The sequence below is a fragment of the Glycine soja genome, chromosome 4 (assembly GCF_004193775.1).
Source record: "Glycine soja cultivar W05 chromosome 4, ASM419377v2, whole genome shotgun sequence".
NCBI lineage: Eukaryota > Viridiplantae > Streptophyta > Magnoliopsida > Fabales > Fabaceae > Glycine > Glycine soja.
Genome location: NC_041005.1, coordinates 34,893,046 through 34,965,134, shown reverse-complemented (window position 1 = coordinate 34,965,134; position 72,089 = coordinate 34,893,046). Strand labels below are relative to the sequence as shown.

General features: G+C 39.7%; 3 protein-coding genes across 3 annotated transcripts; 2 read left to right on the top strand and 1 right to left on the bottom strand.

Moving 5' to 3' along the window:
• Window positions 1-23,803: 23,803 nt before the first annotated feature.
• On the top strand, window positions 23,804-24,331 carry LOC114410762 (cytidine deaminase 1-like; the record flags this gene model as incomplete). Its single annotated transcript, XM_028374692.1, has 1 exon — window positions 23,804-24,331. A coding segment is annotated over one exon (528 nt), but the record flags the coding sequence as incomplete, so codon positions are not given.
• Window positions 24,332-25,784: 1,453 nt separating this feature from the next.
• On the top strand, window positions 25,785-29,323 carry LOC114410761. Its single transcript, XM_028374691.1, has 3 exons — window positions 25,785-25,901; window positions 26,235-26,369; window positions 28,952-29,323. The coding sequence occupies exons 1-3, from the start codon at window positions 25,785-25,787 to the stop codon at window positions 29,045-29,047; spliced, it is 348 nt and encodes a 115-aa protein (XP_028230492.1). The 3' UTR covers window positions 29,048-29,323.
• Window positions 29,324-31,458: 2,135 nt separating this feature from the next.
• On the bottom strand, window positions 31,459-36,438 carry LOC114409615 (methyl-CpG-binding domain-containing protein 11-like). Its single transcript, XM_028373120.1, has 3 exons — window positions 36,242-36,438; window positions 36,033-36,126; window positions 31,459-32,556 (listed from the first exon to the last, which is right to left on the bottom strand). Exons 2-3 carry the CDS (start codon window positions 36,117-36,119, stop codon window positions 31,747-31,749), a joined length of 897 nt encoding a protein of 298 aa, XP_028228921.1. The 5' UTR covers window positions 36,120-36,126; window positions 36,242-36,438; the 3' UTR covers window positions 31,459-31,746.
• Window positions 36,439-72,089: the final 35,651 nt, after the last annotated feature.

The window sequence follows — 72,089 nt, the reverse complement described above, 5'->3', positions numbered from 1 at the left end:
GAGGGGGAAGGGAGAAGAAGAAACAGAACAACAAAAGGAAGATCAGATCCCCACCCTAAACAATAACATATCCAAACAACAACTACAATGAAAATAATAAATTTTTTAACAAACAATTAAAAACATAGATCTAGTACTAAAGAGGTATGGGTTGCAGTAGCCCACGTCTATGATTAGATAGTGCACAGTGGCCCCGAGGTGTACGGGCAAGCTCCATCGACAAGATGTTAAGTAGATCTAATGTAGAAGAGAAAAAAGGAAGGGAGAGGCTATAGAGGGAGGTTGGGGGCAGAGGGGGTGGAGTGAGAGAAAATGGGGAGGGAGAAAGGGAACACAAAAGGAAAAGGGAAAGGTTGCAGAGGGAGGTTGGGGGGCAGAGGAGGGTGTTGGAATAACTGAAAATCTAGAAGGGGGGTTGAATAGACCCCTTCAAAAACTTTACCTCTTAATTTGTTAATTCAATTAAACAGCCCCTTTTGATTGTTAGACAAGTGGCCTCAGATATCTTAAGAAGGGGAGGGGGGGCGGGGGTTGAATTAAGATATCACAAACTTTTCCTAATTAAAAATTCTATTTTGATTTTAACCCAAATCCCAAGATTCCTTTCAAAATGAACAATCAAATAATTATGCAAATTAAACTTACTGAAAAGAATCAATAAGCAATAAACAATAAAAGAGTTTAAAGGAAGAAAGATTGCAAACTCAGATTTATATTGGTTCGGCCACACCCTTGTGCCTACGTTCAGTCCCCAAGCAACTAGCTTGAGAGTTCCACTATCTTGCAAAATCCCTTTACAAGTTCTGAACCACACAAGGACAACCCTTCCTTTGTGTTCAAATTGCTTTACAACAAGAGACCCTCGATCTCTTAATCCCTTTTCAGAAATAAGATGAAGAGAAGAAGAAATCTCTCTTGAAAGAGATAGATTGAACAATTGAGCACTCAAAATAATTCCTTATTGAATTGCAAGTGTATTGGCCAAGGAATTTTTAAGAGGATAAGATAATTTTTCTTTTTGAGAGGATAAGACCTTTTTGTTCTGAAAAACTCTAAGCAAATTCGTGTTCCAAGTCACATATAAATAGACCTTTGATGGCCATGTAAAAACCATTTGAACAGATGTGACTCTTGAAAATAATTTTCTGAAAATCCCCTCTGGTAATCGATTACGAGACTTGTGTAATCGATTACAGGCTTTAAAATTTGAATCAAAACGTTCAATAACTGCTGGTAATCAATTAGCATCCATGTGTAATCGATTACACAGTGTAAAATTTGAATTTAAATTTCTAATGGCTGTTATAAATCATTTTGGCCACTAGTAATTGATTACCTCCTCTGGTAATCGATTACCAGAGAGTAAATCTCTTGAAAAAGACATTTTAGCTTAAATCTCTTGGCCAAACCTCTTGTTGTTTCAATTTGGAATTCCCTTCCTAAATCACTAGAGATCTTCTTGATGATGTATCTTGAATTTCTTGGACTCTTGTCTTGAATTAAACTTGAGAAGCGCATAATCCTCTTGAATTAAACTTGAGAAGCACATGATCACATGGCATCATCAAAACATCAATGTCTTTGCTTCTACATTGATTAATCAAAATTTTCTCAAAAGTTTGTGACAAAAAGATTATCACAACCAAGAAAACAATGAAATCAATATCACATGAAAAACAAAGTTTTATTGCCCTTTCATATCAATTCCATTACCAAGATTGACTATCAAAATAAAGGTTTAGAGAAAGAGAGAATCGCACTCAAAATTTATACCGGTTTAGTCCTCAAGAGAACCTACATCCAGCTGTTCTAGAACCCCTTAAACAGTAATTGGAATTACGAATGCATGGCAATATATTAATACGTAGATCATATGACATATTAAATGCAACATAGTTGACTCATGTAAATTTAAATCAGACTTATATCAAATTTGTATTTACTTGCGGCAAATATTATTTGGAAAATGGCAAACTCGCATTCTGCAATACATGTTTATATTATATTTTTGGAATTAGTAAAAATCAAATCAATTGAAAATCACACTTATTGGTCTTGGGCAAGGATAGTTTAATTTAATGAGGATAAATTCTTAAAACTAAGAATCAAAGAGCTGCAAACCGAAGCATACAATGACAGATTTGTTAACATATCCACGAAAATTAAAAGTAAACACTAAAAGCATTATTTGAGTGCAAGTAAGAAGACTCACTATCTTCGAGAAGGGTACACAGCACCAGTTGCCCTATCATAAAATAACAGTTAGCACAACACATACTTTCTTCAGTAGATACTCATTCTCATCATAGACAAACCATGAGCAAAATTAAAACCCACGATAAACAACAAAGAAAAATATAAATGAGCTTAACAAGTAACTTGGACTAGATTTTTCTTTCAGTATTTCATGCATACCACGGGCATTTCTACATGTTTGAAACATGATTAAAATCTTGTATATCGGATAACACTGCATCGTAAAATATAGACTTTGACCTAATAATCTCGGCAAGTGAAGTTCCCGAGCTAGAATCACTTGCATTAAATAGTCATTTAGTAGGTAAGCACATTGCCACCTAAAATCTACTGGAAATATGTAATAAAGCATACACGGAAGGATACCCATAATTGAAAGAATTGCAGCCTTTGCGGCTGACTGCTCAACATCCTTTTTTGTTCCAGCTGGACCACCAGTGTAACTTGTACCATTGAAAACCAAAGAAGTTATAAAAGCAGGAAGCACCCCTCCTAGCAGTTGCTTATCAGTGTTGTATGTAGGTTGTTCTACATGCAGTTTATGAGCATACTCATTCATGATAGACTTGAAAATTGGAGAAATCTGGAAGACAATGACAACAAAGAATCAACATTTTACATAAAGATAATATTGAATGATAATACCAAACCAAACCAAAATGAAGCAATGACAAATCTTAATTAATAATTAAGTATCAAAGCTATTTCACCAGCTATTTATTTTTTATAAGTAGGCAATTAATTATTTCAACAATAATTAGGCACTTAAAATTAAATTGATTTTCCACGACAAAAATTTAAGAATTATTACTTTAAGCTATACCGGACTAGTTTCAAACCATAAACAAAGATGAGGAAGGATCTAAACTCTAATTCCATTGGCAACAAAAATTATTTGTTGTAATGACACTTCGTTTGGATCAAAGTTGCATGGCTATCAGATACTGTTACCTTACCCGCTGAAAACCAAGAGCCTCGGTGACATGTTACAGGATAATCTTCAACTAAGATTCTCCATCAATACAAAGAGAGATATATCCAATAAAAGTATAACATGCAGAAGCACAAATTAATTTATTATAGAAAATCTATTCGAATAGAAAATATTATTCTTAACATACATGTACACTAACTGAAAATGACAAGTTATGAAAAATATCTCATGTCACTAGACGAAAAAAAATATTTGATAGACAACAATATTTCATTAGAAAGAACAAGAGAAACTACATTACATCTAAGGGAAGATAGCAGACATTTTCACAAAAATGAAACAAATTCTTCTAATTACTACAAAGCATTAGGATGTTTGCCAACCAGAAGCAAAGTAAGCATAAAACAAACCTAACATATAAGCAGAGTTTAGTGTCTATCCTGTAGAAAATTATTATTAACAAAAATTACCTCAAAACTACTGAAGAATTGAGAAAACAAATTTTGTTCACACCTGATCAACAAGAGAGAGTCCTTCATCTCTGGTCCTATGGAGGATACCCTCCAAAGCAAGTCTAGCTACATCCTGTTCAGCAGCTTTTTTTTTTTTGGGAAAATGTGGATGGGGAAGTGTAATGCATCTCTGCAACCCACACCGTCGATCTAAACTTTGGAATATGATCCTGTCCCTCATTAATGGTATGATAGACAGGAAATTGAATGCCTGACTTTGAAGTAAAGTCTTGGAGACGAGTTTTGTGCATTAAGTGTGTTGGAAAATCCCATGGGAGCAATTCAGGTCATTAGAGATCTCTTTATGCATTATACATAGACACAGGCTAAAAGACTCCGAATAAAAAATGTGTGATGATAACAAGGAAGTGAACAAGTAAACATAAACACATGTGTGTGCAAGGTATGCATATCAATTAACTTATCAGACATGAAAATACAACATATGTTCGTCGCAACATCAAGGTTTTGGAGCTTGACCGCAACTGCGGCCACATGTACCCACAATTTCCAACAATCACAATTTAAAACCTTTTTTTTAAATTATTATTTTTTTGAATGGCAAAAGAAATTTTATCGAGACCAACTAATACAAAAACACAAGGAGAACCACTGTATTAGAAAGATGATAAAAGGAAGCCTCCGTAAAAACTAGGCAGCCATATCCTCAACAAAGCCTCTACAAACCTTACTTTGCATTATTTTTTTTTGAACTTTTGATTTAATATTATGCCAATTTTTATGTAATCAAAGGCACATAACTTTGCAATTTGTCAACTGAAACAGAGGTTCACTAATGCATGTAGTACTAATGACCATACAAAGTGAAATATAATTTTAGTTAGAGAACAGCCGCACAGGGATTTATGTTTATGTGAAGCAGTGTTATCAAGTGCGGATTGCGGAAAATGGTGGAAAGCCAATAACCCTCTATATCATATAGCAGATAACATCGCAGGCATATAGAAGAAGTTGCGTAACAGTTGAAATATATGGTATATATCAATTATATATGCATATAAAATTAAGTTGTATGCAAATAAAAAAATACATAAAAATTGGCATAATATTAAATCAAAAGTTCAATTGGCTGGAGACTCGCCAGAGATAACAAGAGGATGCAGGATGATGCCGCAACCACAACAATGATAGCAGCCGCAATAGCCGATGGAGTCACAATCGTGGGTCCAAGAAATTCATCTGTGCAATAGCGTTATAGTGGTGCTATTGCGGCTATTTAACAAGGTTTCCATGGTAACTGCCATAGAGGACTAAATGGTTTGCAAGAGAATGAAGAAGTGAAAAGGAAAAACAAAGTGCAATTGACATCACTTGGTACTACCAAGAAGCAACCATAAAGCAACAAAAACATAAGCGAATTAAAATAACTTTGGTTACTAACTGTGCAATCTCAGTGAACTTTCCCAGGTTTTGATGCTCCAATATTGCCAAGATCAGCTCCTTATTCTCCTCCAAGTACTGCACCAAGCATAAAAACTTGTCTATAAGAGATAAACTGGCATAGATACTTTAGTAATCATTGCTTCAATTTAAGGTCCAAAACAAACATTTTTACCCACATGCATCATGCACTCATCTAACTTTTGACACCAAAATGCATTCATCTAATACACGTCCCCACACCCCGCATTCCTTTGTAAAATTTCATGCAACAATGTTATCAAAGAGGAATATAAATGGCATGAAATGATTTCGGTATCACTATATTACATAGTGTCATACCCTAATTTCGTCCGGGGACCTTTGCTCGATGACGTGCGACCATTCTTTGGTCCTCGTGAGGTGCTTGGCACCCATCATTAGGCAATTTGTGAAATTCCAGGACATGCCGAAAAACCAAAAAAATATTGATGCACAATCCGTAAGTTTCCGTGACACACCGGAAATCAAATGGAAGCATCGTTGCATAATTAAGTGAGGTTCCGTAACATTCCGTAAGTCAAAAAGGGGATGATTATGTAATCCGCAAGGTTCCGTAACATTACGGAAAGAAAACAAGTATTGTTACGAAATTCGTAAGTTTCCGTAACTTTACGAAAAAAGAATCACCAAAAAACAGCAGAGGGGGGTGTACTTAGTAAAAATGGGGGTGCAAATAGCACCCAGGCCCACTTGGGCCCTCCGGAATATTCCTCCAGAAGGCGGTTGCTTCTGGAGGAAGCAACCCTGCTCGCCTGGGCGAGCTGGGCGGCAACCACCTCCCCTATTTTGCTATAAATAGGGGAGGAAGGCAAGAAGGAAGGGGTTCAGCCCCTTAGGCACTTCTCTCTCTTTCGAATTTGCTTGGAAAAATTGTTTCCGTGAAGAAAATCTAAGCCGAGGCGCTTCCGAAACGTTTCCGTAACGTTTTCCGTGAAGAATTTCGCAAAGGTTTCAACCGTTCTTCGACGTTCTTCATTCGTTCTTCATCGTTCTTCGATCTTCAACGGGTAAGTACCTCGAACCAAGCTTTTCGATTCATTCTATGTACCCGTAGTGGTCCACATTGTGTTTCGTGCATTTTTATTCTCGTTTTGTTTACTTTTTATACCCCCCCCTGTTGACGTGCTTAAGCCATTTTACTTAAGTCATTTCTCGCTTAACTTAAAAATAAAATAAATTTCCACCGAACGTTTGAATTGTATTATCCATTAACTTCGGTTAAAATAAATTCCGACCGTTCGGTCGTGCCGTAACCACGTTGGAAATCAAAAAAGAGGTAAAAAATAATATAATAATCAAAAAAACATCTTTTAGTAAAATAAAGCGGAAAATCAATCGGACGTTTTCTCTTTGGGATTTCTCATTCTTAATCGAATTGATTAATAACTAAAGTGAAACTAAGGCTAAAATCAACTCGCCTAGTCAAGCTCGTCCACAAAAATAGGCTTTTGAAGTTTGTCGTTTCAATTTCTCACTAAGTAAAATGGATCATTTTTTTTAGGTCCAACGCCTTAAAATGATCACCACTTAAGTAAAAAAAGGAATCGCTTGATAAGCAAGAACTACGTAGGTCTGATTTCCTCATCACAATTGAGGATACGTAGGAGCAAAAGCCCCGCTTTTGTCGACCACCCCAAGAGATCGTTAATGGTCCAAATGCCTTAACGTTTCTCTCCTTTCAAAAACAAGAGATCGTTAATGGTCCAACGCCTTAACGTTTCTCCCCTTTCAAAATCAAAAGACCATTTAATGGTTCAACACCTTAAATGACCTTTTGTTCAATAAAAACATATTTTGCAAAAAAGACAAAAACAACTTAACCAAACACTTTGTTCCAAAAGAACTACGTAGGTCTGATTTTCTCATCCCAAATTGAGGAATACGTAGGAGCAAAGGGAAACACCCTTGTCGACCACAAAAAGAGAAAATATAAAAAGGGTATAAAGGATATAGAGACATAAAAAGGGAACATAAAAAATCAAAGTCATGTTTGCACATTCGATTAAAGGCTGCCGTCCCTTGGGGCGGACGTATGGGGTGCTAATACCTTCCCCGTGCGTAAATACAACTCCCGAACCTTTCACTTAAAAGTTCGTAGATCGCGTCTTTTCCGGTTTTTCCGACGTTTTCCTCAAATAAACGTTGGTGGCGACTCCGCGCGTATTCCTTTCGTGGAACACGCATCCCGCGAGTCACGCGTCGCCCTCCCGCCGAAGGGTAGGTTGCGACAGTTGGCGACTCCACTGGGGACTGTTTTTAGAGAGTTAGGCCATTTAATTTTGTGCAATGTTTTACCGTGACTTACCCCTTTGTTGGTTTCCTTTCATTATGTTCTTGTGTATATAAACTCTTTGTTGCTTTTAGTGCGTTTTAAATGTATGCATGAAGTAAATATTTATTCATTTGATGCACACAAACACCAACACTATTTGCACACACTGTGAGTGAAAAAGGGCCCTATACCCGGGTTCATGGGAGCATAAGGAGTGGAGGTGAATCTGTAATCATGCTAGGTCTCCGACTTGCTTGATTACAGTGAACCCTCATCTAGAGCTTTTCTCTTTGAAAACCTATTGTTGCTAGTAGTCCCTACTGCTACAATATGTTCGTCAAAGGGGATGATACCTCTAGAAACCATCAAGAGAGATATAACTACCTTGGGGATTATTGCTAAAAGCCTAGTTAGTTCTCTCCCTTATAGGTCCCTTAAATAGGGGCACGAAGCAAACACGCTGCGTGCCATTTTTCACACTGCCATGCATGAGTATCATATACCCTTTTGCTTATGTTCGGTAAATATTGTCATACTGTGCACATTCCCGCATTGTGTCTTTTGCATAGGCATTGCATATGGGTTCTGTCTTGATCCCTACTGTAAACAAACCAACGGAGGGTCCGTGTCGCCTTCTTAAAAACGTGCGTTGGGGCATTTCGCTACCCCTAGACGTCGTATCTAAGAAGGGGACAAATTCCCCGGACCCCCGCATTCCTAGATTGCATCTGTGTCATATGCATTCCATCATGCATTCATCCATCCCACCCATGAGATATCGGAGTTTTGATTTGCACCAGCTTTTGTCTCACTTTAGTAAGCATGGGAACAAATCAAACCGGCAAGAGGTTCTACCAAGTCAAGGTCAAAAGCCTAGATACCACCAGCATCAAGGAATTAGGGCGGTTGATGGAACCCCTCCAAATGCAAGCCTTCCGCAAGACTTACGGAAAGATCTTAGAGTTGACCATAGCAGAGGTGTCCATAGAAGCCATTGCATCACTTACCCAATACTACGACCAGCCTTTGAGGTGCTTCACATTCGCAGACTTCCAATTAGTACCAACCATTGAAGAATTTGAGGAAATTCTAGGATGTCCTCTCGGGGGAAGAAAACCATATCTTTCCTCCGGGTGTCTCCCCTCTTTGAGCAGAATTGCAACTGTGGTCAAGGATTCAGCAAGAGGTTTGGACCGCATAAAACAGACTCGGAACGGCATAGCGGGCCTACCACAGAAGTACCTAGAAGACAAGGCGAGGAGTATGGCCAATCAAGGAGACTGGGTCCCGTTTATGGATGTGTTAGCTTTGCTAATTTTTGGGGTCGTCCTCTTTCCAAACGTGGATGGTTTGGTAGACCTAGCAGCAATCGACGCTTTCCTTGCCTACCACCATAGCAAGGAAAGTCCGGTGGTAGCTGTCTTGGCAGATCTATTTGACACATTTGACCGAAGGTGCGAAAAGAGTAGCGCACGGATCATCTGTTGCTTACCCGCCCTCTGTGTTTGGTTGGTTTCACACTTGTTCCAACAAGACACAAGACATCCATGTCCGCTCCTGAGCCATCGCTCGTGTACTGAAAAGAGGAGAATAGATTGGGACCAGCTCTTGGCCGGGATAGGAGGTAGAACAATCAGTTGGTTCCCCTGATGGAAGGAAGGAAAAGAAGGAGTCCTTTTCTCATGTGGAAGATACCCAAACATTCCGCTGGTAGGAACGAGGGGTTGTATTAACTACAATCCCGCGCTCGCTATAAGACAACTAGGGTACCCCATGAGGGGAGCACCGACGGCAGAAAGCATGTCTCCTTTCCTTGTGAGGGATTTCGGCGCACAAAATTCCAAGACTATACAAAGAATCCATAAGGCGTGGGAAACCCCGTTGAAGAAAGATCAAGAGCTTAGAGGCATTCGTAATGGCATCATTGGTGGGTACCACGAATGGCTGAAAGTTCATATACGAGGTTTAGATTGGCTCGCCAAGTTAAAAGTCGTCAGCAAAGAGAGTTTTGAAGCACCGGAAGAGGACGAAGAAGTCCAAGCTCTCAAAAGCGAGTTAGGAAAGGCAAAACTTGCCAAGGAGAAGTTCAAGTTGGCCGCTACACACGTTCGGAAGGAGTGTGTCGGGTTACGGGAAGAGAATGCAATTACCGCAAGAGCCCTTGAACAAGAGACCAAGAGGGCTCGCAAGGAATAGTATGGCCGGAACAAATTTCACGGAGCTCTATGGGGTGGCAATAGTGAACTCAAGTTGCGAAGGGAAGAAAGGGACCAGTCGCGAGCACATGGCATGGTTTTGAAAGAGGAGTTAGTTGCCTGTTCAAGGTCCAAAAGAAGCTTGTCTCAGCGTTTATGCGAGACGGAGACCAACATGCTAGCTATCATCGCCAAGTATCAAGAAGAGTTAGGTCTAGCCGCGGCCCACGAGCATAGGATTGCGGACGAATATGCCCAAGTATATGCGGAAAAAGAGGCTAGAGGAAGGGTGATCGACTCTTTACACCAAGAGGCAACCATGTGGATGGATCGGTTTGCTCTTACCTTGAACGGGAGTCAAGAACTTCCCCGATTGTTAGCCAAGGCCAAGGCGATGGCAGACACCTACTCTGCCCCCGAAGAGATTCATGGGCTTCTCGGCTATTGTCAGCATATGATAGACTTAATGGCCCACATAATTAGAAATCGTTAGGAAACTTGTATGGTCTCTCAGACCTTGACTAGATACGACTTCCTTTTTGAAATAAAATGAGTTGGTCCCATGTTTCTACTCCAAAAAGCTTGTGCAAATCAAGTCACTCCCGCATTTTATCTCTAGCATGCATTGTATGTTGGTCTCGTCCTTTGTCACGGGAAGCCGGAAGGTCCATATCACCTTCTTAATTGTACACATGGGGCACTGCGCCCCCAAATGCGCAAGTAAGAATAGATAATTTTCCGGGCTCTCGTGTCCGTAAAATGCATTCATATCATGCATCGCATAAGCATCTCTTCATAACATCATAATGGACATATCCTGCATTTGTCCGTTATCATATTCCGGCCTCACATTTTGCATGAGTCATGGCATCATCATGCATATGCGTTCAACAAACTTTTTGATCTGCAAAATTGCATACCATTTGTTTTCATGTTTGCTCATCCTTGTGTTTTCCTCTACAAAAACAAAAACAAAAAAGGGGGAAGCGTGAAACTTCACACTACATTCTTAGTTTCATGTGTTAGGCACCACGAGCCAACCATGTTGGGATCATAAACCCATTTCACTTAAAAACAAAATAATTGAACATGGTACCTAATGCATGGTTAACTAGGAAATGGTGTTTCTTCGGGCATCTCAATTTCATAATTACATTTTCCATGCATAAGCTTAAAGTATGCCCGAGTCATTCATCCCTATGAGATGTTGTTGAAGTATTGGCGATCAGAATTGCCATTCCTTGGATTATAGGGTTGAACCAAGCTCATGCTTTTACAAAAAGGTTCATCAAGTCAAGTTGAAATATGGAAGTAACCGTCTTGCAAAATTGGGGCAAAAGATGAATCGAGTCACATCACTGCTTCGTCTACTGCCAAACATATTTAGGATTATTGATGTCCTTGTTACTTCCAGTTTCACCTTGACAAAGATGTCATGGACCATGTTGAAAATCTAAATTGATTCAACCCCATATCTTGCGTAAAAATTCGCAATACTTCAACTGTACATCATTCGCATGCATCCATGCTTTTCATTGGTTGCATTGCTCGTTGCATTCTTTCCTTGAAAAATAAAATAAAATGAACTTAATCATTGTTATAAAAAAGAAAAGGACACGCTTTACGACGCCCTTACCAAACTCGTGCTAGAGCTAGAGTAATGGGTGAAGTAGAGGAGATACAAGAGAAGATGAAGGCCGACATGGAGGCCATTAAAGAGAAAATGGCCACAATGATGGAGGCCATGATGAGCGTGAAGAAGATAATGGAAGCCAATGCGGTTGCAATTGCCGCTACCAGCGTTGTTGCTAAGGTGAACCCGACGTCCCCATCCGGCCTCAAGCAAATGAATCATCCAACCTCAAATATGGTAGGCAAAGATTTGGGAAGTACGGATGACCCCATGATGTGCAAATTCAAAACAAGCACGCCTTCCCGCCATATGGTTTGCCTCCCAAACTATACACCACCCAATGTGGTGTACATTCCCAATGAGGATGTCAATAACTCCACTCCCATACTCATTAAGAGCCAACAACCTCAATCTGATCATGCACATGTCTCTCGACCCATGGAGGAGACACATGAAATTCCCCACCACGATCTAGCCAACTTCGAGCCTTGCCTCGGATATGCTGCTGAAGGGCAAGCAGTTGGTGGTATACCCCTGCAAAACACTTTGCATTCCACAGCGGTTAAAAACCCTCATGACTATGGCAGGAATGGGAAAGTTGAAAGGAAAGGCTCAGGGCCATTGAAGGAGGTGAAGATTATGCCTTTGCTAACCTAGAAAAGTTGTTCCTAATACCCAAACATGGTCATTCCCAAGTTCAAGGTGCTGGACTTTGACAAGTACAAGGGGACTACTTGTCTCAAGAACCATCTAAAGATGTATTGTCAGAAGATGGGGGAATACGCAAAAGATGAGGAATTGCTGATACATTCCTTCCAAGAAAGTCTTACTGGGGTAGCTGTTACCTGGTACACTAACTTGGAACCTTCCCGAGTCCATTCTTGGAAGGACCTAATGGTTGCCTGTGTTAGGCAGTATCAGTACAATTTTGATATGGTTCTGAATAGGATGCAACTACAGAACATGTGCAAAAAGGGGGACGGATCTTTCAAAGAACACGCCCAAAAAGTGGAGGGATCTGGCGGCCCAGGTGGTACCCCCAATAATGGAAAGGGAGACGATAATCGTGATGGTAGACACATTATCGGTACTCCACTATGAAAAGATGGTGGGCTGCGCACCCTCAAAGCTTTGCAGATTTGGTCTTCGCCAGTGAAAGGATCGATGTGGGTCTGAAAAAAAGGCAAATTTGATCATCCTACTAGGACGACTGAGAAAACTGGGGCAAATAAAGAGGGTGAGGATAAGGGAGAAACCCATGCTGTGACTGCCATTCCTGTACGACCAAGTTTCCCACCAACCCAACAATATCTTTACTCAGCCAATAACAAACCTTCTCCTTACCCACCACCCAGGTATCCACAAAGGCCATCCCTAAATCTACCACAAAGTCTGTCTACCGCACTTCCAATGACGAAGACCACCTTTAGCACAAACCAAAAAAACACCAACAAAAAGGAATTTTGCAGCAAAAAGCCTGTAGGGTTCACCCCAAATTCCGTTGTCATATGCTAAACTTGATCCCATATCCACTCAATAATTCAATGGTAGCCATAACCCTAGCCAAGGTTCATCAACCTCCACTTTTCTGAGGATACGACTCGAACGCAACGTGTGCTTATCGTGGAGGAGCCCTGGGGCATTCCATTGAGCATTGTATGACCCCGAAGCATAAAGTGTGAAGTCTAATTAATACGGGCTGGCTGAAATTTGAGGAGAATTGCGTGTAAATCCTGACATTGACAAGAAATGCCACACATGGGGCAATTTTGAAAGCTGTTGTTAGGTGTCCCTAATGACTCATCAGGGTTTCCAAGTTTATGCCATTATTGTAAACCACAACTACAATGTTAAATGAAATGGATAAAGTTGATATCTTTGTCCCTCATCCTCTCACAAACGCATGTTTGCTTATTCAACTGTCACCGGAATGTGGGTGTAAGCCATTGGTCTGTTTGCTCAAGCAACCTGCGCTCCTGAGTGTTGACTTCCAAGACCGTTCAATCAGAGATTACTCATCTTGCACGTTGGTAGGGGTGCCGTAAAACAACGAGCAAAGTTCAAAACAAATAAGTTTCAAAATAAAAAATAAGTTTCAAAATAAAAAATAAAAAGGCATTTAATTGACTGTGTTTTCAAGTAAAAATATAGACGTTCATGTGACCTCATTTTGTCTTTTTAGAGAGAAGTGAGTTATCAAGAATAGGATGTTGGACAAATGGCCTCAGTTACCTTAAGAAAAAGGGGGGTTGAATTAAGATGCAAAGACTATTCCCCAATTGAACTATCAATCTCTCTTTTCGGATTAACAATGCACACAGGGATAACCCTTCCCTTGTGTTCAGGAATCCTCTACAACAAGAGACCCACGGTCTCTTAATCCCTTTTCAGAAATAAGAAGAAGAGAAGAAGAGGTCTCTCGTAAAAGAGGTAGATTGTAAAATGAAGATCAATCAAAAATTCCTTATTGAATAAGCAAGTGGTTGACCAAGGAATCTTTTTGAGAGGATAAGACATTTCAGTTCAGAAAAACTCTTGATCTTTCGAGAGGATAAAACTGTTTGGGCAATGAAAACTCTCTTTAAAACATTTGAATGGCCGTTCATAAAACACTTGAATAGATATGTCTCTTGGAAATTATTTTCTGAAAATCCCCTCTGGTAATCAATTACAAGACTTATGTAATCGATTACAGGTTTTAAAAATTTGTATTAAAACATTTTCAACTACTGGTAATCGATTACCAGAGAGCAAATCTCAATTTGAAATGATAGAATTCTTTGGTCAAACCTTTTGTTTGTTTCAATTTGGAAACTTCTTCCTAAAGATTCTAAGAGATCAAACTTGATCATATATCTTGACTTTCTTGGATTCTTGTCTTGAATAAAACTTAGAAGTACTTGATCCTTTAGCATCATCAAGACATCAAAACATCTTGCTTAAATCCATCAGCTGAAAAATCCTTCAACTATTTCTCGTCCTTGGAAAATTCTTTTTGCAAGAATCAACTGCTTCTATTCATTCTTCCTCACTACGAGGTCGTGAAAACAAGACAACACTTGGTACCTCTAAGCCCTACACTGGGGCAACGAAAGGCACCATGCAAAACCTCAAGCGAACCTAGGGGTAGATTAGAAGTTCTCACCCAATAGGTTCCCTCCTACAAGGCCATGACGAAAAAGACAACGATTGGTACCTCAAAGCCTTACACTGGGGCAATGAGGGGCACCGTGCATGAGCCTCAAGTGAACATAGGGGCCGATCAAAAGTTCTCACCCATCGATGTTTTTAACAAAAAAAAAAAGGGGACAAACCATAGGATTTCAATGGATTGATCAAACATCAAACGACTCCATTGCCGTCACTCCAAAATGGTCAAGTGACTAAATCAAACAGAACACACACTCTGAGGGGGTTCCCGGAGAGATTTGCAAAAAAGATAGGATGAGGTTGCATGAATTATCACCTCTTTCAAAAGGACAGTCAATCTGTGTTTTCCAAAAAAAATTAAACAAAAATCAAAATCACAAAACAAGGAAAGAATGACATGAGCATTGTACAAACTTTCCATTTCATTGCATTATTTCATATGAAGTCCGCATTTACCAAATTTCACAACAAAGGTTGCATGCATCTGCATCCCTAAAAATCATGTTGACTACATAGATTCCCTACATCTAAATGTCCAAATCTTTTGAATTTAGGATGATCGGCTCTCTCGATGAGTCGATCCCTTGCTTTCTCATAAGGATGGACCCTTGGGTACTAGTACCCTCGTCTCCAGAGGACTATACGTCCTCGCCTTGAGAGGACTACACGTCCTCACCATCAGAGGGCTGCACGCCTTCACCTCCAGAGGACTATACGTCCTCGCCTTGAGAGGGCTACACGTCCTCACCTTGGGTACTAGTTACCCTCACCGTTAGAGGACTACACGTCCTCGCCTTGAGAGGACTACATGTCCTCGCCTTGAGAGGGCTACACGCCCTCACCTTGGGTACTAGTTACCCTCACCGTCAGAGGACTACACGTCCTCGCCTTGAGAGGACTACACGTCCTCACCACCAGAGGGCTGCACGCCCTCACCTCCAGAGGACTATACGTCCTCGCCTTGAGAGGGCTACACGCCCTCACCTTGGGTACTAGTCGCCCTCACCTTCAGAGGACTACACGTCCTCACCTTTAGAGGACTACACGTCCTCGCCTTGAGAGGACTACACGTCCTCACCATCAGAGGGTTGCACGCCCTCACCTCTAAAGGACTACATGTCCTCGCCTTGAGAGGGCTACACGCCCTCACCTTGGGTACTAGTTACCCTCACCGTTGAGAGGACTACACGTCCTCGCCTTGAGAGGACTACACGTCCTCACCATCAGAGGGTTGCACGCCCTCACCTCTAGAGGACTACATGTCCTTGCCTTGAGAAGGCTACACGCCCTCACCTTGGGTACTAGTTACCCTCACCGTTGAGAGGACTACACGTCCTCACCATCAGAGGGCTGCACGCCCTCACCTCCAGAGGACTGCATGTCCTAACCTTCATAGGGCTACACGCCTTCGCCATCAAAGGACTGCATGTCCTCACCTTCGTAGGGCTACACGCCCTAACCTTCGGAGGGCTACACGCCCTCGCCATCAGAGGACTGCATGTCCTCACCTTCAGAGGGCTACAAGCCCTCACCTTGAGAGGACTACACGTCCTCGCCAACAGAGGGCTGCACGCCCTCACCTTGAGAGGATTACACGTCCTCGCCATCAGAGGGCTGCACGCCCTCACCTCCAAAGGACTACACATCCTCGCCTTGAAAGGGCTGCACGCCCTCACCTTTAGAGGGCTACGTGTCCTCATTTTCAGTGTGCTCCACATCCACACCTTAAGAGAATTTAAGGTCCTCTGCCCTTATATGCTTAACCGAGACTTGCACTCCCGGTTAAGGGGCCAGTAGTTTCCTTTTAACGATTCTTGGGCCCCCCCTGATATTGGAGGAGGGCCAACTGTGCGAGCACAACCAGAGAGGGAGGCTATCACACAGCTACTATGCATACCGGGGCAAGATTTCACCCGTGCCGCTGCAAAAAGACGAGTGCGGATCATGCGCACTAACATGACCACTCTTACACAGATATAGATGACATTGCTACTTAGCAACATTCTGCCCAGCGACCGCAATGCCAATCTCCCCCTGCAAAAGTATCAGTTGTTCTGTGTCGTCCCAACATGGGTAAGTATGCATATAGTTCAACTGATTTCTGATACCATCTATTGTTTGCAGGGATCGCACCCAAGAGACACCCAGTGGACCCGGAAAAGTCCAACAGGGCCCTGGGGTTTCCAGCTCTGGTTACGGGCCTCTATCAGTCCTACAGGGTGCTCGTACCCCCCCGACAAGGTCACATCATCATAGGTAAGTATGCACATCGCTCAACTGATTTCTGATTTCATCTATTATTTGCAGGGATCGCGCCTGCAAGACACCCAGTGGACCCGAAGAAGTCCAACAGGGTCTTGGAGTTGTCAAGCTCTAATTACGGGTCTCTGTCAGTTCTACGGAGTACCTATCACCTCCAGCAAGGGCATCAGGCCCCCTACTAATCGAGCTTTCATCAAGAAGTACTGCGTCTCCAGGCAGGCGCAGGGCAAAACACCACAGCAGCCTGGGGATGGTCGGTAGCGGGCAATAGACGCACCGCCACCACCTTTAGAGTTCACCTCTGCTCATCCACAAAAAAGTTAGAGCGTTGCCTACGACACATGGCCGACCCATAGGCGACCAAGTCCAAAGCCAAAGGTAAGCAAAGTACTAGGTCAGTGACCGACAAGTCATAAGGCGTCCAGCTAAAGACGTTAAAGAAGCGCTACTAGGAGGCAACCTAGTACCTTTTGAATCTATGTTTGTTATTTGATCACTTTTTATAGTAGGACGCACCTAGTTGCTCATGATCCTGGGGATTTAAATAAAACAAGCGCAAGCTCGGAAGGTAGTCATACCTCACAAAATATATATATGTATGTTTAGGTAGTGAAAATACCCTAGATATGCATGTATGTAAACAAAAAAAATACTTCACAAAGTATATATGTATGTTTAGGTAGAGAGATACCTTAGATGTGCGTGTATGTAAACAGAAAATACTTCACAAAATATATATATGTATGTTTAGGTAGAAAGATACCTTGGATATGCATGTATATAGCAAAAATACCTTACAAAACATATATAGGTATGTTTAGGTAGCAAGATACCTTGGATATGCGTGTATATAGCAAAAATACCTCACAAAAATATACACATGTTTAGGTAGCAAAATACCTCATGAAAAAAAAAAAAAAACAAAAAACAAACAAGAAAAAGAAATAAACAAATGATAAAAAAGGAAAAGAAAAATAAGTTGTCAAGCTGAAAAACCAACATGCTTTTGAAAAGAGATGACTTCCAACTTTTCTTTGGAAAAATTCACTGATCATAACTAGTTTTTGAAAAAATGTGTATACACCTGAAGGGTGAATGCTGTGAAGATTTTTCCAGACACCCGAAATGGACTCGGATGAATGCACAAATTGATAAAAGAACATATTTTGGAAACATTGGGTTGATTTAAAATAGAGGAAATGAATCCTGAGCCCTAGCATCACATGACCATAAAAATTTGACACTTGAGTGTCCGCATAGGTGCATGCACGACCAGTTTTGCATAAAGTTTCCAAATCATCATTTTTGCATTTTGTGTCATGGAAATAATGTGGGGCATCCCTTTTATCCTTGAGCCAAACCAAACCCCGACATGTATCATGTCTAGCCATTCTACAAACCTTGAGCCAAAATCCTGACTCACCATAATCCTTACCCTCGGAAGCAAAAAGAAAAGAAGGAAAATTTCCAATCAAAGAGAAAGCAAAAAAAGAAAACAAAGGAAATTCCCAATCAAAGAGTGGGAGAAAGCAAAAAGGAAAGAAAGAAAATTCCCAATCAAAGAATGGGAGAAAGAAAAAAGAGAAAAGAAGGAAAGAAAGCTCCTGGTCAAGGATCGAAAGAAAACAGAAGAAATGTGCAGAGAGGTCTTTGGACCGGACAATATCTGAACAATACAGAATTGTCACCAAATGAACAAAAAAGAAGGAAAGGAAACCACGACCTAAAATGGTCTTCTCCCTTTGATTACCAACCAAAATCCCGTGCGCTAGCGCCTTTTTTTTCTCGCCCCGCACTAAACAAAAAAAAAACAGAAAAAGAAAAAGCCAGAAAAATCAAAAGCCAAAAACACACAAAAGCCGAAAAAAAAACCACCAAAAGAACCCATTCCCAAGGGAAGCCCTATCGATCCATGATCACGCATGTAATTTTTGATTTGATAGGAAATAATTTGCAAAGTCAAGTCATGACATATCTATGGTTCGGAATTAGGATGAAACACTTACCTGTGCAAGATTGATACACTTTGAGTGATTTTCTTCTATTTTTGTCGAACCCGGTGTTTCCTCTAAATGGTCATTTAGAAACGAAATGCTAACATCCAAAATCTCATTTATGGTTACGGGGGATCCCATCGGCAGACTCTCCTTCCCCGGTAGACGCATTGTTTTTCACTCAAAAAAAAAGCATATGCTGCTCTAAATCAGTTGGAATGTTTGTCTCTTTGCTAAAGCATGTTTGCATTTTTAGTGGAGAAAACAACGAGACTTTTTCAAGTCTCACAAGTTATCCAGAACTACGTAGGTCTGAGTTCCTCATTGGAGGATACGTAGGAGCAAGAGCCTCGCTTTTGTCGACCATACCGCCTTTTGTTGCCATGACTCAAGAGCTGGTAGCCCGCGGAGACACCTTACGGTTATCCGCACCTCGTCATTCAGTGACCCCAAGTGTGATTGACGAGCAGAGACCAATATGGTCATCTGCGCCCTTTCCGGAGATGTCATCATTTTCCGATGGAGACTTTTCAAGTCTCACAAGTTATCCAGAACTACGTAGGTCTGAGTTCCTCATTGCAGGATACGTAGGAGCAAGAGCCTTGCTTTTGTCGGCCGCCCCATAATCTTTGTCATACTGACCCTGAGGTCATGTGACGTGCACCCTTGTATCATCCAGAGGCGGCGGGCCCGATGATACGCGGAGATACCTTACGGTTATCCGCACCCTTTTGTCATCCAGAGGCGGCGGGCCCGATGACAAGCAGAGACCAAGTTTGGTCATTCTGCACCCTTGTATCATCCAGAGGCGGCGGGCCCGATGATACGCGGAGATACCTTACGGTTATCCGCACCCTTTTGTCATCGAGAGGCGGCGGGCCCGATGACAAGCAGAGACCAAGTTTGGTCATTCTGCACCCTTGTATCATCCAGAGGCGGCGGGCCCGATGATACGCGGAGATACCTTACAGTTATTCGCACCCTTTTGTCATCCAGAGGCGGCGGGCCCGATGATACGCGGATATACCTTACGGTTATTCGCACCCTTTTGTCATCCAGAGGCGGCGGGCCCGATGACAAGCAGAGACCAAGTTTGGTCATTCTGCACCCTTGTATCATCCAGAGGCGGCGGGCCCGATGATACGCGGAGATACCTTACGGTTATTCGCACCCTTTTGTCATCCAGAGGCGGCGGGCCCGATGACAAGCAGAGACCAAGTTTGGTCATTCTGCACCCTTGTATCATCCAGAGGCGGCGGGCCCGATGATACGCGGAGATACCTTACGGTTATTCGCACCCTTTTGTCATCCAGAGGCGGCGGGCCCGATGACAAGCAGAGACCAAGTTTGGTCATTCTGCACCCTTGTATCATCCAGAGGCGGCGGACCCGATGATACGCGGAGATACCTTACGGTTATTCGCACCCATTTGTCATCCAGAGGCGGCGGGCCCGATGACAAGCAGAGACCAAGTTTGGTCATTCTGCACCCTTGTATCATCCAGAGGCGGCGGGCCCGATGATACGCGGAAATACCCGAGTGGTTATCCGTATAAACATTCTTTTGCTATCTGTAAGACAGAACGCTTGATAGCATGCAGAGGCTGACATAGTCTTCTGCACCTTTTGTTCCTCCGGGAACAACAAGTCATTTACATGCGGAAATTTCATGGTCGCCCGCGACTCTCGTCAACCGAGAGGAGCGAAATTAGTGTCATACACTGATTTTCGGGGACCTTTGCTTGATGACATGCGACCATTCTTTGGTCCTTGTGAGGTGCTTGGCATCCATCATTAGGCAATTTGTGAAATTCTAGGAGCGACAAGTCATGGTCACCCGCGACTCTCGTCAACCGAGAGGAACGAAATTAGTGTCATACACTGATTTTCGGGGACCTTTGCTTGATGACAAGCGACCATTCTTTGGTCCTTGTGAGGTGCTTGGCACCCATCATTAGGCAATTTGTGAAATTTTGGGAACAACAAGTCATTTGCATGTGGAGATTTTATGGTCACCTGCGACTCTCGTCAAATCGAGAGGAACGAAATTAGTGTCTTATCTTTACTTTCCTTTTATCTCCAATAAAAGACAAGTAAAGAGGGGCAACTGTCATACCCTAATTTCGTCCGGGGACCTTTGCTCGATGACGTGCGACCATTCTTTGGTCCTCGTGAGGTGCTTGGCACCCATCATTAGGCAATTTGTGAAATTCCAGGACATGCCGAAAAACCAAAAAAATATTGATGCACAATCCGTAAGTTTCCGTGACACACCGGAAATCAAATGGAAGCATCGTTGCATAATTAAGTGAGGTTCCGTAACATTCCGTAAGTCAAAAAGGGGATGATTATGTAATCCGCAAGGTTCCGTAACATTACGGAAAGAAAACAAGTATCGTTACGAAATTCGTAAGTTTCCGTAACTTTACGAAAAAAGAATCACCAAAAAACAGCAGAGGGGGGTGTACTTAGTAAAAATGGGGGTGCAAATAGCACCCAGGCCCACTTGGGCCCTCCGGAATATTCCTCCAGAAGGCGGTTGCTTCTGGAGGAAGCAACCCTGCTCGCCTGGGCGAGCTGGGCGGCAACCACCTCCCCTATTTTGCTATAAATAGGGGAGGAAGGCAAGAAGGAAGGGGTTCAGCCCCTTAGGCACTTCTCTCTCTTTCGAATTTGCTTGGAAAAATTGTTTCCGTGAAGAAAATCTAAGCCGAGGCGCTTCCGAAACGTTTCCGTAACGTTTTTCGTGAAGAATTTCGCAAAGGTTTCAACCGTTCTTCGACGTTCTTCATTCGTTCTTCATCGTTCTTCGATCTTCAACGGGTAAGTACCTCGAACCAAGCTTTTCGATTCATTCTATGTACCCGTAGTGGTCCACATTGTGTTTCGTGCATTTTTATTCTCGTTTTGTTTACTTTTTATACCCCCCTGTTGACGTGCTTAAGCCATTTTACTTAAGTCATTTCTCGCTTAACTTAAAAATAAAATAAATTTCCACCGAACGTTTGAATTGTATTATCCATTAACTTCGGTTAAAATAAATTCCGACCGTTCGGTCGTGCCGTAACCACGTTGGAAATCAAAAAAGAGGTAAAAGATAATATAATAATCAAAAAAACATCTTTTAGTAAAATAAAGCGGAAAATCAATCGGACGTTTTCTCTTTGGGATTTCTCATTCTTAATCGAATTGATTAATAACTAAAGTGAAACTAAGGCTAAAATCAACTCGCCTAGTCAAGCTCGTCCACAAAAATAGGCTTTTGAAGTTTGTCGTTTCAATTTCTCACTAAGTAAAATGGATCATTTTTTTTAGGTCCAACGCCTTAAAATGATCACCACTTAAGTAAAAAAAGGAATCGCTTGATAAGCAAGAACTACGTAGGTCTGATTTCCTCATCACAATTGAGGATACGTAGGAGCAAAAGCCCCGCTTTTGTCGACCACCCCAAGAGATCGTTAATGGTCCAAATGCCTTAACGTTTCTCTCCTTTCAAAAACAAGAGATCGTTAATGGTCCAACGCCTTAACGTTTCTCCCCTTTCAAAATCAAAAGACCATTTAATGGTTCAACACCTTAAATGACCTTTTGTTCAATAAAAACATATTTTGCAAAAAAGACAAAAACAACTTAACCAAACACTTTGTTCCAAAAGAACTACGTAGGTCTGATTTTCTCATCCCAAATTGAGGAATACGTAGGAGCAAAGGGAAACACCCTTGTCGACCACAAAAAGAGAAAATATAAAAAGGGTATAAAGGATATAGAGACATAAAAAGGGAACATAAAAAATCAAAGTCATGTTTGCACATTCGATTAAAGGCTGCCGTCCCTTGGGGCGGACGTATGGGGTGCTAATACCTTCCCTGTGCGTAAATACAACTCCCGAACCTTTCACTTAAAAGTTCGTAGATCGCGTCTTTTCCGGTTTTTCCGACGTTTTCCTCAAATAAACGTTGGTGGCGACTCCGCGCGTATTCCTTTCGTGGAACACGCATCCCGCGAGTCACGCGTCGCCCTCCCGCCGAAGGGTAGGTTGCGACACATAGACACAGAACCATCATTTTTTTTATGCAAGAAGCACATGCAATTAACGTTTTCCCTTTCATTCAATTCAAGAAAAGCAAAAAAATTAACAAAAGCTGAAAACCAGATGAATAACTTAAGGCACAAGGAAAAACAAAGAGTGGAGCCGCATGCACATTCTGTGCCATGAACTAAACATGAATTGGACAAGGAAAGGGGACAACATTGAAAGGTGACATTTTTATGAAACCCCAACACAAACGTAGACCCAAAATAATCAAGAAGGTTAAAACCAAGTAAAATGATAACATTAATGAAACAGAGAAATGAGTGAAGAAAAAAAGTTGGTACCTTTTGAATCTGTTCAGTGATGAGGGTAGGGACATTAGGAAATGAAGGATCAGCGTTGAACATTTTCTCTGTTCTTCTTCACAATAAGGCACACACACAAAAAAAAATCTAACACAAAACCCCAACCCTTCTTCCACAACGAATCACACACGCTTTCGAGTTCAAATGACGATAAGTGTTTGCTGCCCTTTTTGTTTTGGTTTAAATTAGCAACTCCAACTCATCACCTTTCATGCGTTTTGGTTTTTAGTAAATAAATTTCATCAATGATTTTTTTATTTAATTACTTTTTTTCCTTTAATTTATTTTTGGGGGTTAATTTGATCTTTTATTAATTTAAAGGTTTAATTTAATTAGATAATGTATTTTTTTTATACATCAATGTAATTTTATTTTTTTAAAAATGAGTTCAATTTGTTTGAATTTTTCTTGCTCAAGAATTTTTTTAAGATATGATTAATCAATTTTGTTGATAAGTATTTGTTATCGAAAAATCTGACATATAAAAGTGAAAATAGACTAAGTCGAACTAAATTTGAGCTTAACTTTTATTAAAAGTATATGGTTTAATTCTGGTCAAACATAAAATATTTTTTTAAGAGACATTTATCGAGTCTACAAGTTTATTTAGGGTGTGTTTGGATGAGGAAATTTTAAATTCTAAAGAATTTTAAATTCTGAGAATTTCAAATATTTCAATTTAAATTCCTTCATTTCTAAAATTTTGTGTTTGGATAAAAAATTAGATTTCTTCATTTTAAAAATACCCACATTCGAAACCCAGATTCGTAATCTCCGCATCGGAGGCCGAATCCCAATCAATCTCCAAACTCCTCCCTTCCCTCGTTTCCTCTGCTCAGTCCCTCGCCTGTCCTTCCATCTCCAACTTTCCCGTCGCCGCCGTCGAACTCGGCACCTCCGGTCACATCTTCGTGGGCGTGAACATGGAGTTCCCAAGCCTCCCCTTCCACCACACCATCCACGCTGAACAGTTCCTCCTCACCAACATGGCCAACAACGTCGAGACCCACCTCGACTCCTTCGCCGTCTCCGCCGCCCCCTGCGGCCATTGCCGCCAGTTCCTTCAAGAACTCCGCGACGCCCCCGACATCCAAATCCTCATCACCTCCCATAAAAACCCTCACTTCAGCCCTCTCTCCCACTTCCTCTTCCACCACTTCGGCCCCCACGACCTTTTCCCCAAAACCGTCCCTCTCCTCTTGGAGCCTCGTCACAACGCTCTCTCTCTTCCCCAAAACGATCATTTCAACGTTCTTGCAAAAGAATTTGAAATTCTTTCATAAAATGAAAGAATTTGAAATGCTAATATTTAAGTTAACTAAAATTCCTGATCAAAATACTTAAATTTCATTTTCTTTTCAAATTTTTATCCAAACATCTTATTTAATTGAAAAGTAATTAAAATCCTTTAAAAAATTAAATTATCCTATTAAATTTCTCCATCCAAACATACTCTTAAGGGATTAGTATGTGATCATTTTTAATACTAAAATAAAGGTAAAAATATGTTTCTTATACAATCAAATCTAACTTATTTATATGATATAAAATATTTTAAGATTTTATATAACATTCATGATAACTTATCTAAAGATACAGTATTTTACCATGAACCATTTAAAGAAGACACACATTTATTTTTCAATAAACTTAATTATAAGTTTTAGAATATGCTTAATGTTTAAAAAGAGATATAAATGTATGATTTTAATGTATTATAATAAATTTAATATAATAATACCAATAACACATATTTTATTAATATTTTTTAAATAGGTTGGTTTGTTGGGCCCAAGAGATTTATTTAATGGCAAATCACATGACATGTTTAACTAAATAAACTTTGATTAAAGTTTTAATTTGGTCAATTTTTTCAAAAAGTTTGGTTTAGCATGAGTCTTATCAAGCTATGTAACATATTTTTATTCCTACTAGTCAACCACCAAAACTAATTCTAAATAAAATTAAATTAAACTCATTTTAAAAAATAAAAGATGTAATTGAATTTTTTAAAAGGAAAATATCAAATCAAACTATTTCAAAAACATACAACCTAATTTAACTTTTAAATAATAACAACATCAAATTGAATTATTTTTTTTAAAATTTCAACCTTATTTTTTTTGTCAAGTTTAATGTTTTTATGAATTTAATTTTTTTATATCTTTTTGTCAGTTATATATATATATATATAATTCTAATTTTTAGATATTAATATCTATAAATTAGAATTAAAAAATAGAAACGTGAAAATAAATCTTAAATAAATGAAATAATGGAAACCAAATTTATTTAGTCCTCCTATGGTTAAAGTTTCCTCCTCGAAAACAGAAAAAATCATAAATCATGATAAAAAAGAAAAAACACACAAATACATTTATTTTTTGGTTTTGTCATTTGTGTGTATTTAGTTGGAAAACAGGGGTGAATAAAATTAATTTTATAAAGAGCATAATTAATTTTAAAAGAAGGAAAACCTTTTATTTTTATATTGCATAAATTTAAGTTTAGATATAGAATTCATAAAGTTGTTGTAATTTACATTTAAGATGCTAACGAGATTAACTTCTAGTAAAAATCTATTCCAAAACAAAAGCTGGTAAATTTGTTCTCACTTATTCAATATTCTCATAGATTTCTTCATATAATTACATACAAAGTATATGTTCCTTAATTCATCTTGTTGGTTGGCAACAAGTGACATTACCCAAGAGATACGGTGGTCTTGGTTTGCAAATGACTAGGGATAATATTAACATTGCTATAATAAACTACCAGCTTCACAAGGGATATGGTGATCTTTTCGCCCATTATTTGCAAATGACTAGGGATAATATTAACATTGCTATATTTGTAGGACTTGCGTGACGCAATAATCCAAGGATTACATCCTAAATATCAAACCGATAAAGGAGTAAAAGAGCTCGTTTAATTTTTTAAAAAAAGGTATTTTTTTTAAAAACTATTTTATGAATTTTCTAATTTTTTTCCTTAAAAAACTGTTATTTTTTCTTTTTCTAAAAAACATTTTTTTAAAAAAACTAAAATTACATTTTTAAAAAAGAAAAGCAAATTGCTAATGTAGTGAGGTAAAACGACGTCGCTGGTGTCCATGGCTGAGACGGCGTGTTTTGAGCAACATCGTTGAAAGGAGTAGTATTTGTGAAGTGTAATAGAGACTGAGAGAGAAAGGGGGGAAATGGGTATGTGATGAGAGTGAGATTGGCGTCGTTCTTCACTGGGGCTGCCGCGGCGTCGTTTCTGGGGCTCTACACCCTCCACAAGGATTACAAGGTCGCGCACCAATCCTTTACTCAACAGGTACACAACAATTTTCCTTCCTTTTTTTTTATTATTCTTATTTTGCTTTTTCCGAAAGATTTATGTTTTGTTTAGTGTTTTTGTTACCCTAATCATGTCATTTGCGACAGACATTAATTGAAAGAATTTGTAGGTGGTAATAAATTAGATTACCATTTTGGATTTTTTGTTAGAAAGACGGGTAAAACTGATATGATATGATGATTGTTCAGATGAATATATTAGAAATGCCAATAATACATGTAAGAATGCTTCAATTGATTGTGGCTTCTGTTTGCCTCGTAAATATGGTCCCTTGTTGTTGCTATGTTGATGTCTTCTGCAATGGTTATAGTAGTGCTGTGTTGTGGCTTCTTTTTAAAAGCTATTCTACTGATCCAGAGCTAGAAAATGGTGGGAAGATGACCTTTTCTGCTTGTTATCGTTTAGATGTGCATATTTCGTCTTTTGATTGATGGAGTGAGGACTGTGCAGAGGGAGGCAGACTGCATATCCCGATCTTGCTTTTGATTGAATGGAAAGGTGAGGAGGCAAAACTTGGAAGGGAGGGATTATGGTTTGCCTCCTTGTTTTTCCTCCTCTCCCATCCTAACTTCTGAACTTTAAGCGATAAAAATCCCTCCCCCTTCCAACCAAACAGTGGTATGAATGAGTTGGAGGAGACATTCTCTACATGGTTGAATTTGTGTTTTAGTCTTTTAGACTCCAATCTAGGATAATCTTCTGTTTAATTGGTGTGTGGAGTTTGAATATTTGAGAGAGGCAGTCATGGTATGCTGTTGATATTCTCTCTCATGCAGAATGGGTGATAGAATACAAGTCCAAAATATTTGGAAGTCATTGCCTGGTGCAGTAATAACCCAAGTCTTACTTGTTAACAGCAACTATGTTGAGCCAATAATAGGATTAATACTTGTAATACCTGCATATATTTTATTTATTTTGTGCTTTCTTTTAGTTAGTTTGTTCAATAGGAAGATTGGTCTTGCTGTTGGCAGGTTTTTTATATGATTTTTTTATTATCAGCCAAACAAAAAACATGATTGATGGGTTACAAGGGGTACCCTACCCAAAAACATCTTACTAAGAAGATATTCAGCTTCAAGCATAAATCCCTAAGGATACTTCTCTTCAAACTACATATAAGAAATTAAACCCAGCACAATTTGCAATAACAAGTTTCCCCGGCAAAACATATCTACTGTAACCTGGCTAATCAGCCTTTAACATCAATGTATACCTGGTTTGAATGTATTCCGCCAATCAATCCCTTCGCACAGCTATTCCTTTATTGCAACAGTGTTGTTTTAATATCTATGTAGTGTCTCAAAATCACCGACCTGCTTAACTCGTAGAAAACCAGAGAAGCAAAACCTCCCCAACGTCGAACCGTTTACAGCTACCTGATGTTCCTCCAAATTATGTCAATTCTGTTTCAGACCTTCTAGCATATATCAGACGTCAAAGCCTCAACACTTATCCCTTTTCAATTTCACTTAACACATCGCTGTCAAACAAAGCATTGGCAATGTATAGCAGTCATACAAAGAGTAAGGAAATTGTTTCCCTTACATGCCAACCAGAGCCACGACCTTAGCTTAACCAATTCCCACACTTTATCCTTATCCATGACTGCATTGTTAAAGATAATTTTATTTCTTTTTGTAACCAAATGGTCCAGATAACAGCGAACCACATCACTTTCCACTTTGTATTAGCTTCCTCTTGAGTCCTAACCTTGACCTATTCCTCCCTAGCCTTTTTAAAATATTATTATGGTCTCATAAAATTCTTTCTCTTTATCTTGATTCCTAAATCTGCAAATAAATATTTCTCCTTGTTTTGTTCTCTGCAAGACCTCCTCAACTTCTCTAGCTCATTTCCGTTAATTTGGATCCACTGTTCTCCTATCTTACCTTCTTGGATATATGCAAACTGGTTTTATTAATAGTGACTTAGTCTTGTTTGTTGGACAAATAGAATGGGCAAAATTTTCTTTTGTGGTGCTTGTAAGGGACTTTCAAATTGAGCGGAGGATGAATCTGATTGTTATATTCTATTCCTTGGCTTATGACTTATGAGTGTTAAATGCAATGCTTTAGTTGTTGTACTCAATATAGTTTTGAAGGCATGTGTAAATTTTTCTTGAATGAGGAATTCAACGAGATCTGTAGACTAGCATCATAATTTGTTGGTGTCTCCAAATGAATGCCTCTTATCTCAGTTTAAAATTTATGTTCATTGTTAAATTAAGAAAATGCAGTTGGTTTTCTTTTCTAATTGTTCATACGGGGGCGAAATATGTATTGCTGCCATGTTTTTGGGAATTTTCTATTTCAATCTTTAATCCAAATTATGTCTGCCCACAGAATATTGTTCAATGCTATTTGGAGATAGTACATTTGTCATACTTTTGTAGTAATTCCTTGCATATTAGCAATCATCTCCTCCCTCCATCCTTTTCTTGCACTAGAAAGGATTGAGTTGCCAGAGTTGGTTTTGTTTGAAAATTTGAAAATTGGTATTGTAACTTTTACAACCCGTGTGCTCACTTGATGAATTAACTTTCCTTGCTTTTCCAGATGAATGACCTCCACAAATCGCTGGAAGGTCGAATTTCTTCCTTGGAAAAACTGAAACAAACGGAAACGTCTGAACAGGTTGAAGCAACTGAATAAGAGTTCAGACCGAAGCATCCATTGTGGAAAAAAAATTGATTCAATGTACTTACTATGAAAAGTAACTTTTTGGTTTGTTTTCCTGATGAATAAGTTCAATTTGACTCATTTTATGGCACCTCATCTGACTGAACTTTTTCGTCTAAAAGAGTACAGATCAGTTGTGTCACCAAATGTAGTTTGGATTATTATTTTGGCCAAGAGATTTTAGCTTTCACCGCAGTTATACACGGTAATTAATGAATATTTGAGTGACATTTTTTTCCCTTTTTAAAATGTGTTTTCTTTTTTAATAAAACATTTAAATTCTATTTACGACACATAACTTGAAAATAAAATTATTTTCTACATAACATAAGAATATTAAGTGTAAGGGTTTAATTTTGAGTAAACCATAATTTTTAATGCCTAAATTTGTAACGCACTATTTTGATGGGTCTTAAATTTTAAAAAGAATATATTGAAAGTACATTTCGTTATTTATGTTGGTCTAAAAAGATATGTCTATTAGTAAAAACATCATTTGAAGTGTTGATTTGGTGTCACATAAAACTAGTTCTTGTATTTTTTTTATAAGAAACAACTTATAGTGTTGTTATCACTTGTTTCTTATAAAACAAAAAATATAAAGAATCGGGTAGTATTTTTCTTAGTTATACCCTTGTGGCATCGTGATAAACTCAATAGTGATTTCGAAATAGTTTATCTATAAAAACTAAGAATGAGTTATTCAATATTTTTTAATAAAGTGTTTTAACTTTTTATTATTATCATATATTATACCTTCAAAAAGAAATTCATATTTTATACTCAAGAATTAGATGATAAAAAAATTTAGGATCTTGCTAATTTCATAAAAAAATTGTATTGAATATTACATTAAAAGTGCATTAGAAATTATGGCAAAAAGATATTAAAAACACTTTTGAAAAAAAAATCATTTTTAATTCGTTAACCAACGTGTATTTGCCAAAAGTTTATGTTAAGAAATTTATAGGTTTTACTTTTCAATAAACTTTATTCTTTCTCAAGAATTTAACAACGGAAATAAATTCATATCTTACACTTTCTGAATAAAATAAATCATTTTCTTATCATTTAAAATTTAGGAAATTTTGCCTAATAAATTCACGCTTTTATGTCTGCAATATATAAACCTTCGTAGTAACAATTTTAAAGCATTTGTTTACATTTTGAATGTTTGCCAAAACTTGTTTTGTTATTTTATTTTGTAGGTTGAAATATAACTTTGATTTTCCTATTTTGTTCAATTTATAATTATGATCTACTACAATCTTAAAATAAAGACATTTAGTCTTCAATTTTTGAATATCAGTAATTTTATTTCAATCCTCACTACCAGAGTTTAACTTAAATTTATAATAAATAAATATTTGTTATTTATTTTATTTACTTTTTGTGTATACTATAGAATTCTAACTAAATTTTATGATAAATAAATATTTTGGGACGTATTAATTATATTATAATTAAATTTTATAATAAATAAATATTTTTAAACATATAAATTTTATTTTAAATTTGTGATAAATAATTTATATTGTGATTCAAAGTTATTTTTAACTATTGATAATTTTTTTAATGAAACATTTAACTTCAATTTAAAAATAAAGATGAAAAGAATAAATTGATAGACATAAAATGTTAAGAAAAATTCTTGAAAATATTTTTTTTCCAGAACTCCTAAAACTTATCTCGTTTAATAATAACTCTTAAAAACACTCATGCAAAAAAGTTATTCAAATCTACAACTATTATATTAAAAATATCTAATTTTTTGTACACTTTTTATTAGACATTTTTTTCTGTGATTTTCATTAAGTAATTACTGATTACCACATAATACTACTCTCATATTTTATTTAACTTCGTTTCTTTCTTTTACTTCCACTTTTTTTAAAAAAAAAATATAGAGACACATAATATCTCCCTTTTCTCCTAGTTTATATATAGAGAAGAAAAATAAAATAACTAACCTGATAATTACGGCTTAAAGCTACATGTACACTACACACCAACCTCCAAATATGACTTTAGAATAATTCGAATGCATGGAAGAATCCAATGAAATAAGTCCAAGGAAAATGAGCCCATTTCAACTCTTATGTTGAATTAACTGAATGAGACAACTAACATCACTGGCGACCAGACCATGTCTTATCACAATTAAGAATGCTGTTAGGTGCACTCAGCATTATTGCTAGTGCACCCAGCACTAACCACGAAAAGACAGAAATACCCCTTGTTGATCCGTAAGGGAAGAAATTATTAACAGCAGTTTTGCCATTTTTAAAGAATATTGGATGCACCAGCAGTAATGCTGGGTGCACCTACTCGTTCTTCGGCCAGGACCAAATTACTTAACACCACCTATGATAATAGCTTAGGACTAAACAGGAATATATAGGATCACTGGATATGATTACAGGTCCATATCACATATCTTACAACATAATATTACGATATCAACAAGCTACACGTCTGTCCAATACACCCACGGATGGTACACGATAGGGCTATGCTCTATAATTGTATATTGTTGTTTTAATAAACAATCAGATAAATAACATTAACAAAAACTAGTCATTTTCAAACAGATTTAAAGGGGCCAGAATGAGAAGAGAGATGCTGAGAGCTTATTAATCTATTCCCTGCTCCAGGCATTTGACCTCACCAGTTCAGCTCCCAAGATTGCCATTCACAGTCAACTCTGCCTCAGCCTTCTTGCTTATCTGATCACTGTTCACTTTTGTTCCTTCTATTATCCCAACTTCAAATTGACGAGTACTTCTGACTTCTTTATTCACTCCTTCCACTTCAACCGTTTTGTCTGCGGTAGTGCATGTTTCTGATTTCTCTGGCACCCCAGTTCTGCGATATTCTTTTGTCTCTTCCTGTGGTTGCTCAATCTTTTCTTCATCCTTTCTCAGAAAAACTTCAGAGGCCTCAGTTCCTTTGTCATCAACTTTATCTTTCAATGCAGGTAGTTCTCCATCAGCAGCATTGGATTTTTCCTCTTCAATAGGTACCTCAACATATTCTCCAGCTTTAGCTTCTCCAGAATGAGTGGATTTGTTGACATCTGTATCTTCCACACTCTTGCCATCTTGATTTTCCATTACAACATCCTTTTCCTTCTCTATATCATTATCATCCTTAGTGGTGTCATCAACTTCTTGCATTTCTGCTTCCTTTGTCTCCTCTTCTTTTTCTTCCTGGGAAGTTTCCTTTTGTGAAGCTGACGATCTTTTAGTACGTTTCTTTGGGGGCTCGCTTTCTGTTGGAGGAGTTGCCTTTGCCTTCTCACTGATTCTTGTAGATCTTCTTGGGGTCTCACCAGTGCCCCAGTCAAATTCTGATACAGCTGGACCACCAGGGTGTGCTTTCAAATATTTTTCCAGCTGTTTCCTGTTATTGATCTCCTCTCCTGTTGGTGCAGTGAACACAATCTCATTTTTCTTTGGGGTACCAGCTTTCTTTGGGATGAACTGCAATGAAATACAGTATATGATTTGTGAATCATCTTACAGGAAAAAGCAAGCAACAAAACAGCAATCATAACCTAATAACATATACAAGATTTTGGTTATTGACTTCTTAAAGTAGACCGTAAAGTTTAGAATAAAGCTCTATTCACTACTTTCACACTATTACACTTTATAGCCCTTAGTATGATACTCTTGCAAATAGAAAGTTACAGTAACATCTAAAGATAGAAAGAGCAAAAACCTCCTGAGAAAATTATTGTTTTCTGCTCATATATATGTTCATAAGATACTAAAACCACATTTTAGTGACTTCCATGGTTTTACAGAACTTGATCCCTGACTCTTCGTTTAAATGTTCAGTTTCACCGAATTATATAGAACAAAAAAGAAAAGAAAAGATGATAAAACTACATTTCAAACATATGCCACTTAGGTTGTATATTATATGTCGACATACACCCACATCTCTTTATCTTTCAATTTCCAAATCATTAAAGTAATATCTTGCCTTTACAGGGGCAGAGTCATTCTTCCATGTGAACTCTGAATTGGTGCTTAGTCAAGCATCATTGGCTCTAATAAACTAGCAGTCTTTATAATTATACTACAGGAAATGACATGCATGGAACCAAATTAACCCTGTCAACTCAGAAGGCTTATCTTTCCCTCTTTAAGCTTTCATTCAGGCAATACTTGGGAAAGGCGAAAGTCCATGAAATGGTGTAGGAACTAATTTTACTACAGATATATAGGGATAAACCACAATTATAAATGTCAGAAACCACTAAAAACACTGCAAAATTTTAAGGGTCTGCAAAAACCTGCCAGCCCAAAGGCCCCAAAACTCAGATTGGATGTCCTCTCCTATCTTTCCATCCTTTTATCATTTGCTTCAACCCCTTTTCCCTTCCTACCCTCCTTGCCATGTATGCAAGGTTATACAACCCAAATCCCTCCTATCCCTAACTCAGTATAATAGTGCATAACTGCATGAAAAAAAAAATCAAGATATGAAGATATTTAAGGCTACCATGACCATGAAACCAAAAAAAAAAAAGATATGCACATATGGACTGCATATGAAGTTACAAACTATTACCTGAATTGCAGTATTTGATAATTAATAAACATTATGAATGACAAATTCGGTTGCATCAAGGCACTAAAATGCCAATGATTTCTCACAATTTTTCTAACCTCTGTCACTTTTTTATTTTTCAACCTCTTTAGAGAAAACGGACTAGGGAAAGGTTCTGACAAATAAAACAAGCCATACTCTGAGAAGAATGTCAATTTGTAAAAGCTATATTGGAAAAAATTGAAAGATACTAGCAGCTTGGAGCAAGGTTGCTAAATTGTGATCCTACATACAATAAGGAGAGGGATGGAAACTTGTAACTCAGCAATTGTAACTATGATCATAAGATTCCACGTTCCCCTACCTAAAATACTAGTAGATAATACACATTTTTCTATTACGACTATTCTTTAATTCATTATATTGTATGCTTTTTTACTTTATTATATTCTATGTTATGTTTTACATATGTAAATCGATGGAGGAGTGCTGGGAGGTCAGTGGCAGCAAGAGGGAGGTGACAGCGGCTGTCCGGCAATGGTGCAAACGGATGAGCAGCTGCAAGACACCATGATTTTCGCCACAAATGGCAGCGGGAGGGCCAGGCGCTCCAAAAACAAGTGCCTCAAGAGCTGTGGGGGGCTGTTCCACTCCGCCACCCTGTGATCTCAGTGCAACTGACAACTATTTAAACCCGACCCATTTTTCTGTTTCTACTTGCAGGTGACTGCTGATCCCACGATTGAGCAAGGAATATTGCGATGCCACTGAGATCCCACTCCGTCACAATCTGCAGCATAGAAGGGGGCTCCTAACGTATAAGATCGTGAGATTATACGATCTAAATCGTGATATTAACAACAGCAGCTTGGAGTCCAACCTCACCAACTTAAAAGAGCAGATCTAAAGTAGCACACACCTTTCAAAATATTTTCAGCACAACAGAATAATGCAATGTATTTAAAACAACTATTGTGATTTCATGAGAGATCAATTCTACAAAAAAATCAGATAATCAGTTCAGTATAATAGAGGTAGTAGAACATCATATAAAAATAACGTTAAGAACAGGGGCAGGCAGGGGTGCTGATCCCCCTACTTCAGGCTTTACATACATACATATATGGTCTGCTGTGTTTATAACTGGTTGATCTAGTTTATGCACAGCCAACTTGAACTGTGACACTTTTTTATTGAATTAGCAAGATTGGCTTGCATCCCATATTGGTCTTTTACTCTTTTATGCAGTTTGTATATGTTGTTCATGAGAGTTAATGAAGATTAGTGAAACTTAATGAGAACAAATAAAAACAGCTATCGTAGTAAATCTATAAATGTGACTTCAACTAAACATATTATAAAATATATATTAGTTATTATTACACACACACTACAGTAAATATTTTTATAAAAGTGAACATTTATTAAATAATTATTTGTTAAAAATCAAATATTTATATTGCAAAACAAGAAAAAAAATTCCACCCCCCTCCATCCCTCATTAAGCATAAAATGATTCTAGACACTTTCCAAATTTCTGTAGTGTTTCTTCTTTTCTCCTCTTTTGAAAAAGCATCTAGGAAAACATAAAATGATGACTTTATTCAAGCAATTCAACCTAAACATTTTTCAGTTTTCTAAAAAGCTGTTCTACACATTCATTTATCATTATGAACAAGGAATTTATTTGGCAATTGATACACACTATGAATGTTTGTGGAGGGTAAAACAAACAACAAAGCCCATCCTGCTAGAAAATACAAATAATTATCCTGTTATATAACACCTACAGCAGCTAATATGCAGGCAGCCATATTCAAGCAATTTTAATGCAATAAACACATACGCTAGAACAAGAACAATCCAGCAAAGCAATAACCCCTTTTTACTGGATTTAAAAAAAAATACAAAACTAAAGTAAGCCAAAATATGTGAATGTAAAATTTCAATATAAAGCGCATCAGTCCTACATGGCCTGAAAAATTGAGCAGTCCTAATTAAAAGTCAAACAGTGCGGAAAGAAAAGCAGCACTATCTACCAACTTCGCAAATAAATCAAAACCCTAACAGACACTTGATACTCGTTAGTAGATAATTTTTCTGGATGCATTTCGTGCGAATTTCAAAGCACATGCATTCAACATGACACAATTCGACACAGACTAGCGAAATCCACAAAAGCCCTAATTCATCTTATGCTGGGAATCGCGTGGTTGAGACCAAATATCGCGAGAAAAAAAAGGTCCACATCCACGCCAAAGCAAGAAGGGTGACACGACAAAACCAACGAATTACGGTAATTTAAGCAGGGAATTTCAACAAAACGAACTGGTCAAAGCGAAACAGTGCAAAAAAAAAAAAACGCAGAAAAGGAGAAACAGAAGAAACAGTGGCAAACCTGCTTCTTCCAACCTGGTGGAGCAGGCAGCTCCAAAGAGAAAGTTTCCTCGCTCGCGCCACTCTCCTTCTCCACCGAGCTCGCCATTTTTCACCTGCAAAATTCAGCAAGAGAAATTTCCCCTTATTTGTAACATAAAAAAAAATAGAAGAAAATGATAAAACATGAACGCGGAGAGGGAAATTTTAAAAGGAACAGAAAAAACTAACTGCTTTTGTTGTTATGTGTTTTTATTGATTCTGGTGTTTCTATGAAATTGGGAATTGTAATGCTTGGTTTCGGTGTTTGAGGTTCTGAGGAGGAGAAAGAATAATAGAGTAATTAAGAGGAAGCGGGCTTCAGAGTTGGGACACGTTGCGGAACCACCAGAAAAAAATGTGAAGAAGCAGTTCAGGTCGATTCGATTTGTGTGTTAGGCACTTAGCGTCAAGGTGCTCTATCCTGCTGCCACCTGTCCCCTCTTCTTATTTTTTTCTTTATTTTTGTTTTTGTTTTACACTTTTACTGCATTATTTTTTTTTATTTCTTGATTTTCTAGTACTACTTGCTTCTTAACTTGTATCCTGCCACCTCTCCCTTTTTCTGATTATTTCTCTATTTCTAGTATTATTTTTTTAACCTGTATAGATAATTCTTTATATAATTAAAACTTATAATAAATTGAATCATTTATAATATTAAATTTTATCTTAATTAAGATTTATGACAAGTAAATATATAAATTATATTTCATTTATAATAAATAATTTAAACTATAAGATTATTTTTAACATTTAGGGTTTAAAAAATACTAAAATTTAATTTAGAAATGAACCTAAAAGATATAAAAAATGAGGATAGTTAATAATTTAAGATAGATGAAAGAAAATAAAATTTGGTTAAATGTGGTATGGGGTATCATAGTTGTAATATTCTTAAATTCTCTCTCTTTTTATATTTTTTTTTGCTTTGACTTATGTCATAAGCTTAAATATAATATTTTTTTAGTTTCTTAAATTTGAAATATTTTATATTCTGGTCTTTTAATTAATTTTTTTTAGTCATTCAAATTTGTAAAATATTCTTTTTTTAGTCCTTCAACATAATTTTGGATTTTGAAATAGTATGCTTTGGTGGTATCATGTGAAGATTATAGTCGTTGGGTTAGTGTTATGTCCTAAGATCAAACTTCACAAAGTCATTTCAATCTTCATTCTGATGTAGCGCATTATATCTTCTCAAGGACAATACTTAGCTTTCAACTTGTTGCATCTTGAAATGTTGTTATCATTCATCGTCTGATGAGCCCACATGGTGTTTGTGGCTGCATATGGATGATGTGGCGATAGCCTTTTCTTCTAGAAACCCAAGACTGCTAATTAGATTCTTCAGTCGGTGATAAAGACTATCGAATTATTCCAAAACAAATACAACTAGGAAATTATGCAACATAGGATTAACCTAGGTCGACTCAAAGATACAATTCATTTGGGTTCCTACTTCAATTCACTTATAATCAGTAAGAGGATTTTCAACGAATAGTCTATAGGCAATGTATAGGAATGTGAAAACACAAAAATAGAATTGTAGAAATAGAACAAAGTTTTTGGAAACAGAATAACAAAATATGAATCAAGTTTAATAACATCAATCCAATTCACCAAACCAATGCAAAATGAATTATCATAGTTCTATAGAGAATGATCATGTTATGAAAGTTCAATCAATGTCATTAGAGTTAGTTCAATCGAATTAATTCCTAAATTCATTACCAATAAATTTTGAGATACTATGAGCATGTCGCCCATATAGAGTAGTAAATAGATGTGGAAACCATCTTCCACCTAGTTATAATAAGCACATGAATCATAGGGACTTTTGAAGTACCCATGAGAGACAATGAACTCATCGTATCTTTTGTATCATTGCCTTGGTGATTGTTTCAACCCATAAAGAGACCTCTTCAATCTATAGGCAAAATTTTCCTTTCCTTCCACCTCAAAACCTTTAGGTTGTTGCATCAAAATGTCTTTCTCCAGTCTTCCATAGAGAAAGGTAGTTTTGACATCAAGTTGCTCTAACTCCATGTCAAGAGTTGCCACTAGGGTCAACAGAACACATATGGAGGTGTGTCGAACTACTTCAGAGAATCTTTGTGTAGTTCATTCCTTCCTTCTAATTGTAGCCTTTAGATATCAGACTTGCTTTATAATAGATGACTTCTTTAGTGGACAATCAAAATTTCTTCTTGAAGATTCATTTGCACCCCATAATTCGTCTACCTTCAAGTAGCTCAACTAAATCCCAAGTCTAGTTCTTCCAAAGAGATTCCATCTCTTCATTCATAATCATCGTCCATTCTTTAGCTTTAGAACAGGAAATTGATTCCTAATAAGTGTTTGGTTCAAATGAATTGATTTCTTCTGTTACCTATAGTGCATAAGACACTATATTAAAGCCATATCTTTCAGGAGCTTTGATTTGCCTTTGTGACTTTTTAAGTGTTGTGGTTTTGGGTTGCCTCAGATAGTTTTGACTTGGTCAGTCAGTTCCATCAATTGGTGGTGAATTTTGATGTTGAAGGTGCATTAGGTGCTTCAAATTGCTTTTGATCACTAATGTTTTTGATTTTAGAGCTAACTCCACCTGCTTAATGGCATCCTTATTATTGGATTGAGCGCTTACCACTAGGCCAAAAGTTGTAGTTGATAGTCAGGGCACAACTCTTTCTACTTAAGAGTGTAATTGCCCAAGAGCCATGATTCGATTACGACTTGACCTACCTAGACCTCTACCACGGGACAATTGATGCCACAACCCGGCAAACAATCTCCCCCTCAGCAATTTCCCTGTTGGGAATTGAACTTGTGACCTTGTCCCTGATACCAATTGTTGGATTGAGCACTTACCACTAGGCCAAAAGCTATAGCTGATAGTCATCGAAGAACTTTTTCTACTTAAGAGTGTAATAGCCCAAGCGCCATGAATCGACTATGACTTGACCCACCTGAGCCTGCGTCATGGGACAATTGATGCCATAACCCGACAAACACTCATCCTTGCCAAAATCATCAATAGATTTAGAATGCAACATAGAGAATTTGTCAAAGATGACATCTCTACTTAGAACGACCCTTCTTGGCTTTGGGCTTCAACTTACCTTCAATTACATGATAGTATGTTGGAGATCCAAACACCTTCAGCATTGAGTATTCAACTGGTTTGGTAGACCATACCTCAATACCTCAATAGAGGTCTTGAAGTCTATGGCAGAGGACAGACTGATTCACGAGATAGCATGTTGTGTTGACTGCCTCAACCCAAAAACTTCTCTTCAATCTTGAATTGGATAACATGCATATGGCCCTTTCCAACAAGGTCTTGTTCATTCTTTTAGCTACATCATTTTGCTTTGGAGTATAACATACAGTATGTGTTCTTGCTATGCCATCATCTCTATAGAATTCCAAGTCATTGTCAATACTAAGACACTTTACTGTCTTTCCTAACTAATTCTTCAAAAGAATCATTCAATGCTTGAAATTTTTGAAAGCTTCAAATTTCTGCTTCATTAAGAATACCCATGTCATCCTAGAGTAATCACCGATGATGGAGAGGAATTACTTTGCCCCTCTAGTGATGGAACTCTCAAAGGCCCCCGAAAGTTAGAATGGACATAGTCTAACATGGCCTTTGTTGTGTGCACAACCTTTGGGAACTTTGTCCGATGTTGCTTCCCATAGATGCAGTGCTCATAAAATTGAAGAGGTTCCACCTTGCAATTTCCATGTAAGCCTCGTGATGCATAAAAATAGCGTGGGCAAGTGTACCCTATGTAGAAGTAACAATGAACTAAAAGTTGGGTTATCGGACTCTAGAGACTAGTTGTATATCCAATTAGTCAAAATTATTAAACTAAACAGTTGAGATAATTTAAAAGAAGATTGAAATATTTTTGTGGTTTTTGGTCTTTTTAAAAGAAAACAAATAAACTATTGTAGAAGAGATATTTAAGTGATATTAAAAACGACTAGGGATTATGATTCACTAGTACCAATTTCCTCCTAATCCCAGTTCTAATAAAATTCCTCCCACAATTAATTACGAATTTCCAAGGTCAACCAAAGCCTATGATCAAGGTCGAAGGATGCTCTTTGCCTTAAATCAATACTCCAATGATCACAGATATATTAATTTAAGCCAAAGGATATAATCAAATCCAAGGATGATCTATGATTAATTAATCTATCAGAGATTACCCAAAATGTTTGATCATGCAATTTGGTGTAAAACATTCTCTACTTAGGTCTATCAAACATACACAAATGATCACCATAGTACATTCAATAAAGCATAGGATTGATCAATTCCCAAATAAACAATTAAAATAAGGAAGAGAATTAGTTAATATAAAACACTGAGGAATTCCATTAAGAACAGAAAAAGTAGTACAATTGGACAGTTACATCATAACCCCCGGACTAGGGTGACTAGTCACTCATGATCAAAGTAAAACTACAAAACCTATAAGAAATTAGCATAAACATACCACAAGGGAAGAACGATGATCACGATCCGTCTTCACGGTGTTGCCTACCCTTTACAACCCTCAAAACCCTCAAAAGTGCTCTCCAATTTGTAAAAATGACAAAAGAATTGTTTACAGACTCTAACCTACCTATTTATACCTTTCTAAGACTAAAAACTCATTTGAGGCGCACTACGGTCATGCTAAAATCCACCACGACCGTAGTAAAAAACTATGATGCTAGAGCTTGATAAGTGCCAAATTTTAGTTATTTTTGGGATTAAATTGTTAGCACTTATCCTTTGATTGTAATAGTTTTCTTATAAACTACCCTTAAATCTAGTTGTTTATATATATTATACATTTACTAATATTTTTGTTTAAATATGAAATATTCATCCATGATTTTGTAGGTTTTGATGGTTGTTTGTTAGATCCAAAAACAAAGCTAAAAGGAAGGGCAAAATGGTCTTTTCATGAAGGTTTCTGACCCTAAATTCGCCTAGACTAGCATCTAGCTCGCCTGGGCTAAAGATGTAACTTCAGCCCTAAGCAAACAACTTGCCGGGGTGAGCTACAGCTCACATGGGCAAGTGGATGCCTTCACCATTAAGCTACAAATTCGCATGGGCGAGCTGCATCATCATCACTAGTCCATCTTCATCTTCTTTTCATTTTGTCTTTGAGAAACCAAGCTAGGTAAAACAGGTCTTTGTGTGAACTTAAAATTGATGAGGACTAACTCAGGAGTACGGACCTTGAAGCAGAGCATGCATTTGATGGACCAATCACAAAATCATGTGCTAAGAAAATGGTGAATGAAGCCTAATTTGAAATGGAAAACATGAAGCCCAAACCCAAATTGGTCAGCTACTTGAGGAATAAAGAAAATGAGCTAACTTGAAGAAAAGACCAAAGAATAAATTTGATTTGTCATTTGAGCCCAATATTTTTGTTTGGATTTTTTTATCAAAATAATTGACTAAAGTTTATTTTCTTTATTTTTAATTCTTATTGTAATTTTTAGTCAGGGACAATATTAATGGTTGTTGGCTTGCTTACAAATATTTAATAGCCCCTAGCTTGGAATAATTTGTCATTAAGAGTTCAATTACTAGTGGAAACTCTTGGTATGCCTTAGGAAGAGTATATGTACCTCAAAAATTGATAAATGAAACAAGAACTTTGAGATTAAAAATATTGGTAATTTCCAATTTAGGAGGATTGTCTCTCTAGGTTCTTCATTGAGCCAACTCTTATCTTATCAAGAGGCCTTAACTCTTGTGGTGATCAATTTATTGTGGCTTATCAATTCCTTTGAAATTGTGGCACCCTTTCATCTTGTCCCATTGATTCTCATAAAAAACCATGGTTGAACTTGGAGGTTTAGCCATGGAAAATTGTTTATTGTGCTTCCATTGAGGCTAATAATAAGCCAAGCCAGGCTTGAAAACTAGCTCCAAAGTAGTGTGGACATTTGAATGTTAATACTTATACGAGCACTGTTGTAGGTTTCTTGTACACTAGAAATTTGGAACTAAGTGTTCTACTTTTATTTCATACTAAGATTGACCAAATGCTCTCTAGTTTTTGTTTACTTTTTAATTCTTAACCCTGTATTAATCCTTGTTTTCAACACTAGGCACTTGGCGTAACATGTAAAATTTCCTCCCTTTTGTTTGGAATCATATTTTACTTTTATTATTTCATTGGAAAATGTGCTTACATAAATAGGTGCTCTGCAAATCATATCCCTCTGAGTTTGTATCATACTTCCACTATTGTTGATCACTGTGATTTAATGACAAGCTAGATTATTCGATTTTAAAGATAATTTTTTGTGACCTATTTATTCGAGAAGGTATTTTACCCAAAATATCAAATTGGAATAATGTATTCAATATATTTTGCTGGAAACTCTTAGTGTATTTAGTGGTTGTGAATTGATCTTGAAAATTTATGAAGGTACCAATTTGATTACATTTTCGACTGGACCATGTTAAAGTATCCATAAATTAGTGGTAGCTCCAGAGGGTAGGTTAGTACTTTTGTGCTTCCTTATTTTGATTTTGTTATCTATGGTTGGTCACTTACTGTAGTTGTAATAACCGCATGTCAATCTCGAAGTGTTGTTGTGATTTTTCAACAATAATGCATGCTTTCTTTGGAAGTGTTGGCTTTGATTGGACTTAGGAACTCCAAGGCATAGTTGCTGCATTTTCAAGCAAGTCTTTAACATTATTTCTTCTAGTTTTTTAGTTGAGATAAACGAGTTTTGTAAAATTTGTTATCTATTGGACTTCCCTTTCCCTATTTTAATAGGGGGTGATCATTTGGCGACTTGTTTTTACGAATGTATATTTTAGCATTTGCTATGATGGCCATATGGGTTTACATTGTGTAATTATTTTACACAATGTCATCTTATAGTATGGAATTTTTGCGATAAAATTTAATTCTCTAATAGCTTTAGGAATTAAATCTAGACATTTTTTTTTATAAAACTTAATACTTGAGGTATTTATTATTTTAGTAATTAAATAAATTCCAATTATCATATATGTGTGTGTGTGTGTGTGTGTGTGTGTTTTCTACAAAAAAAGTTTAAGACAAAACATAATATCGTAGGCAAATAATTTTGGGTAAATAATTAGAGACAACTAGTCACTAAGAAATAAATTAACACTCTGATGTTTAATTAAATCACAATCCATAATCAATTCGATCACAAACAAAGTTAATTATAACCCATTGCTAAAGAAAGTAATCAGGAAGAAATATAAATGCAATGTAGTAAACTCTTCAACATAATCGTTACTAAGAAATACTTATTTCCTCTATTTCCATTTCTTTTGTTTAATTACTCAATTCATTATTAGTTACATGTAATTACTCAATGCACTTATTTTCCTATTAAAACAATTAAATCCTAACCAATTCACTTAGGTGTCTACTTATTGGATTGAAATTTCAAGGTGTTACAAAAACACCTTGAAAAACTGCCAGATCCCAACCCTCTGCCCCAAGCTAAATGTAAACATTATGAAAGTTTGATTAAATATAATAATGTAACATGTGCTATGCTTGCTCACTTAGAAAAATACGAGAGCAAATCAAACAATGTGAGTAAGAAGCAAAAATTAGATTCATCAACAACGACCATTTCTTGTCCTTGCTTTACCATGATTGACTAAGAAGCATGCCAAATTGCACTAGTTAAACTGTTTGTGGCATTGAGGCTCTCTTTCCGAATGGTTTAGCATGAAGCATTCTAGGAATTTATGAGAATTGTAGTAGCCTTTTTTATTGTAATCTTACACACTACCTTGGCATGAGATGTTCTTAAACTTTGGAGTATTGAAAAGGTAAAGTTAAAGATTTTTTTCCAATATTGTCATAGGATTTGCCTCACTACAAACACATGGACTTCATCACAAAATCTAACATATATGAGTTTGATGACACATTTGATTGACAACAATTGGAAGTTGGAAAAGAAAGTGATAAATTTTTGTCAAGTCACAAGTCACACGAGGAATAATTTGGCTAAGAGGATTGATAATTGCTTAAGTAGTTGGGGGCTAACTCTTGTTCTTTCATTGACAATTGATAATGCCACGTCAAATGATAAAGCAATTGAATACCTATGGAAGAGGCTAATGTCTTGGAACCATCTAGCTTTGAATGGAGATCATCTTCACATGCATTGTTGCACACACATTATTAATTTTATTGCAAGAGAAGGTTTCAAAAAAGATATTAATGCAATTTTTAAAATATTTGTTTCTGTAAAATATGTTAGATCTTCTCTTTCTAGATTTACTACATTCAAGGAATGTGTAACGCATGAAAACATTGAATAAAAGTGCCTAGTTCACTTAGATGTAGAAACTAGATGGAATTCTACATACTTGATGTTGGAAGCTGCATTAAAGCATCAAAAGGAATTTGCAGAGTTTGAACTAAGAGATAAAAAGTTCACGGGCATGGCTCCTACATATAGTGATTGGGAATTTGTGCATTCAATCTTGCAATTCTTGATGATTTTCTATGATGCCACTTTACGCATTTCTAGTTCAATTTATGTGACTAGCACTATGTATATGTTTGAGAACTTTGGTATTGGATTAAGAATCAAGCAAATGTCTACTTCCAAGGATGTGAATGTGAGTGTGAGATTGATGAGTGACAAAATGAAGAAGAAATATGATAAGTATTGGGGCAATATTGATAATCTAAACATGCTATTAATTTTTGCTCTTGTGTTGCATTCGACAAACAAATTAAAATCCACGAATTAACTTAGTGCTTTAAGTTTTGACGGTGAAAGGGGCAAAATGACATGTAAATTGAACAAAAAAAGAGGAATCTAGCTTGAGATCACTTTTTGAAGAGTATAGTGGTGGTGGTGGAAATGAGTTTAGCATATAGGAGGCTCGACTTAGTCAAGGGGCCACTGATGATCCTTATGGCTATAATTGATTATTTTTTGGATCTACTGAACCTAGTAAATCTAAATTAGATAAATACCTAGATGAAGCTAGACAAAGTCGAGTGAATTTGGATGTTTAGACTTGGTGGAAGCTAAATTCAGGTCGATTCCCATCTCTTGCAAGCATGGCAAGATATGTGCTTGCTATACCTACCTCTAATGTGGCCTTTGAGTCTTCCTTTAGTATTGATGGAAGAGTTATGGATCGGTATCATTGCTTTCTTACTCCCTAAATGGTGGAAACTTGTTTGTTCAAAAAGATTGGATCAAAAGAACACCACCACCACCACTGCCTTTAAATGAAAATGAGGAATTTTTAGAGTTCGAGAGAATTGAAGAAGGTAAAAAGATTGTTTAATGTACTTATTATCTATATGAATGATAACTAAACTCATTTTTTTCAATGGTAGCATTGGATGTTAATTATTTAGCCTCATTGGCCTTTACACTTGATGATGAATGAAGAACATTACTTTTTAATTTTTTTAGTTATTAGGATTGTTATGTACCCAATTAGTTGATCTTAATTAGGACCTTGTAATTCTTGTTTAAGATCTTTGTTTGGAACTTGTAATCCTTGTGTTGATTCATGTTTCATTGTTGATGCATTATTAGAAGTTTCCCACATGTATGCCTTAATAGAATTTGATTTGGAACTTGTAATGCTTGTGTTGATGCATTATTAGAATTTTGGAACTTGCTAATTTAAATTTTCCTATTTGCTGTGCTAATTTAAATTTTTCTATTTGCTGAATCTGTTTGCCATATTTTAGTTTGAAGATGTTACAAACCACAAAGCTTTTGATCTACTTGAAAAAATAGGTCAACACATCTTGTCTTTAATGATGATATTCAGGTAAGTAATGCTTATTTGGCTGTTTTCAATAATGATTTTGGATACTTTGGTAAACGATAATGATCTTTTATATCTTATCCACTTTGTTTCCGGGAAACAACATCAATGGTCCTTGCAAGACTAGTAGCAGCTTTGAAATAGGATAGGGGAGACTTGATTGATCACAAATTCTTATTCCTTGGTGCTAGAGAAGTAAGTTAATACTACCATTCATTGATCATGTGTCCTTCTTCATTATTTCTTGGAGATGGGAAAGCTTAATCATTTCTTGTTAGAGTAAAAAGGTGTTAAAAAAAGAAAGTATATGCTGCTGGCACTAGAATAACAAAACTCGCAACACTTGAAACATGAAAATGGGTTAGATTTATTATGTGAGCATTGCATGTATGATTTAGATTTATCTAGAAACTAACTATTGTCTATATAGACAAATGTCCCACTAGATGAAGTGCATAAGAACATTTGGTTGGAAGAACTCCTGGTGTGTAGTTCTTTTTTATGTGTAGTTCTAGGCCTATTGTGTGAATTTATAATACAAATTGCTGGAAGAACTCCTGATTTTTATCTAGTAATGTTAGACAGGTGATCAGGGAGCATATTGGAGGACAAGGGCTAAAAAACTGACCAATAATTGATCAAGTTAGAATCTGGTGTTCATCTTAGCTTGAATGATTTCATCAAGGCTGTGATCAACTTGTGCACCATCAAAGCCTTGGTAGTTTGATCATGGCTCAGTGTTAGAAAAATTTGAAGTTTCATCAAATCTATTATCCTTTGATCACAACCAAGCATCGGATTGCACCCAAGAAGGCCATCATGGTTGTGATGAGTTTGTCATAGCTATGATCAAGAGGCGGCGCTAACACTTAAGTTTGACTCTACAAATAGCTCCTTTAAATTTTAGATTAGTTGCTTTTATTCTTTTGTGAGTTCTAAGAGAGCGAGAGCACTGTGTAAGAGTCCTCAGCCCTAGTGAAGCATGAAGATCATGATTGGGAAGATTCCTCATATGGATTTCAACCCTTTTGGTTTGCTTGTGTTTCTTCTTAGAATTTCTAGTGTATTTATGACTATGAGTGGCTAGTCTCCCTAGTCTGGGGATTATGATATAACCTACCTTGAACCCTTTTCTTGATTTTAATAAGATTCTCGATGTTGTTGAATTAATTGATTATCTTCATCGCTTTTAACTTCTATTTGGAAATGGTCATTTTAATGCATAATATATTGCATAGTGGTGATCATCTACATGTAATTGGTAGAATTAGGCAGAGATTATTTCACACCTAACTGCATGGCCAAACTGGTTGGATAATCTTTGATAGGTTAATTAGGAAACTATTAATCACCCTGGTCATGAACCTTAATCCTTTGAATTAAATTAATACGTCAACTGTCAATTGAGTATTGTTTAAGGTAAAGAGCATTGCTAGATGGTGGTCTAGTAATGCTCTTTCACATTATCAATTGTAAGAATCTTCTTAGAATTAGGATTGGATGAATTGGTTGTGTTAAATCATAATCCGTAGATATTCATTTCATTTTATCTTTCACATTATCTTCCTTGTTTAGATTAAAATTTTGCATTAGATAATTACTCATCAATCATATTTTAATTTCAAATTCTTTCTTCAATTACTTAATTACATAATATATTCTTTTGGGAACACAACTAATCATTTGGGTTTGATATTTGGGCTTTAATCCTTAATACTACTGTATAGGGTACACTTGACCTTGTGCATGCCTATTTTGCGCATCAAGTTAGTGGCGTTGTTATCGGGGATTAGTTGCGAAGTTCTCGAGTAACTAATTTTGTTAACCAAGTAATTTTGTTTATAGTGATTATTTAATTATTTATTTATTTTCTATTTATTTAATATTTTCACCGCACATTACTTTTAATCCCTTATGCTTGTCTTGATAGTGCATGCAAACCAAGTCCCAAAAGCTTGAGCTGTTAGAAGAAACTGAGATAAAAAGACTTGCTTGTAGATTGAGAAAAGAAAAATGAGAAAAAGCAATGGTTGATGCAGAATATGCTACACAAACTCTTATGGTTGAGGCAGAAGATGATCTAGCAAAGGTCCAATCAATTTCAATATCTCTTGTAATGGATGAAAGACCTAATGACCAAAGCAAGACCAAAAAGAACTAGGAAGCCTTTCCAAAGCTTAGTCATGCAAATGCCCAAACCAAGAATTGTCTCATTTCTACAACTTGAAGAGCAAACTTAAAGACAATTATTTGAAGAGCAAAATGAGCCCATGAGTTTATATTCAAGATGCAACTGTGGCCTAGAGTTTATTTGGATGATTACATAGCTTTTGGGCTAAAGAACTAATTAAAGCCCATTTTCTAATTTTCCTTTAATTTTTGTATTTATTTTCTTGTAATAAGTTCATATGGCTCTTGAAATATTTTAGGTCAGTTTTTATGTTTTTAGGCTTCCCAAGTTATTATAGTGGTTAGTGGGGTTTTATTTCTAGAGGAATTTAATGTAAGTGGGAATTTAATTCTAAGTGAAAATTTATTCTTAGTGGGATGTTTAGAAGGAGGCCTAGCCTATAAATAGTTGAAGCCTTGTAGTTTTGAGGCAGATTGAGTCTAAATGAAAATGTGAGTTTTTCCCCTTTTGTGAGAGCTTCCCTTGATTCTTGGGCAAAAAACTAAATCTGATCTTATCAAGGCAACTTGTGGCAATCAATTTCTGACTTATCACTTACCTTCTCACCTGTTTCTTGAGTGTGGCATCAATATCCTTCCCTTAAAACAAAACTAAACTAATTTCTAAATCTAAATTCTTCAAGGTGATCCACCCCGTTTCCATGATCATATCATTTTCTCTCCCTCTTCAAAAAGATTCGTCCTCAAATTGAGTTCATCATTTACATCAAACAAATTGAAATCAAAAACAATAAAAGTGACATTGACTTGATATGTACCATGAAACTGAAGTTTATAAGCAATATCATTGATCTTTTCAACCACTTGGAAAGGACAATCCCCCTTCGTTGCAACATTAAGTGTCTTTGAAAACTCAAGTTGATATTCATTTGACGCTTTGCATTCCTCCTTTTGAAACAATTATTCAAATCCTTTCACAAGATGATCATGACAATCAAACAATCGGTTAGAATAAATATAAGAGCAATCATATCTCTCTTTATCTTTTGCTCTTTCTTTTTCACTCTTCTTTTTTCAATTATTTCTCTTTCTCTCATCTCTTTTTCTTTCATTTCTTTCTCTTGAATATCTTTTTCTCACATTTCATTTTCTTTTTCCCTTAAATTTTTTTTCTCATCTCATTTTCACTCAACTCATTTTCTTTTTCCCTCAACTCTTTTTTTTTCACATCTCATTTTCTCTCAACTCATCTTCTTTCATCTCTTTTTCTTTTAACTCATTTGTCAATGTCTTCCACCTTGGGCATTGACAAGCCATGTGCCCTATTCCAGAACACATAAGACATTCAAGTTCCCTATACTTCTAGTTGGATGAACAGATGTAGTGACTTTAGCACTAGTAAAGAAACCCCCCCTCTTTTGTTTGGTCCTCTAACCTAACCTTTCAGCTCTCTCATTAGCTCTTCTCTTTCTTTTTTCTTCTATATGTCTCCTTTGATATTCTCTCAAAACATACCTCTTTCTCATTAAGGTCTTCATCCCCAACCGTGTTGCCATCGAGGTTAAAATGTTAGCACTTATATTTTGATTATAAAAGTTTTCTTATAAACTTCCCTTAAATTTAGTTGTTATACATATACATATACATACACACACACACACACACACACACACACACACACACACACACACACACACACACACACACACACACACATATATATATATATATATATGGTAGATTTACTAATGTTTTTGTTTACATATGGAAGATTCATCCATGATTATGTTGGTTTTGATGGTTGTTTGTTGGATCCAAAAACCAAGTTAAAAGGAAGGACAAAATGGTCATTTTCCAATATTTTAGACAACCATTTGCCCTGGCTAGCAACTAGCTCGCCTAGGCTAATGAAGTTTCTTCAAGCCTAAGCAACCAACTTGCCTGGGCTAGCTACAACTTGCCTGCGCGAGTGAGTACCTTTAGCATTAAGCAAGAAACTCACACGAGCGAGTTTTGTATGCACCAATTGGCTCAAATTCTATATAAACCATGCAAACCAGAGGCAGAACACAACTCAAAGTAAGGAAGAAAAAGTGAGAAAGTGGAGTTAGACACTGTAGAGTTGTGACCGTGGATCGCATCCTTTGTCATTTCTCCTGTTGATCTTGTGCTCTACGCAATGATCTGCTAGTTTCTTCAAAGGGTTGGATGTAATCTTATGCTCTATGCAATGAATCTTTTCTACTCATTACTGGTGATTTCATTTTGTTCATAATGCTTTATTCTATTTGATCACTAGCTTCATGAAAATGAATTTTAAGTTTAATTGTAAAGTACTCTTAGTATTTGAACTGAATGAATTTACTCTTTGTCGCAACCTACCCTTCGGCGGGAGGGCGACGCGAGACTCGCGGGATGCGTGTTCCACGAAAGGAATACGCGCGGAGTCGCCACCAACGTTTATTTGAGGAAAACGTCAGAAAAACCGGAAAAGACGCGATCTACGAACTTTTAAGTGAAAGGTTCGGGAGTTGTATTTACGCACGGGGAAGGTATTAGCACCCCACACGTCCGTCCCAAGGGACGGCAGCCTTTAATCGAATGTGCAAACATGACTTTGATTTTTACGTTCCCTTTTATGTCCTTATATCCTTTATACCCTTTTTATATTTTTTCTCTTTTTGTGGTCGACAAGGGTGTTCCCTTTGCTCCTACATATTCCTCAATTTGCGATGAGGAAATCAGACCTACGTAGTTCTTTCTTATCAAGTGATTCTTTTTTACTTAAGAGGTGATCGTTTTAAGGCGTTGGACCTTGAAAATGATCCATTTTACTTAGTAAGAAATTGAAATGACAAACTTTCAAAAACCTATTTTTGTGGACGAGCTTGACTAGGCGAGTTGATTTTAGCCTTAGTTTCACTTTAGTTATTAGTCAATTCGATTAAGAATGAGAAATCCCAAAGAGAAAATGTCCGATTGATTTTCCGCTTTATTTTACTAAAAGATGTTTTTTTTTATTATTATATTCTTTTTACCTCTTTTTTGATTTCCAACGTGGTTACGGCACGACCGAACGGTCGGAATTTATTTTAACCGAAGTTAACGGATAATACAATTCAAACGTTCGGTGGAAATTGATTTTATTTTTAAGTTAAGCGAGAAATGACTTAAGTAAAATGGCTTAAGCACGTCAACAGGGGGTATAAAAAGTAAACAAAACGAGAATAAAAATGCACGAAACACAATGTGGACCACTACGGGTACATAGAATGAATCGAAAAGCTTGGTTCGAGGTACTTACCCGTTGAAGATCGAAGAACGATGAAGAACGAATGAAGAACGTCGAAGAACGGTTGAAACCTTTGCGAAATTCTTCACGGAAAACGTTACGGAAACGTTTCGGAAGCGCCTCGGCTAAGATTTTCTTCACAGAAACAATTTTTCCAAGCAAATTCGAAAGAGAGAGAAGTGCCTAAGGGGCTGAACCCTTTTCTTCTTCACTTCCTCCCCTATTTATAGCAAAATAGGGGAGGTGGTTGCCGCCCAGCTCGCCCAGGCGAGCTCAGCTCGCCCAGGCGAGCCAGGTTGCTTCCTCCAGAAGCAACAGCCTTTTGGAGGAATATTCTGGAGGGCCCAAGTGGGCCTGGGTGCTATTTGCATCCCCATTTTTACTAAGTACACCTCCCTCTGCTTTTTTTGGTGATTCTTTTTTCGTAAAGTTACGGAAACTTACGAATTTCGTAACGATACTTGTTTTCTTTCCGTAATGTTACGGAACCTTGCGGATTACATAATCATCCCCTTTTTGACTTACGGAATGTTACGGAATCTCACTTAATTATGCAACGATGCTTCCATTTGATTTTCGGTGTGTCACGGAAACTTACGGATTGTGCATCAATATTTTTTTTGGTTTTCCGGCATGTCTTGGAATTTCACAAATTGCCTAATGATGGGTGCCAAGCACCTCACAAGGACCAAAGAAAGGTCGCATGTCATCAAGCAAAGGTCCCCGGACGAAATTAGGGTATGACAGTTGCCCCTCTTTACTTGTCTTTTATTGGAGATAAAAGGAAAGTAAAGATAAGACACTAATTTCGTTCCTCTCGATTTGACGAGAGTCGCGGGTGACCATAAAATCTCCACATGCAAATGACTTGTTGTTCCCGGAATTTCACAAATTGCCTAATGATGGGTGCCAAGCACCTCACAAGGACCAAAGAAAGGTCGCATGTCATCAAGCAAAGGTCCCCGGACGAAATTAGGGTATGACACTAATTTCGTTCCTCTCGGTTGACGAGAGTCGCGGGTGACCATAAAATTTCCGCATGTAAATGACTTGTTGTTCCCGGAGGAACAAAAGATGCAGAAGACTATGTCAGTCTCTCCATGTCATCGGGCCCGCCGCCTCTGGATGACAAAAGGGTGCGGATAACCGTAAGGTATCTCCGCGTGTCATCGGGCCCACCACCTCTGGATGACACAAGGGTGCAGAATGACCAAATTTTGTCTCTGCGTGTCATCGGGCCCGCCGCCTCTGGATGACACAAGGGTGCAGAATGACCAAATTTTGTCTCTGAGTGTCATCGGGCCCGCCGCCTCTGGATGACAAAATGGTGCGGATAACCGTAAGGTATCTCCGCGTGTCATCGGGCCCGCCGCCTCTGGATGACACAAGGGTGCAGAATGACCAAATTTTGTCTCTGCGTGTCATCGGGCTCGCCGCCTCTGGATGACAAAAAGGGTGCGGATAACCGTAAGGTATCTCCGCGTGTCATCGGGCCCGCCGCCTCTGGATGACACAAGGGTGCAGAATGACCAAATTTTGTCTCTGCGTGTCATCGGGCCCGCCGCCTCTGGATGACAAAAGGGTGCGGATAACCGTAAGGTATCTCCGCGTGTCATCGGGCCCGCCGCCTCTGGATGACACAAGGGTGCAGATAACCGTAAGGTATCTCCGCGTGTCATCGGGCCCGCCGCCTCTGGATGACACAAGGGTGCGGATAACCGTAAGGTATCTCCGCGTGTCATCGGGCCCGCCGCCTCTGGATGACACAAGGGTGCAGAATGACCAAATTTTATCTCTGCGTGTCATCGGGCCCGCCGCCTCTGGATGACAAAAGGGTGCGGATAACCGTAAGGTATCTCCACGTGTCATCGGGCCCGCCGCCTCTGGATGACACAAGGGTGTAGAATGACCAAATTTTGTCTCTGCGTGTCATCGGGCCCGCCGCCTCTGGATGACAAAAGGGTGCGGATAACCGTAAGGTATCTCCGCGTGTCATCGGGCCCGCCGCCTCTGGATGACACAAGGGTGCAGATAACCGTAAGGTATCTCCGCGTGTCATCGGGCCCGCCGCCTCTGGATGACACAAGGGTGCGGATAACCGTAAGGTATCTCCACGTGTCATCGGGCCCGCCGCCTCTGGATGACACAAGGGTGCAGAATGACCAAATTTTGTCTCTGCGTGTCATCGGGCCCGCCGCCTCTGGATGACAAAAGGGTGCAGATAACCGTAAGGTATCTCCGCGTGTCATCGGGCCCGCCGCCTCTGGATGACACAAGGGTGCGGATAACCGTAAGGTATCTCCGCGTGTCATCGGGCCCGCCGCCTCTGGATGACACAAGGGTGCAGAATGACCAAATTTTGTCTCTGCGTGTCATCGGGCCCGCCGCCTCTAGATGACACAAGGGTGCGGATAACCGTAAGGTATCTCCGCGTGTCATCGGGCCCGCCGCCTCTGGATGACACAAGGGTGTAGATAACCGTAAGGTATCTCCGCGTGTCATCGGGCCCGCCGCCTCTAGATGACACAAGGGTGCGGATAACCGTAAGGTATCTCCGCGTGTCATCGGGCCCGCCGCCTCTAGATGACACAAGGGTGCAGAAAGACCAAATTTTGTCTCTGCGTGTCATCAGGCCCGCCGCCTCTGGATGACAAAAAGGGTGCGGATAACCGTAAGGTATCTCCGCGTGTCATCGGGCCCGCCGCCTCTGGATGACACAAGGGTGCATGTCACATGACCTCAGGGTCAGTATGACAAAGATTACGGGGCGACCGACAAAAGCAAGGCTCTTGCTCCTACATATCCTCCAATGAGGAACTCAGACCTACGTAGTTCTAGATAACTTGTGAGACTTGAAAAAGTCTCCACCAGAAGATGCCTAGATCTCCGGAAAGGGCCAGATGACCATATTGGCCTCCGCTTATCAATCACACTCGAGGTGCGGATAACCGTAAGGTGTCTCCGCGGGCTACCAGCTCTTGGGTCATGGTAACAGAAAGCAGTGTGGTTGACAAAAGCGAGGCTTTTGCTCCTATGTATCCTCCAATGAGGAACTCAGACCTACGTAGTTCTGGATAACTTGTGAGACTTGAAAAAGTCTCGGTGTTTTCTCCACTAAAAATGCAAACATGCTTTAGCAAAGAGACAAATATTCCAACTGATTAGAGCAGCATATGCTTTTTTGAGTGACAAACAATGCGTCTACCAGGGAAGGAGAGTCTGCTGATGAAATCCCCCATAGCCATAAATGAGATTTTGGATATTAGCATTTCGTTTCTAAATGACCATTTAGAGGAAACACTGGGTTCGACAAAAAATAGAAGAAATCCACTCAAAGTGTATCAATCTCGCATAGGTAAGTGTTTTATCCTAATTCCGAACCATAGATATGTCATGACTTGACTTTGCAAATTATTTCCTATCAAATCAAAAATTACATGCGTGATCATGGATCAATAGGACTTCCCTTGGGAATGGGTTTTCTTGATGGGTTTTTCGGCTTTTGTGTGTTTTTGGCTTTTGATTTTTTTGTTGGCTTTTTCCTTTTCTGTTTTGGTTTTGCGCGAGGCGAACAAGTCCCCGACGCACAGGATTTTGGTTGGTAATCAGAGGGAGAAGACCACTTTAGGTCATGATTTCCTTTCCTTCTTTTTTGTTCATTTGGTGACAATTCTGTATATGCTCAGATATTGTCTGGTCCAAGGACCTCTCCGCACATTTCTTCTGGTTTCTTTGACCAGGAGCTTTCTTCTTTTTTACTTTCTCCCATTCTTTGGTTGGGAATTTTCTTTCTTTTCTTTTTTCTTTCTCCCACTCTTTGATTGGGAATTTCCTTTCCTCTTCTTCTTGCTTTCTCCCACTCTTTGATTGGGAATTTTCCTTCTTTTCTTTTTGCTTTCTCCCACTCTTTGATTGGAAATTTTCCTTCTTTCCCTTTTTTGCTTCCGAGGGTAAGGATTATGGTGAGTCAGGATTTCGGCTCAAGACTTGTAGAATGGCTAGACATGATACATGCTAGGGTTTGGTTTGGCTCAAGGATAAAAGGGATGCCCCACATTATTTCCATGACACAAATGCAAAAATGATTATTTGGAAATTTTACGCAAAACTGGTCATGCATGCACCTATGTGGACGCTCAAGTGTCAAATTTTTATGGTCATGTGATGCTAGGGCTCAGGATTCATTTCCTCTATTTTTAGTCAACCCAATGTTTCCAAAATATGTTCTTTTATCAATTTGTGCATTCATCCGAGTCCATTTCGGGCGTCCGGGGAAATTTTCACAGCATTCACCCTTCAGGTGTATACACATTTTTTCAAAAACTAGTTATGATCAATGAATTTTTTTCAAAGAAAAGTTGGAAGTCATCTCTTTTCAAAAGCATGTCGGTTTTTCAGCTAAACAACTTATTTTTTTTCTTTTTCCTCTCTTTTTCTTTTCTTTTTCCTTATTTGCTCTCTTCTTTCTTACTTGCTTTCTTTTTCCCTTTTTTAATTTTTATTTTTATTTTTATCATGATTTTTGTTTGTTTTATTATATATATTATTATTATTATTTTTTGACGATGTTCCTAAACGAAGAACTCTACACGGTTCCAAAATTTCAAGCATCATTGATAGTAATGATATATAAACACTAACGCAACAATCCAAACAAAAATGTATGCGCTGTACAAATGACAATCGTAACAACAAAAACAAACATTAGTCTCTCAAGTCAAAACAATAACATAACATAAAAATGATAAAAGAAATATGAAAGAAAACATGAATCTGGGGATCTCCCAGTCACGTATCTCCACTCCCTCCCAAGAAGTCAAGCAAATCGGCCATCTCCTCGTCCTCGTGGGCCTCTTCTCCACCGCCGGGAGCTTCTGGGGGTGCCTCTCCTGCTTGGGCCTCGGGCCAATCTCCGGGCCATGCGACCTCTGCCCTGAACTGGTCTGGAGTAGGGCATGAAAAAGAAGCGAAGCCCTGGCTCTGCATGCTGAGGCTCATCTGGTACAGACAATCATGGGTCTGTACATGTGCTCGGTGGTTGGCTGCCTGTTGGCGAACCAAATGCCGTAAATACTGCTCCATGTCAAATGCCCCAGCCTGGCCAGCCTGATGAGGTGGTGGTGGCGCGCCTGCGGCCTGTGGAGCATCACCCTGAGCCTGTCTCTGGGTACAGTACTTCTCAATAAAAGCCCGAGTGATGGGCGGCCGAATTACCTTGGTAGGTGCAACGGGGACTCCGAATGACTGGCAGAGTCCTGTGATCAGCGAGGGAAATCCCAGGGCCCTGTTGGACTTATCTGGATCCAAAGGGTGCCTGGTAGGCGCCATACCTGCAAAAATATAGATGGCATCAGCGATCAACTGAGCCACATGGACGCTCATCCGTGTCAGGATGGCGTACACCAGCTGACACTTCGGCATGGGGAGGTCGGAATTATGATCGGTGGGCAGGATGTTGCTGAGGAGCAACGTCATCCATATCTGGGTCAGGGTGGTCATGTTGGTGCACATGATTCGCACTCGCCTCCCTGCAGCAGTCCGGGCAAAATCCTGCCCCGGTATACATAGCAGCTGGGCGATGGCCTCCTCATCGAACCCATCAGACCGGTTCCTCCTCTGGCCATACTCGCATTCCTGGCCCTCTTCCAACACCAACGGATATCCCAGGAGCTGGCTGATAGCGTCGGCATCAAACGGGATCCACTGACCCCTTACCCAGGATCTCATGTCACGCACGCCCTCCTATGTTGGCCAAGCATTGGCATAAAACTCAAGGACTATTTCTGGATCGAACTTGGCCAGGGGAGTAACCAGTGATGTCCACCGCCGACGCCCTATTTCCTCCTGGAAATCAGTATACTCGTCGTCCCTGAGCTGGACGCGTCGCTCCCGGAGAAACGACCATCCCTTGATGGCCTCGAAGCGCTGCTGGTGTACAGCGCTCCTAAAGCGGTGACTGTCATACTCCGGAGCGGAACTAGTTCCTTCGGCCGCCTTGTCCTTCCTGGACCTCTTTGAGGCAAGCTTCCTCAGGGCCATTCCTGCGAAGGCAAACATTTGGAAAGTTAGTTTTTACCAAGAAATGCTACCCTTAAAACAAAAATGGCATACAACCCCCTCCAATAAATACAAACATCAATGTAAATTTAGAGCAAGCTTATGCGCATACTTCTTTACAAACGTTCACTTGCACAAGACATTCTTATAACTAAGAAAAATGCACCCATATACAATCAAGGCACCTTCGTTACCTAGATTATTTACATGTACTTCCAAGGTGTATTTGTTACCTACATCACACACATTTCCTTTGCTAAATTCACATACATGCATACTCTAAGCACTTTGGCTATCAAAAATTGCATACGTGCACATCTTGGTATTTCTAATACCTATACATACACAAACTTCATGATGAATCTTGACTATCTACACAATAAGGTGCTACATTTCATGCTTTTTTTCAAGTGTTTTTACTACCTAAAGCCGCATGCAAATTCAAGTATATTTTCTTTTGCTCACTAAAATTGTATTCAAATTAAAAGGTATTTTTGTAATGTATTTTCTTTACATAACATGCAACATATTTATAGATTTTTGTGAGACATTTTGACTACCAAAAATTATATGTACATACATCCAAGTATTTTGCTACCATACCCAAAGTGTAAATTGCCAAAGGTATTTTGCTACCTATTCTAAACCTACACATTTATGATGAGCAAAATTCCTAACCATCTAGGCATAGGGAAAATATTGTAGCGTGGCCCATAGCTGATTACTGGCCAAAAAGGGTAACTTTACCCAACATGCACCTCCTCTTGTGTTCTTTTGCATAAAAACTTTGGTTCCTAGGCCTAGGATATATGTGAGGCAATTATTCTAGCCTTTTTCGGGAATGAATACATGTCCCAAAAAATAGAAAATATGTACAAACCAAAATGCCCCATGGGTTGTTTCCTTACAAAAGTCACGCGCTAATGCCATTGAGGCATTTCACCGAACACTTGGTGGGCGCGCGTTTAGGCATCAATAGCAAGAGAACGGGGACAATGTGGCATGCCCCATTGCTTCAAAATGCATTATAGGCCTAGGGCCATCCCATACAAACCCCCAATCCAACCCAATCAAGCAAGAAAACAAACCAAAATTGCCCCACATATTTGAGCACATTCCCACATTTTAGAGCACCAAAAGGAGATCAAAATACACCAATGAAAAGCTAGAAAGCTTAGGGATGGAATACTTACTTGTTGGTGATGAACAAAAGCGCAAAACGGAATCAAAAAATGCGAAAAATGATGACCCTAGGGCTGCAAACTCGTAAATCCCGTGGGTATGGCTTTTGAAAGGGGGAAAATAAGTTTTTGAATGCAAAAACGTCCCCCCTTTCGTCATTCTTATATTTTGGTGCAGGGGTGGCTCGCCCAGGCGAGCTAACCTGCATTTTTTTTTTTGAGGGGAACATTAACCATGTCCCCTCCTTTCTCATGGATTAGCGTCTTGCCTAACTTGAACTTACTTAAGTTAGAATTAGGCGTTGATTACTTATTTTTATTTTTAAAACAAACAAATAGTAAAAGAAAACTGCGAATACAAAGGATACGGGGCTGCCTTGCAGCGACGTTCTCTGCTTGTCTAGCGCAGAGAGAGGGCAACGATCAGTCGATCGTGACCCTATCCCCACTTGCATCCATTCCTAAGTACCTGCAAGTAATAAACAACTAGGTATGGCCAATCTTGACCGCGTCGTTGTCTTACCTTGATTGGTTTCTGCTGTCCATGTTTTGTCCTCACCCCAGAAGGTAGCTCAAGATGATCCTACCCCTGTTTTACCACAACAATATGCATGCGTATGCGTATGCGTATGCATGAATGTTTTCAAACGCAGCAAATTTTAGGGAAAGTTGGTTCAGGTTCAATTTTAATTAAGCGCTTGGGGCATCCCATGAACTGAGCGGAAGGGCTCAGGTGATCACAAATCAACGCAAGGTTTGAAACTAACGTGAGGACTAAAGCCTCGAATCCACGTTCATTTCTTCGAGAGATACAACAGACAGGAAATCCCTGGGGGAAATCCAGAAAACGCATAAAGATAAAGAACATGCAGCGACATCCTTAATTGCCCCAACTTCTAAGCATAATATCGTTTGACGACATTAGAATTCACGGGTGAAGGTAACTCTTCACCATCCATGTTGGTAAGCACCAGGGCTCCTCCGGAGAAAGCCCTCTTCACAACAAAAGGCCCTTCGTAATTCGGGGCCCATTTCCCTCGATTGTCCTTGACAGCATGGGACATTTTCTTTAGCACAAGGTCTCCCTCATGGAACTTGCGCAAACGTACTTTCTTGTCGAATGCATTCTTCATTCTTTGCTGGTATAAGCACCCATGACTCATGGCCGTTAAGCGCTTACCCTCAATGAGGTTGAGCTGGTCATAGCGCGTTTGAGCCCACTCTGATTCCTTTAATCCGGATTCTGCCATGATCCTTAATGACGGGACTTCCACCTCAAACGGTAACACAGCCTCCATCCCATATACTAATGAGAACGGCGTTGCCCCAGTTGACGTTCGCACTGAAGTTCGGTAACCGTGTAATGCGAATGGGAGCATTTCGTGCCAATCCTTGTACGACACGGTCATCTTTTGGATAATCTTTTTGATATTCTTATTGGCCGCTTCCACGGCTCCATTCATCTTTGGCCGGTAGGGTGTGGAATTGTGATGCTGGATTTTAAACTCCTCGCACATTTCTTCCATCATCTTGTTATTAAGGTTGGTGCCGTTGTCCGTGATAATCTTCCTTGGCAAACCATATCGGCAGATGATCTCTTTCTTAATGAACCTGACTACCACACCCCTCGTGACGTTGGTATAGGAAGCTGCCTCGACCCACTTGGTAAAATAATCTATCGCTACGAGGATGAAGCGATGACCATTCGAGGCCTTGGGCTCAATGGCCCCGATGACATCTATTCCCCACATGGAGAAAGGCCAAGGGGCGGACATGACATTCAAAGGATGTGGTGGGGCATTGACATTATCTGCGAATGCTTGACATTTGTGGCATTTCCTCACATGGACACAACAATCACTTTCCATGGTAAGCCAGTAATAACCTGCTCTTAGGATCTTCCTGGCCATAGCATGCCCGTTGGCGTGTGTTCCAAACGAGCCCTCATGGACTTCCTCGATCATGTGATTTGCCTCCCTGGCATCCACACATCGCAGGAGTGTCATGTCGTGATTTCTCTTATACAGTATGCTTCCGCTCATGAAGAAACCGGCTGCCAACCTTCTCAATGTCCTCTTATCATTGTCGGCAATCTCTGGCGGGTATTCTTTGCTTACGACATATCGCTTGATGTCGAAATACCAAGGCTTTCCGTCCCGTTCCTCTTCTACTTGGCAACAATGCGCAGGTTTGCCACGACACCAAAATTCAATGTAGGGTAGATCCCCGTGCGGTGTTAGCTGGAACATAGACGCCAAAGTAGCAAGTGCATCCGCCATTTGATTTTCCTCGCGGGGAACATGATGGAAGGAGATCTCATCAAAGGTCTTAGCCAATTCCTTGATATAGGCTTTGTAGGGTATCAGCTTGGGATCTCTAGTTTCCCATTCCCCTCTCAGCTGAAGGATTTCCAATGCCGAGTCGCCGTACACCTTGAGTAGTTTGACATTGGAGTCAATCGCTGCCTGGACGGCTAGGGCACATGCTTCATATTCGGCCATGTTGTTGGTGCAGTCGAATCCTAGCCTGGCTGTGAAGGGTACACATTGATTGTCCGGAGAGACCAATACTGCCCCAACGCCATGACCTAGAATGTTTGACGCTCCGTCAAACCATACAGTCCATTTGTACCGATCTTCGTCCAATTTTTCCTCAAACAAGGCCATGATGTCCTCATCCGGGAATTCAGGATGCATGGGCTGATAGTCGTTAAGAGGCTGTTGAGCCAAATAATCTGCTAAGGCGCTTCCTTTTATCGCCTTTTGGGTGACGTAGACTATATCAAACTCGGATAGCAGGACTTGCCACCGGGCAATTCGTCCCGTGAGAGCTGGCTTTTCAAAGATGTACTTAACCGGGTCCATCTTGGATATCAACCAGGTAGTATGGCTCAGCATGTACTGCCTTAGGCGATGGGATGCCCATACTAAAGCACAACACGTTCTTTCGAGCAAGGAGTAGTTCATCTCACAGGTCGTGAACTTCTTACTTAGGTAGTAAACAGCGCGCTCTTTCTTCCCGGATTCGTCATGTTGCCCCAGCATACACCCCATTGACTCGTCCAAGATTGTCATGTACAAAATGAGAGGCCTTCCAGGTACTGGTGGCATAAGCACGGGAGGATTCATTAGGCACTTTTTGATCCTTCCAAAAGCCTCTTGGCAATCCTCATTCCAGCGATCAGTTTGGTTTTTGCGTAAGAGTTTGAACAACGGCTCACAAATGGCGGTGAGCTGCGATATGAATCTGACAATATAATTCAAGCGTCCCAGGAAACCTCGGACTTGCCTCTCTGTACGGGGTTCTGGCATCTCAAGGATAGCCTTCACCTTTTTGGGGTCTACCTCTATCCCTTTCTGGCTTACAATGAAACCAAGCAATTTCCCTGATTTGACCCCAAAGGTACACTTAGCGGGGTTCAACCTTAATTGATATTTCTTAAGCCTTTCGAACAACTTCTGCAGGTTGACAAGGTGTTCTTCCTCGGATTTAGATTTAGCAATTATGTCGTCCACGTAGACCTCGATCTCTTGATGCATCATATCATGGAACAAAGCTACCATGGCCCGTTGATAAGTTGCCCCGACATTCTTGAGTCCAAAGGACATCACCTTGTAACAGAACGTCCCCCACAGGGTGACGAAAGTAGTCTTTTCCATATCCTCGGGCGCCATCTTTATCTGATTGTAACCGGAGAAACCGTCCATGAAGGAAAATAAAGCGAAATTGGCCGTGTTATCTACGAGGATATCGATGTGTGGTAAAGGAAAATTGTCCTTGGGACTGGCTCGATTCAGGTCCCGATAATCCACACACATTCGTACCTTCCCATCTTTCTTAGGGACCGGTACGATGTTGGCAACCCATTCTGGATACCAAGCGACGGCCAAAAAACCAGCGTCAAATTGCTTCTTCACTTCTTCTTTTATCTTTAAGGATGTTTCGGGCTTCATCCTTCTCAGTTTCTGCTTTATCGGGGAACACTCGGGATTTAGAGGTAATCGGTGCTGTACAATGTCATAACTCAAACCGGGCATATCTTGGTATGACCAAGCAAAGATGTCTTGGTAGTCTTTTAGCAGGATTATTAATTCTTCACGGATAGATGCGGTAATACCTGTACCTATCTTTACTTCCCTTTTTCCACTGCCAATTCCTAAGTCTACCAGCTCTGTTTCTTCTTGATGAGGCCCTATTTCTTGGTCCTCATGGGCGACCATTCTTTCTAATTCTGGGGGAAGTCCCACATCCTCGTTTCCTTCATCTTCCGTTTGATTCATTTCTTGCTCGAAGTCGATAGGCGGGTCCCAGGTATTAGTACCTTCGGGGGACTCGTCATCGGATCTGCCGTTTCAGAAAAAGAAGTAAACATGCAAATGAATGAGAATGGGTAGAGACGTAGGAACAGATGAAGAAAGATCCTTGTATTATAAAATCAACAACAAAAGACACAAAGCCTTAACAAAAGGAAAAACTCTAAAGCCTAGGCCCAACTATAGAGCTTTTAAAACCGTAAAGGTTTACATTATGCTCGTTGCGTAAATGCCGGGGCGTTCCTCCACTCGCCAATTTCCCAGCTGGAAATCAGGAGGGCATGGTCGTACCAAATCTAATGTACTCGGAACATCATCTTCGTATATCGCGACCACTTGACCTTTGTCTCCCAGACCCGCGCTTATAAAGCTTCTACTTATGTGGCAGGGCGGGCTTCCTTCACTTTCTTGTCTCCAACGCGAGCTTTGACCACTGCTCTTCCTTCCTGCGATGCTTCTTTTCATGTCCGCCTGAGTGGGCTTATAGCCTAAACCATACTTCCCACGATTTCCTTGGGCATTTATCAGGCTAGTTATGCCGCCGTTGTCTTTTCCTAAACCCATTCCGGGTTCATAACCGTTCCCCAACATAACTCGGGCCATCATTACTGCTGCATCAGACAGACAAGGCTGCCCAGAGAAGGAGTCCACGGAGGAAATGCTGACCACCTCAAAAGACTGGAAAGCGGTTTCTAATGATTCTTCTGCGGCTTCCACATAAGGCATAGAGGATGGGCAGCTTACCAAGATGTCTTCCTCGCCTGACACGATGACCAAGTGCCCCTCCACTACGAATTTCAACTTTTGGTGGAGTGTAGAAGGCACAACTCCCACTGAGTGGATCCACGGGCGCCCCAACAGATAGCTGTAAGGGGGGTTAATATCCATTATTTGGAAGGTGACTTGACAGGTGTGAGGGCCTATTTGTACTGGGAGATCGATCTCTCCCCTAACCTCTCGGCGAGTGCCGTCGAAGGCACGAACCACCATTGAACTCGGCTTTAAGTGGGAAGCATTGAATGGTAATTTCTCCAAAGTGCTCTTAGGCATCACGTTTAAACTGGAACCATTATCGATGAGCACCTTGGCTACGATATGGTCCATACACTTGACTGATACGTGTAAAGCCTTATTATGCCCTCTCCCCTCAGCAGGGATTTCTTCTTCGGCGAAGGCAAGATAGTTGTTGGCAGTGATATTGTTGACCAGCCCTCCGAAACCTTCTACCGAGATATCTTGGGCCACATGGGCCTCGTTCAGAACTTTTACTAGCAGAGCCCGATGAGGCTCGGAGCTCATAAGTAACTCCAACAGCGAGACCCTGGCCGGGGTTTTGTTGAGCTGTTCGATAACCTTGAATTTGCTCTGCTGAATTATCCGGAGGAACTCGCTGGCTTCCTCTAGCGACACCTCCTTTTTACCATCCTTTTTCTCCGGGGGGCCCTTTGCCGGAATATCTTTATTCGAAGCGTGGGGTGCTTCGCCATCTTGTTCCTCCACCACTTTTCCTTTTCCCTTGACGTCTGCGGGTTGGACTGGTAGGTCCGGAGGCGCGAACACACGACCACTACGGGTCACACCACTCAGTCCCGTGATATTTGTTACTTTAGCTGACAACGAGCTAACGTCAGTGGCTTCTTCTTCCTTCTCCCTCGGAGGTGTATATCTCCACGGGATTGCGTGGCTATTTTGGTACGGGAAAGGAACAGGTTTGGCTACTAAGGGGTGTCCGGGCTTTTGCGAAGCTGCGCTTTTAGTGAAGTATATCACCAAGGGTTTGGGCTTCGCAATACTGCTCCCATTCGTGGACTGCATGCATATATGCTGCTCTTCTTTTCCTTCACTGCCGACTTCCAGTCGACCTTGATCTATCATCCGCTGTAACAATTCCTCTACTCCCAAACACGTCTCCATGTCATGCAGCTCGCCGGAATGCAGCAAACAGGAGTCCTCCTTACACCCACTATGGGGAATCACACCTCCCTTTTGTAGGGCCTCAAAGATAAACCTCCTAGGGGTTGCCACATCCCTTAAAGGTTTAGACCTGTGCGGCCTATCGGACTCAACGGCGTTAACCGCTCCCCCTCCATGATTGGCGAGCGGGTTGGTTCTCACATTGGGCCGATCCTCTTGGAAAGTCAGCCATCCAGCATCCATTAAATGTTGGACCTTGTATTTAAGGGCCAAGCATTTTTCAACGGAATGCCCCGGGACACCCCCATGGTACTTGCAAGTTGCGTTAGGGTCATACCACTTCGGGAAAGGGGGTTCGAGGACCCTTCCGGGAGTTACCACGGCCAAATGATTGGCGATGAGGGATGGCAAAAGGTCTTCGTACGTCATTGGGAGTGGGGTGAATCCCGGAAATGGCCTCGGAGGGAAATTCCTTATCGTGTTGGAATTACCGGCTGGGCGAGTCGTGTTCGGAGTTGGAACTTGGGGAGCTTCCCTCTGGGTGAGTGCCTTAGGCTGCACGGGTGTTGAACTAGAGGCGTTCCCGGTATGAGCCGAGAAGCTCGGGTGATGTTGCGCGTACTGATGGGTACCATGAGGCATTTGCTGGGGTTTGACCCACGCGGGTGTTGAAGAGATGGCATGGGCATCTCCTTCCTTCCTTTTTGCCCTGTTGCCCCGATTCTTTTGGCATTCGCATTTGTGGAGGAAACGTAATCAAACTTTCCTCTTTTCAATCCTACCTCGATTCTTTCCCCGGCAAATACTAGATCCTTAAAGCTGGACGGCATGTAACCTACTAGCTTCTCATAGTAGAACACTGGCAGAGTGTCTACCATCATGGTGATCATCTCTCTCTCAACCATGGGAGGAGCTACTTGTGCCGCCAAATCCCTCCACCGCTGCGTATATTCTTTAAAGGTTTCACCCTCTTTCTTGAACATATTCTGCAGTTGAGTGCGGTCGGGAGCCATATTAGAATTGTACTGATACTGCCTTAGGAAGGCAGTAATCAGATCCTTCCAAGTACGGATACGGGAAGCTTCCAAATTAGTGTACCACACTACCGCGGCTCCGGCCAAGCTATCTTGAAAGAAGTGTATTAATAGCTTTTCATCCTTAGAGTGGGCGCCCATCTTACGGCAGTACATCTTGAGATGGTTTTTGGGACAAGTCGTCCCTTTATACTTGTCGAAGTCCGGCACTTTGAACTTCGGGGGAATAACAACATCGGGTACTAAGCAAAGATCCGTCATGTCTGCGAACGGATAGTCCCCAAATCCTTCCACGGCCCTCAATCTTTCCTCAAGGAGATCGAGCTTCCTCCTTTCTTCAGTTGCTGGGGGCGGTCCTTCCGTGGACAAAACTATTGGTGGTGCCGTGATGTTGGGTTGAGGCAACGTGCCTGGTGCCGGCCCTTCGGGGATCGGGGGATAGAACTCGACATCCCTTCGAGCATAGTCTTGAGGGTCTTTGTGGACTTTGTCGGGCTGTTGAGGAGGCTCTCTTTCAAGGACGAGAGAAGCAATGTGGCCCGCATCTTCTTGCAAGACGGGTGGTGAGTAGTTGGGCGGCAATCCATAAGGGTAAGCCGCTCGGTTGTATCCCAGGTGAGGGCTGCCATCGTGCCCTAGTGTGTCCTTTCCCCGTCCTACTATGTTTGAGGGAGGATGGTGCGCAGTTGCCAAGAGAGTCGGGTCTGCTTCGGCAGCCGAACTGACAGCGGCAGCGGTGGTCGCGTTCTTCTCCATGAGCTGCCTCATACCTAACATGGCCTCCATCATGGAGGCCATTTGTTCTTTCAGAGCCAACATGTCGGCTTTCATCTGTTCCTGTGTCTCCTCTTGATCACCCATCGTTCTAGATTTGGATCTGGTGCGATAGGGATGCCTTGTGGCGTGTTTAGTTATGGTGTTTTTCCCTGAAAAACCAAACGTGAGGAGTGGGTAAAGAAAAAATGCATGCTAGAGATGAAATGTAGGAGTGATTTGATTTGCACAAGCTTTTTGGAGTAGAAACATGGGACCAACTCATTTTATTTCAAAAAGAAAGTCGTATCTAGTCAAGGTTTGAGAGACCATACAAGTTTCCTAACGATTTCTAATTATGTGGGCCATTAAGTCTATCATATGCTGACAATAGACGAGAAGCCCATGAATCTCTTCGGGGGCGGAGTAGGTGTCTGCCATCGCCTTGGCCTTGGCTAACAAGCGGGGAAGTTCTTGACTCCCGTTCAAGGTAAGAGCAAACCGATCCATCCACATGGTTGCCTCTTGGTGTAAAGAGTCGATCACCCTTCCTCTAGCCTCTTTTTCCGCGTATACTTGAGCATACTCGTCCGCGATTCTATGCTCGTGGGCCGTGGCTAGACCTAACTCTTCTTGGTACTTGGCGATTATAGCTAGCATGTTGGTCTCCGTCTCGCATAAACGCTGAGACAAGCTTCTTTTGGACCTTGAACAAGCAACTAACTCCTCTTTCAGAACCATGCTATGTGCTCGCGACTGGTCCCTCTCTGCCCTTCGCAGCTTGAGTTCACTATTGCTACCCCATAGAGCTCCGCGAAATTTATTCCGGCCATACTCTTCCTTGCGAGCCCTCTTGGTTTCTTGTTCAAGGGCTCTTGCGGTAATTGCATTCTCTTCCCGTAACCCGGCACACTCCTTCCGAATGTGTGTTGCGGCCAACTTGAACTCCTCCTTGGCAAGTTTCGCCTTTCCTAACTCGCTTTTGAGAGCTTGGACTTCTTCGTCCTCTTCCGGTGCTTCAAAACTCTCTTCGCTGACGACTTTTAACTTGGCGAGCCAATCTAAACCTCGTATATGAACTTTCAGCCATTCATGGTAGCCACCAATGATGCCATTACGAATGCCTCTAAGTTCTTGATCTTTCCTTAACGGGGTTTCCCATGCCTTATGGATTCTTTGTATAGTCTTGGAATTTTGTGCGTCGAAATCCCTCACAAGGAAAGGAGACATGCTTTCTTCCGTTGGTGCTCCCCTCATGGGGTACCCTAGTTGTCTTATAGCGAGCGCGGGATTGTAGTTAATACAACCCCTCGTTCCTACCAGCGGAATGTTTGGGTATCCTCCACATGAGAAAAGGACTCCTTCTTTTCCTTCCTTCCGTCGGGGGAACCAACTGATTGTTCTACCTCCTATCCCGGCCAAAAGCTGGTCCCAATCTATTCTCCTCTTTTCAGTACACGAGCGATGGCTCAGGAGCGGACATGGATGTCTTGTGTCTTGTTGGAACAAGTGCGAAACCAACCAAACACAGAGGGCGGGCAAGCAACAGATGATCTGTGCGCTACTCTTTTCGCACCTTCGGTCAAATGTGTCAAATAGATCTGCCAAGACAGCTACCACCGGACTTTCCTTGCTATGGTGGTAGGCAAGGAAAGCGTCGATTGCTGCTAGGTCCACCAAACCATCCACGTTTGGAAAGAGGACGACCCCAAAAATTAGCAAAGCTAACACATCCATAAACGGGACCCAATCTCCTTGATTGGCCATACCCCTCGCCTTGTCTTCTAGGTACCCCCATGGTAGGCCCGCTATGCCGTTTCGAGTCTATTTTATGCAGTCCAAACCTCTTGCTGAATCCTTGACCACAATTTCAATTCTGCTCAAAGAGGGGAGACACCCGGATGAAAGATATGGTTTTCCTCCCCCGGGAGGACATCCTAGAATTTCCTCAAATTCTTCAATGGTTGGTACTAATTGGAAGTCTCCGAATGTGAAGCATCTCAAAGGCTAGTCGTAGTATTGGGTGAGTGATGCAATGGCTTCTATGGATACCTCTGCTAAGGTCAACTCTAAGATCTTTCTGTAAGTCTTGCGGAAAGCTTGCATTTGGAGAGGTTCCATCAACCGCCCTAATTCCTTGATGCTGGTGGTATCTAAGCTTTTAACCTTGACTTGGTAGAACCTCTTGCCGGTTTGATTTGTTCCCATGCTTGCTAAAGTGAGACAAAAGCTGGTGCAAATCAAAACTCCGATATCTCATGGGTGGAATGGATGAATGCATGAAGGAATGCATATAACACTGATGCAATCTAGGAATGCGGGGGTCCGGGGAATTCGTCCCCTTCTTAGACACAACGTCTAGGGGTAGCAAAGTGCCCCAACGTACGTTTTTAAGAAGGCAACACGGACCCTCCGTTGGTTTGTTTAGAGAAGGGATTAAGACAGAACCCATATGCGATGCCTATGCAAAAGACACAATGCGGGAATGTACACAGTATGACAATATTCACTGAACATAAGCAAAAGGGTATATGATACTTATGCATGGCAGTGTGAAAAATGGCACGCAGCGTGTTTGCTCGTGCCCCTATTTAAGGGACCTATAAGGGAGAGAACTAACTAGGCATTTAGTGATAACCCCCAAGGTAGTCATATCTCTTTTGATAGTTTCTAGAGGTATCATTCTCTTCGAAAAACATATTGCAGCAGTAGGGACTACTAGCAACAATAAGTTTTCAAAGAAAAAAGCTCTAGATGAGGGTTCACTGTAATCAAGCAAGTCGGAGACCTAGCATGATCACAGATTCACCTCCGCTCCTTATGTTCCCATGAACCCGGGTATAGGGCCCTTTTTCACTCACAGTGTGTGCAAATAGTGTTGGTGTTTGTGTGCATCAAATGAATAAATATTTACCCCATGCATACATCTTAAAACGCACTAAAAGCAACAAAGAGTTTATATACATAAGAACATAATGAAGGGAAACCAACAAAGGGATAAGTCACGGTAAAACATTGCACAAGATTAAATGGCCTAACTCTCTAAAAACTGTCCCCAGTGGAGTCGCCAACTGTCGCAACCTACCCTTCGGCGGGAGGGCGACGCAAGACTCGCGAGATGCGTGTTCCACGAAAGGAATACGCGCGGAGTCGCCACCAACGTTTATTTGAGGAAAACGTCGGAAAAACCGGAAAAGACGCGATCTACGAACTTTTAAGTGAAAGGTTCGGGAGTTGTATTTACGCACGGGGAAGGTATTAGCACCCCACACGTCCGTCCCAAGGGACGACAGCCTTTAATCGAATGTGCAAACATGACTTTGATTTTTACGTTCCCTTTTATGTCCTTATATCCTTTATACCCTTTTTATATTTTTTCTCTTTTTGTGGTCGACAAGGGTGTTCCCTTTGCTCCTACGTATTCCTCAATTTGCGATGAGGAAATCAGACCTACGTAGTTCTTTCTTATCAAGTGATTCTTTTTTACTTAAGAGGTGATCGTTTTAAGGCGTTGGACCTTGAAAATGATCCATTTTACTTAGTAAGAAATTGAAATGACAAACTTTCAAAAACCTATTTTTGTGGACGAGCTTGACTAGGCGAGTTGATTTTAGCCTTAGTTTCACTTTAGTTATTAGTCAATTCCATTAAGAATGAGAAATCCCAAAGAGAAAACGTCCGATTGATTTTCCGCTTTATTTTACTAAAAGATGTTTTTTTTTATTATTATATTCTTTTTACCTCTTTTTTGATTTCCAACGTGGTTACGGCACGACCGAACGGTCGGAATTTATTTTAACCGAAGTTAACGGATAATACAATTCAAACGTTCGGTGGAAATTGATTTTATTTTTAAGTTAAGCGAGAAATGACTTAAGTAAAATGGCTTAAGCACGTCAACAAGGGGTATAAAAAGTAAACAAAACGAGAATAAAAATGCACGAAACACAATGTGGACTAGTACGGGTACATAGAATGAATCGAAAAGCTTGGTTCGAGGTACTTACCCGTTGAAGATCGAAGAACGATGAAGAACGAATGAAGAACGTCGAAGAACGGTTGAAACCTTTGCGAAATTCTTCACGGAAAACGTTACGGAAACGTTTCGGAAGCGCCTCGGCTTAGATTTTCTTCACGGAAACAATTTTTCCAAGCAAATTCGAAAGAGAGAGAAGTGCCTAAGGGGATGAACCCTTTTCTTCTTCACTTCCTCCCCTATTTATAGCAAAATAGGGGAGGTGGTTGCTGCCTAGCTCGCCCAGGCGAGCCAGGTTGCTTCCTCCAGAAGCAACAACCTTCTGGAGGAATATTCTGGAGGGCCCAAGTGGGCCTGGGTGCTATTTGCACCCCCATTTTTACTAAGTACACCTCCCTCTGCTTTTTTTGGTGATTCTTTTTTCGTAAAGTTACGGAAACTTACGAATTTCGTAACGATACTTGTTTTCTTTCCGTAATGTTACGGAACCTTGCGAATTACATAATCATCCCCTTTTTGACTTACGGAATGTTACGGAATCTCACTTAATTATGCAACGATGCTTCCATTTGATTTCTGGTGTGTCACGGAAACTTACGGATTGTGCATCAATATTTTTTTTGGTTTTCCGGCATGTCCTGGAATTTCACAAATTGCCTAATGATGGGTGCCAAGCACCTCACAAGGACCAAAGAAAGGTCGCATGTCATCAAGCAAAGGTCCCCAGACGAAATTAGGGTATGACACTCTTTATGTTACGTTGCTAGAAATAAAGCATAACATTTTGATTGCAAATAACACAAGATTATGATTGTAATGCTGGGATATTTATTTCATATGTGAGGGATGAATATTCGGTAAATATCCTTAGGATTCTCAAGTGCGAGGGATCGATTCGGGGTAATTTAATGTGTGCATTAGAAATGTTTGAAAATGATTTATATGTTTTTAATCTTATTAAGGGTATTAACAGTATGGATGATGAAGTCCAATCCTACGATTTTCATGAATTAATTAAATTTGTTATTATTGTTTGTAATTTTACGTATTTCTGATGCACTAAATTCCGTTATTTTCACTGTTTCGTTACTTTAGTTATCTTTCGTTGGTTAGAAAAACCCATGATAATTCAATTGAATTTGTACATAACTATTAAACTAATAACCTTTATCCAAAGGAATTGCGTAACTTAAGTCCTTATGGAGGCAATCTCTTTTTATAAATTTGTAACCTGCGACAACATTGGTATGCTTGCCAATAGTGTAACAAGTTTCTGGTGTCATTGCCGGGGACTTGAGTCGCCCACTCAACTCTTTCGGATTTAAATTTTTAGTTAGATAGGCTATTTTCCTTATTTTTATATTTATTTCTTTTATCTTGATTTTTTATAAATTCTCTATTGTTATATTTTATTTTCACTAACCTTGGTACTTACGGTTTATTGTAGTGTGTTCTTTTTTATTCCTATATCCGAGGTAAATTTCCTACAGATAAATCGCTATTTGATCCAGAAATTACCAAAACTGAAAGGAAGATCAAGAAGAAAAAGAAACAA

Excerpts from the sequence above, each read along its gene's own strand:
- LOC114409615 (XM_028373120.1), bottom strand. The coding sequence starts at position 36,119 with ATGGCGAGCTCGGTGGAGAAGGAGAGTGGCGCGAGCGAGGAAACTTTC. Across the intron at positions 32,557-36,032 it reads CACCAGGTTGGAAGAAGCAG|TTCATCCCAAAGAAAGCTGG; the intron begins GTTTGCCACTGT and ends ATTTCATTGCAG.
- LOC114410761 (XM_028374691.1), top strand. The coding sequence starts at position 25,785 with ATGACTAGGGATAATATTAACATTGCTATAATAAACTACCAGCTTCAC. Across the intron at positions 25,902-26,234 it reads ATATTAACATTGCTATATTT|AGAAAGGGGGGAAATGGGTA; the intron begins GTAGGACTTGCG and ends AGAGACTGAGAG. Across the intron at positions 26,370-28,951 it reads ACCAATCCTTTACTCAACAG|ATGAATGACCTCCACAAATC; the intron begins GTACACAACAAT and ends TTGCTTTTCCAG.